The 70,916-nt window shown below is 36.8% G+C and overlaps 7 protein-coding genes, 2 long non-coding RNA genes and 2 pseudogenes across 20 annotated transcripts; 4 read left to right on the top strand and 7 right to left on the bottom strand.

The window, feature by feature from the left end:
• The first annotated feature begins 6,134 nt into the window (after positions 1–6,134).
• On the top strand, positions 6,135–7,739 carry LOC137723815 (nudix hydrolase 22, chloroplastic). Its single transcript, XM_068463004.2, has 4 exons — positions 6,135–6,617; positions 6,857–6,999; positions 7,109–7,228; positions 7,328–7,739. Exons 1-4 carry the CDS (start codon positions 6,320–6,322, stop codon positions 7,571–7,573), a joined length of 807 nt encoding a protein of 268 aa, XP_068319105.1. The 5' UTR covers positions 6,135–6,319; the 3' UTR covers positions 7,574–7,739.
• A 6,583-nt stretch (positions 7,740–14,322) lies between these two features.
• On the top strand, positions 14,323–17,672 carry AMT2 (ammonium transporter 2). Its single transcript, XM_068461759.2, has 3 exons — positions 14,323–15,247; positions 15,641–16,030; positions 16,988–17,672. The coding sequence occupies exons 1-3, from the start codon at positions 14,603–14,605 to the stop codon at positions 17,423–17,425; spliced, it is 1,473 nt and encodes a 490-aa protein (XP_068317860.1). The 5' UTR covers positions 14,323–14,602; the 3' UTR covers positions 17,426–17,672.
• A 394-nt stretch (positions 17,673–18,066) lies between these two features.
• LOC137722697 (BAG family molecular chaperone regulator 4) lies at positions 18,067–21,174 on the bottom strand. Its single transcript, XM_068461760.2, has 4 exons — positions 20,674–21,174; positions 19,721–20,055; positions 19,491–19,637; positions 18,067–18,485 (listed from the first exon to the last, which is right to left on the bottom strand). Exons 1-4 carry the CDS (start codon positions 20,912–20,914, stop codon positions 18,282–18,284), a joined length of 927 nt encoding a protein of 308 aa, XP_068317861.1. The 5' UTR covers positions 20,915–21,174; the 3' UTR covers positions 18,067–18,281.
• A 1,579-nt stretch (positions 21,175–22,753) lies between these two features.
• On the bottom strand, positions 22,754–23,869 carry LOC137722099 (F-box protein At3g07870-like). Its single transcript, XM_068461081.1, has one exon. It carries the CDS (start codon positions 23,867–23,869, stop codon positions 22,754–22,756), a length of 1,116 nt encoding a protein of 371 aa, XP_068317182.1.
• A 4,102-nt stretch (positions 23,870–27,971) lies between these two features.
• LOC137721812 (PEBP (phosphatidylethanolamine-binding protein) family protein) lies at positions 27,972–29,035 on the bottom strand. Its single transcript, XM_068460821.2, has 2 exons — positions 28,506–29,035; positions 27,972–28,186 (listed from the first exon to the last, which is right to left on the bottom strand). The coding sequence occupies exons 1-2, from the start codon at positions 28,932–28,934 to the stop codon at positions 28,112–28,114; spliced, it is 504 nt and encodes a 167-aa protein (XP_068316922.1). The 5' UTR covers positions 28,935–29,035; the 3' UTR covers positions 27,972–28,111.
• Positions 29,036–39,228: 10,193 nt separating this feature from the next.
• On the top strand, positions 39,229–40,405 carry LOC148697591 (uncharacterized; annotated as a pseudogene).
• A 2,575-nt stretch (positions 40,406–42,980) lies between these two features.
• On the bottom strand, positions 42,981–47,013 carry LOC137722844 (receptor-like protein 7). Its single transcript, XM_068461946.2, has one exon. It carries the CDS (start codon positions 46,524–46,526, stop codon positions 43,125–43,127), a length of 3,402 nt encoding a protein of 1,133 aa, XP_068318047.1. The 5' UTR covers positions 46,527–47,013; the 3' UTR covers positions 42,981–43,124.
• Positions 47,014–49,460: 2,447 nt separating this feature from the next.
• LOC137723111 (uncharacterized) lies at positions 49,461–54,740 on the top strand. 12 transcript variants are annotated; one of them, XR_015961767.1, is made up of 11 exons: positions 49,461–50,102; positions 50,242–50,428; positions 50,504–50,622; positions 50,733–50,883; positions 50,970–51,066; positions 51,458–51,551; positions 51,643–51,921; positions 52,381–52,511; positions 52,647–52,758; positions 53,896–54,586; positions 54,678–54,740. It is a non-coding gene; the product is annotated as an uncharacterized LOC137723111 (long non-coding RNA). The 12 variants fall into 12 exon arrangements; XR_015961773.1 differs by having other exon boundaries at positions 49,520–50,102; positions 52,658–52,740; positions 53,896–54,740; XR_015961774.1 differs by lacking the exons at positions 53,896–54,586; positions 54,678–54,740 and having other exon boundaries at positions 49,657–50,102; positions 51,643–51,733; positions 51,818–51,921; positions 52,658–52,903.
• Positions 54,741–55,475: 735 nt separating this feature from the next.
• On the bottom strand, positions 55,476–59,090 carry LOC137723634 (receptor-like protein 7). The gene has a single exon (XM_068462830.2). The coding sequence runs from the start codon at positions 58,912–58,914 to the stop codon at positions 55,711–55,713; it is 3,204 nt and encodes a 1,067-aa protein (XP_068318931.1). The 5' UTR covers positions 58,915–59,090; the 3' UTR covers positions 55,476–55,710.
• Positions 59,091–64,094: 5,004 nt separating this feature from the next.
• Positions 64,095–64,764, bottom strand: LOC148697590 (uncharacterized). Its single transcript, XR_015961775.1, has 2 exons — positions 64,423–64,764; positions 64,095–64,327 (listed from the first exon to the last, which is right to left on the bottom strand). It is a non-coding gene; the product is annotated as an uncharacterized LOC148697590 (long non-coding RNA).
• A 2,050-nt stretch (positions 64,765–66,814) lies between these two features.
• LOC137723633 (uncharacterized) lies at positions 66,815–70,429 on the bottom strand (annotated as a pseudogene).
• Between the last annotated feature and the right edge of the window lie 487 nt (positions 70,430–70,916).

Genomic DNA, 70,916 nt, shown 5'->3' with positions numbered 1-70,916 from the left:
GTATCTATGAATATATGAAAAGTGCATTTTTTATTTTCCAAAACTATACTTTTGCAGTGACAGGTCTACCCGCAAAAATGTACTATACGCTCTATTATTTGAATTCATAACGCGTAGTTATCAATTGAATGGTAAGATTACTTTGGTCAAAGAACATTTTTTCTTCCAAAAAGAAATAATAATATTACCAAATACGCTACACATTTCCTAATATAGTGTTTTTTCCACGACCGAAAAAATTATGTCGGATTTTGGCTGACGATTACTGTTAAACCAACCGTGCTTTGGGCTTTTGCTAATTAAATAATAAAACAACACTAATTGTCCAGTCCATTACTTATCTTAATACTTTAGGCCCAAGTGTAAATCATGTTAAATGGAAATTGACTTGTTAATAAACATCTTAAATTCATGTTTTTATCAGTATGTATCAAGATAGACGTAAGAAACATATTACGAAACAATGTTAAGTTAAAAATAAAGGTTTAAGGTCAAATATCAAAATTCTTTAATAATCTCACAATCTTTTGGAATACTACTTCAGAGCTTTACATATTCTTCTCAATAAAGTTTATAGAACAAGATACAAGGCCATTTGAATTAGTAAAACTTAATTCCTTGAGGATAAGGGAACTTAGATCTTAAAAAATATAACCTAAAACAAAATCTCTAAGTAAATAGAATTTCATTATTTTTTTTTTCAACACCCCCTACAACTCATGTTGTAGAGAATAAAACTATAAATTAAACCAAAAAATTCAACACCCCCTTCAATCTGGTTCATGAATATCAAATGACCCAGCTTGACATGCTTCATTGGTCGACATTATATTAGTATCAAGAAGTGTGGATTGCCGTAATAAGTTACCAGATGGTCCTTTTTCTTTTAAAAAAAAAAAACGAAAAAAAATACCATTGATCGACATCTATATCAATTCAAGCAGTTAAGACGATCAACATCAAGCAGTCATGATGATCAATATCTAGCAAGCTGTGGTCGATCTAGGCCCAAACCATTATTTGTTTATGCAATATTAGAGAAATGATTCAAACTTAAAACTCCGCATGCAGAATAAATATTTTTAACCAATTAAGTTGCAAGTTTGTTGCAACCAATAATATTTGGACCAACAGAAATATTAATCAATAACTAACTTAAACTTAAATAGCAGTATATTGGTAAAAATATATAGTGGCAACACTTAAGGATAAGAATATAATTTTACAATCAAATCAAGATGGGCATAAAAGTGTTGGAATATATTAATATTTTAGGTATTATATCATTTGGGTTTTCTTATAAGTTTAGTTTGGACCTAACCTGTTAGTATTAGAGTTACGTTTGTTTGTTATAAATATAAGGGTAAATCTCCGTTTACTACCGTCAAGTTTCGTAATTTTCAACATTTAGTACATAAAGGTTTTTTGGTCCCAAAATCATATCTAAAGTGTTAATTTTGGAACAATCTCATACATCTGTTAGTCTGGCTGTTAAGTCTCCCGTTAATTTATAACGTGGTGCTCATGTGAACAATAACTGAACGTGACGTATTAAAAAAATAAATAAATAAACATTAAAAACTTACAAAATTACAAAAAAAAAAAAAAAAAAAATAGTCTTCTTCCTCAAACCCCTGACACCCCTCCCTTCGTTGGCGCCGATCCACACTCGAATTCTCACCCGATTGCTCATCAGAGTAAAATCCCATAACCAAATTCTTAGCAAAGCTTCCAACCACAACTGAAACGAACCCAGTTACAGCCGTAGAGAAAACCTTCTCGAAAACCCTATCCGAAAAGCTCGAATTCTCCAAACCCTTCCCCGTTTCACTCTCATTCTTCACCTCCAATTTACACCCTCGAATCATCCCAACTGTCATACCCTCTGTAATCCTACTCAGTGACACAGAGAACTCCTCCGGCCTGGCAATTTTTGAAATTTGCTTTAAACTTTGGGGCATTTCGTCCGAATCAGAACGCAGAAATTCCTTCAAATCCCCAGAGACAACACCAATCGTCTCGGCCGAATCAGAGACCATTTTGACCATAGAAATTAGAGCTCCTACGAGCTTCAGGAACCTCTTCCTCTTCCTGGCCACGTGGCGGCTGTGCTCGCGCCGACGAAGGCGGATTGGACGCCCTGGAGTCGCAGAGAGAGGGAGAAGGTGAAGAGGAGTGGATCGGGTGGAGGGGATGGAGAAGACGAAGGGGGTGGAGGGGATGGAGGGAAGGGATGGAGAAGGGGGGGTCGGGGGTTTGAGGAAGAAGAATTTTCTTATTTTTTTCTTCTGTTTTTTGTAATTTTTTAATGTTTAATGTTTAATTTTTTTTTATTTTTAATATCCGTGGATCACGTGGCGTTCAATTATTGCACGTTTTGACGAAGCTCCGACCCGAGAACCACTTGGATCGAGTTTGAATCCACTTGAACACCTGCAAATCAGATCTGATAAATCCGCCGTTGCTGTTCCGCACCACCAACTACCACTATCGGAATCTGCTTCCAGGTTCTGAGGAATCGTCTGCGCCGCTTCACTTGACAACCTGCACCGTACCAGCTGCTGAAATGGCACCGCGACCCGCTTACCAGTGTTGCTTTTGCTGTGTTGATTATTATTTTTTTTTTTTTTTGTGAGGAAGAAAGGAAAAAGGAAAGAGAGAACAAAAGAAAAAGGAAAAAACAAGGAAGAAAAAAAAAAGAAAAAAAAGAGAAAAAGGAAATAAAAAGTTGGGAGGCTTTTTGGCCCACACGGGCAAAGAGAAAATATGGGGCTGTTTGCCGCCATTTTTGGTTTGATGTCTTTGAGATCCACAAGAGTTGTTGGTCTGTTTGGAATTGTTTTGTAATCGTCATTTGAATGCTTAGATCTGTGATCACTCGAGTAATAGTACTTTATTTTTATTCGTTCGTAGCTACAATTGAGATATGGAAATTTCGTTTGTTTAGATATGAGTTCTTTTCATACTCTCAACACTAGCCAGTTTGAATCAGAATCAGTTTGCCAGCCATAATCAGTTTGCCAGCAAGAACTAGTTTGCCAGTCAAGTCAAGTCAAATCAAGTCAAGTTCAGTCAAGCTTGTTTGCAAACCCATGTTGTATACTGACATGAGTTTGATTGGAATATATTAGTATTTTAGGTATTATATTGTTTGGGTTTTCTTATAAGTTTAGTTTGGGCCTAGACTGTTAATATTTAGGTTAGGTTTGTTCGCTATAAATATAATGTTTCGTAGCTCTGTGGAATAAGTTAGTCACGATGTAACCTCTTGAGATTTTGTAACCGTTTCGACATTTTTGTTTGTTTAATAATTTTCTTATTATTTTGTAGTCTTGTTTGTTCGTAATTTGATATTCAACTAACCGAACCAATAACTTGCTAAAATTTCATCTTTAAATTATTCTGAACTTGTTCCCTGCCATATCAGAAGATGGAAACAAACATTTCTGCCACACCCATTGCTATGGCAAGCTATAAGCATCTATCAAATTGGATCCATGATCGGCATGATGTTAACGACCAGGAAAAGTACCCCTTGTGTAGAGGAAGAGTAAGAGAGCAATGACCAAGGTGGCAAATAGCAGGATCAGAACCAGCATCATAATCTCCCCGTGGAGACCAAACCTTGAGTCACCGATGGAGGGGAGAGGTTCATCGTTTTCAGAATTGTTGGGAGCCAATGAAGGTGATAATAATGGAGCACTTGCCATGCTGAATAAAACTTAAGGGGTAAATTAATTTCCTTTGGCTCTAGGAATTTAAGAGACTGGTTCATGTTGCGTTTCATTTGTTCATTGATTAGTTGGTCCAGTACTTGGTGGTTGAGGTAATATTACCATGTCTGGATGTGAAAAATGAGGAATCGAGCTGACGAATCTGCCGACAGAAAGAGAATGCATGAAATGTACTATACTACCATCAGATTGCCGTGCAGATAAGCAGGTTTTGACACAATGTTTGGCTACAATCTAATCACACATCAAGCTCGCAACTATATGCCAATAAGTACGTCTACTGTCTATACTATGTCATGTCCCCTCTAAACCAGCCTAATGTACGTTAATGGACTTAACATCACTTAGGGGTGGTTTGTAAATACTTTCGTAGGAAGCATCTCTAATTAACCACATTGAAAAGAAAATCAAAGAACGATGAGAATTGAGAAAGATGAACGAGAGAGAGAGAACTGAAGAGGAAAATAAAGAAGATGAATGTGCTTTTTCGCTATTGATTGAATGATTGTTCGTTACAACACATAGCTTATAAGCTACTTATACAAACAAACTACTTATACACATATAACTGTACTAATTCAATGCACAAGATGATGTCACATGTCACTAAATCAAACACATCGCATAGTGACACATCATTTAATACTTCCACTCGACCATATGCTTGGATATCAAGTATATATGGTTGGAACAAAAAAATGAAACCCAAACTCTACAAAAATTGCCCCAATTCATCAATGAATAGTAGTAAGGGCTTATTGCAGCTGCAAGGCATACCATTGTTGGAACCCAGATGACTCAACTAAGGAGGTATATGATGCATTTTAATCCACATTTGTTTGCTTTCTGTTACAACCCTTATTAATACTCTTCTACTAGCCTTCTGAAGTATACAGCTTAAGAGTATGAGACGGTGAAGCCCTTTTGGAACTTCGTCTGTAATTTGTGCCTTTGTATAGATGCAAGTCTGAAGTCAAACCCTGGTGACAGACGGCAATCCAACAATCTATCAACTCTTATATCAAGATCATTATTCCCCCTGCTTCGAACAAATTGTTTCCATATCAGCAATCCAAGCAACAATTGTTTTTTTTTTTTGGAACAACCTGAATTCCTTCTCCATTTACAGCTCCTACGCCTAGTCCTAGCACATGGTACCATGTTGCAAAAAATAAAAAATATAAAAAATCTGGAGATGAGACAGATACCACCAAGAGGACCAATCTGTCAGTAACTCTATCGTGGGAAGATCCGCAGCATCCAAATGAAATACCAAAACAGCTCAATACAGCAGTTGTAACATACCCTCATGCCAGTAATAGATTTTTCTAATTTCAGAGAGAAAAAGAGAGAAGGCACTCATGTTCTAACTATTTATAATAGGCTAAAGTTCATATGGCATTCATTATTGATATATGCTTAATAAATAAAAATATATTCTTCATAAGGTTCAAAACAAAAATAGGCTATTGACATATGGCTAATAAAGTTTTAATTGACACTATGATCTACTGGTATTCCTCTTCACTTGTAAGTAAGGGATCTTAGGTTTGATTCTCGCCAAAAGCAAAAATAAACCACATTATTGTCAGTCCATTGTGAGGCTAAATCCATTCCCCCTCCCTTAGATTAGATAATATCATTTGTTCAAAAAAAAAAAAGAAAGAAAAAAGAGTTTTAATTGGTTTTTAGCTAAGTAACCTCAAAATAAATATATACACTATGATATGTTAACGGGCTCAGTCCAGAAGAGAACCTATGACGGATATAGCCCGATTGAATACTATCTCTGCTGATGTGTCCAACTTCTCTGTTGATGCACTCATTAACTAAAATATTACTGGGAAAGAGAAAAAAATAAAAATAAAAAGCCCAAAAACCAGCCCAGACCCATAAGAACGAGTTCGAGAACATCAGCAAAGTGGCTACCCAGATTGAACTGAGATTCAGTAAGCAGAAGTGGCAGCAATGTTTCTTCGTATGTCTGTACGTGTATGAAGATTGATTGTCTGCAATGTAATACCAATTTACACTTAGACTAACTTCATTGAGGTTAATCAAATATCGATTAAATATTGACTAAGTACCGAGTATTGTTGATCGGTAATAGATTTCATGTAACTTTTAATATTAACTGATGTAACAGATAACACAACAGTTTTTTTATTAGTTAATAAATGAGGTTCACAATGGCCCCGAACCAAAAAATTCTTATCCCTTGAGGTACATTTATATTCCAACATCACTGTTATTCCAAAGACATGATCTTGATGGAATATCAATCGAATTTGGAATGAGTTCTGCAAATTATGGCCGGTACACGTTGTGGAATCCATGTAGCAAATTGCAAGCGTACGTGGTCCTCTCGTACTTTCACCATATTCGCAAGTCAATTTGTTGGCTTAAAATTTCATTTTGGTGATGGGTGTTCAGATGCTCTCCCAAATTCCGTTCCCTATGCTCCTATAGATATTTGTAGCTTCTTTGATAATGGAGGCATGCAAAAATTCAAGGAATGATTTACTTTAAAGCTGTTTTGCCTATATATTGAAAAGAGCATGCATATAGTTGGCCAAAAATTATAAATGGCTAGCATAGAGGGTTGGGGAAGAAGCCAAACTCTACATAGCCTTGCCAAGCAGCTTGAGTTCTACAAACCTCCCTCCGCACCGGATAAATCCGAGGATTATAATGAAAGCGATACATGCTTAAACTCCGGTATAAGCTTCAACTCTTTAGCAGCCACAAATGAAAAGTGTTCTTGTGTCAAGTTGAGATTGAGAGAGAGAAGAGCGGCTGTACTGGTATGCATCTTTGAGGGTCCTGAGGGTGAGCTAAGAGTTATTCTTACTCGGAGATCCATGAATTTGGCATCACACCCAGGTATAATATGCTAAATTTGTTGTGAGGGAAGTGATTTAAGCACGCTTGTCGCATGCCCCTATCTGTTTCTAGCCTTTTGATTCTCCAAGGATAAATAAACAGGAGGTATGCAAAGGGAAAAAAAAAAAGAAAAAAGAAAGTGTAAAGATCATTTCTTATTTGTTAATAGTCTTAAATTAATGTTATAGACTTGGCCACGGACACTAGGGTTTTCTAAATCTGTTCTAGAGATTACACAGGAGATGTAGCATTGCCGGGAGGAAAAATGGAGCAGGAAGATGCAGATGAATCTGCAACAGCACAAAGGGAAGCCATGGAAGAGATTGGACTGAATCCAAGTCTAGTTCAAGTTGTTGCAAAGCTAGAGTGCTTTATGTCCCAGGTACCACATACATAAATAAACTCTCTCTTTTTTTCTTTTGATATACCGGTACTATATGAATCGTGCTTTTGAATGTTTTTTTTTTTTTTTTTTTTTTTGCCTTGTGCAGCATTTGGTCTCCGTTGTCCCGGTGATAGGGCTAGTAGCTAGAATTGAAGATTTCAAGCCTGTACTCAGCGCCGACGAAGTTGACGCCATTTTTGATGTTCCATTGGAGATGTTTCTCAAGGTATATTGCCCTGCACAGGTCACAGGCAGAGCATGCATGTCAATTTACATTATTTTGTCAAAAACTTAATTAACAGTGATTTATTTTTGTGTAATGTAGAATGATAATCACAGATTTGAGGAGAGAGAATGGATGGGTTGGAAGTATATTCTCCATCTTTTCGATTTTGAATCAGAGCAGGGGCCGTTTCTAATTTGGGGACTAACTGCAAGCATTTTAATTCGAGCAGCCGCTGTTATCTACCAGCAGCCTCCATTCTTCCAAGGACACAGCCTCCCTGACTTCCAAGAATTGCAAAGAGCCTTGCATAGTGTGCATAATGTTAAACATGAGAATGATATATAATACTACATATGTTGGAGAAAATAAAACCATAAAATTCAAAGCCCTAATTGATACATCATATTCCGTGATGTCATTCAACGATCATAATGGTTTGGCTTTTAGATTCTCTTTCAACAATTATCTATGCTAAAAGTAATCAACAATCAACAAGCACTTAGATGTTTAATTATCGGCATTTCTATTTCAGCTTTATCGAACAAACAACGTTTTGACACATTTGAGATGACCAAACAATTTTAGATTTAGGTTTTTCTAACAGAGATAATCCTAAAGACCTAAAATATAGACAACTTTAATCGTTAGATTGCATTATGTGACAGCCTTAAAGCAGAATTCTCATAAGACTTATAGTCCTGAGACCATAAATGTATAATAGGTTAAGGGTAAGTGAATAGTCATAATTTGACAGAAGCTTCTCCAAAATATAAAACTGAAGGACAAGGTTTGCATAAAGTTCGTTGAAATTCAATTATGTATGGCTCATAAATATGAATGAATGCATTCCGTTTGGTCATGTTGTGGCAAATTCAAACACCTTCTGGTCATAAGCTACTACTTCTTCGAAAATCCGACAAAAATGATTTATTCTTTCAAACTATCGCCAGCATTCCGTGTCTATATAAGCAGACTTACATGAAATGTGTTCCCTTTGTACATGCGCCGTACCATGCCTTGTCAGCTCTATAGAAACTTCGCCATAGTTTCATGGTGGAAAAGTCGGTGCTCAAATAACCAATTTTTTATATTATTCTCCAACTTTCAAACACCATCCAGCATCTCACTATTTTTAAAATTAATATCGTCCCTCAAAATTAATCACTCATGCAATTTAACATGTGTGAAGGTTTTATAAAAAAAAAAATTTGATACAATTGCCAGTGAAAACGTTTATGGTGCGTTTGTTGCATTGGACTGTCTCGGACTGGACTAGCTGCAGGGACTAAGTTGGATTGGATTGGCTTAGACTAAGCAGGATAAAAATAGTGAAGTGTTTGATGCAGTGGTGGACTAAATCTCGGACTAAAATATTTTAGTCCCAATATTTTATTTTTTCCATTTTGCAATGGAACTAGACTTTGTAATTTGCTAGTATCCTAGAAAACTTTGCTGTATTACCCTTGCCTTCTCCCTTTCTGCAAAAAACATCACCCACAGCCTCTGCACATACCAAACTGATTCAAATTTCACCTCCAGTTTTTCTGAAGTAATTTGTAGTTTGTAAAACCCATGCCATTTCCGATGGGATCCAACTGATTAATATCGATTCCGAGAATTTGATTGAGCCAAGCCGGGTCGACTTGGCGCAACCCAACTTCAAATCGTGGCTCAGGAGGCTCTTTGACCGGCAGTTCCCGAGCGTGCTTAGAATATCTTTTGCGCAGGAGAAGCCGACTGCTACTGAGTCGCCGCTGCAGCAGCAGAACTACAGTACCAGCAGGATGGAGCAACTGTCGCCGTTGCGGTCGAGTTCAAGCCGAGCTCGGATCTTGGCGGAGCAGAAAGAGAAGAGAGCGAGGAGAGAGGAGGAGGGGAAGGGGGAATTGGCGAGGGGGAATGATGGTGGCTCTCGACGTTTGTGAAGACATAGGAGCAGAGGAAGATGCAAGGGAGTTAGTCCCCGCTAATCCCTTCGTTCTCGATGGGTCTGTTAGCGAGGGAGTTAATCTCCACGAGTCCCTTCTAATCTCATTAAACTTAGTCCCGGACTGTTAACAAGCACAGGACTAGACCACTACTGTTAGAAGTTGGTATAGAATCCGAGAAGGGTTCCTAACTGGTGTGGGAGTTCTAATTGTAATAGGTATGGGAAACTTGGACGCAAGTTTCAGATAGGTTTAGGATTAGGTTTTGATTTAGTATAAAAGGGTCCTTAACGTTAGGGTATAGTAAGTGTGGATATAGTGTGTGAGAGACTTATGTGACAAGAAAACTATTTGTATGTGTGAGTTTTCTTGTATTCCTTTATTCAATCAATAAAGTGTGCTTCCGTTGTTCATGTTTTCTGTTATTGGTTTGGTTTGATCGAAGGGTAAGTTTCAACAAGTGGTATCAAGAGCCATAGGTTGCGTGGTCAAATCAAAACGATGACAAAAACTGAAAGTGGAGATGATAGGGGTACTAAGGTAACCAAGACTTCGGTGCAAAGTGCTAGGTTTGAGATCGAGAAATTCATTGGGACAAATAACTTCGCTATGTGGCAGTGCGAAGTAAAGGATGTACTGATTCAACAAGGTTTACGGGTGGTGCTTGAAGACATGCCTATAACAATGAGGAAGGAGGAATGGCAGCGGCTGAATGCACATGCATGTTCCACGATTAGACTATGTCTTGGAAAAGCACAAAAATATGGTGTAATGAATATCTCATCAGCTAGAGAGCTATGGGATACGTTGGAATCGAAGTACTTGAAGAAGAGTGCAGAAAACAGACTTTATCTTAAGAGTAAATTGTATCGTTTTCAGTACAAGGAAGGAACTAAGATGATTGACCATCTTGAAGAATTTAACAAGATGATTGCTGAACTTCTGAACCTAGAAGAGACGATCAAAGATGAAGATAAAGCGTTGATTCTGATGAATTCCCTACCTGAATCTTACAAGTCGTTTGTTACGACATGGATTTATGGTAGAGAAACTCTTAAGTTTGATGAAATCTCAAGCGCAGTGATGAATCATGAAGTCCGCAATTTAGACAGACAAGAGAGAAACAATTCTGAAGCACTAATGGTAAGAGGAAGATCAAAGGAAAGAAAACCAGCAACTAAGAAGAGAGGCAAGTCTCGTTCGAGAGGTGCCTCAAGCAACAGAAAGTTTCTCGATAAAGATGAGTGCGCCTTCTGTCATGAGAAAGGGCACTGGAAAAAGGATTGTCCCAAAATCAAAGCCAAGAACAAAGAGAAGAAATATGAAGACTCAGAGGCAAACATTGTCGAGGCTGACAATGAAGATTTCGTCTGTGCCCTAACTGCATCAGACGGAATAAATTATATGAATCACTGGGTGCTTGATACTGGATGCACGCATCATATGACCTCTCAACGTCATTGGTTTTCTTCGTTCAAAACCCTCACTGGAATGGTATATATGGGGGATGATAATCCATGTGCAACGAAAGGAATTGGTAGTGTTAAAATCAGACACCATGATGGTGTAGTCCGAGAGCTACAAGGGGTGAGATATGTCCCAAATCTTAAGAAGAATTTAATCTCGCTTGGAACTCTTGAAGATCAAGGTTGTAAATTCTACTCAGAAAAACAAACATTGAAGGTTGCAAGAGGAGCATTAGTGATAATGAAAGCGCCAAGAAGGGGTTTGCTTTATTTGTTAGAAGGCACCACTATTGAATCTCCAATGGCTATGGTAGCAGCAAGTGATCAATCAGATACATCTTGTCTATGGCATATGAGGCTAGGGCACGTGGGAAACAAGGCTTTGCAAGGATTGATTAAACAAGGGGTCCTAGAGGGAGCCAAAAGTGGGAAGATCGATTTTTGTGAACATTGCATCCTTGGCAAACAAACCAAAGTAAGTTTTGGCACGGCAATACATCAAACGGAGGGAATCCTGGATTATGTACACTCAGATGTCTGGGGGCCTGCGAAGAATGAATCCCTAGGAGGAAAGAGATGGTTCGTATCCTTCATTGATGATTATTCACGAAGAGCATGGATTTGTATGATGAAGCACAAACATGAGGTGCTGGATATTTTCTTAGAATGGAAAAACACAGTCGAAAGGAAGACTGAGAAAAAATTGAAAGTCTTAAGAAGTGATAATGGGGGAGAGTATACGTCTGATCCCTTCTTTAAGACCTGCAAAAAGGAAGGTATAACACGACATTTCAGTGTTAGAGAAACTCCTCAGCAGAACGGAATTGCAGAACGGTTGAATCGAACACTGTTAGAAAAGGTCAGATGTATCCTGTCACAAGCAAAACTGCATAAACGTTTTTGGGCAGAAGCATTGAGTTATGCATGTCACATTCTAAATCGTCTTCCTTCTTCAGCCTTAAACGGAAAGACTCTAATGGAAGTATGGTCAGGACAAATTGCTCAAGATTATGACAGACTAAGGGTATTCGGGTGTGATGCGTATTACCATGTGAAAGAAAATAAATTAGACCCGAGAGCAAGAAAGGCTATTTTTCTAGGGTTTAACAGTGGCGTCAAGGGATTCAGATTGTGGAGTACAGAACTCAAGAAGGTTGTAATAAGCAGAAATGTGACGTTTAATGAAACCCATATGCAACTAAGAGAAGATCGAAAGATTGTGCAAGAGGTGGAGCTAGCAAAAGAACAAACTGAACATTCAAGAGATGAAGACAAACACGACAATGAGGGTCAAATCAGTGTCGATCAAGAAGAAAAGCAAGAAGAGGACAATATGATTAATGATGTACCAGATCAAGAAGATTGTATCGCCAAGAGAAAAGGAAAAAGAGAGGTTGGGCTTCCTGCTAAATTCAAAGATTGCGTCTCCTGTATAGCCTACGCATTGATTAGACATCCCTACAGATTTCACAGAAGCATCAAGGAGTAAAGAAGCTAAAAATTGGCATGAAGCTATGGATGATGAGATGTTGTCACTAAAGAAGAACAAAACTTGGGATCTGGTGGAGCTACCTAAGGGAAGAAAGGCCATTGGATGCAAATGGGTGTATGCAAAGAAAGATGGAATAAATAATGCAAGTTCAGTAAGGTTTAAAGCCATATTAGTAGCAAAAGGCTACGCTCAGAAAGAGGGAATAGATTACAATGAAATCTTCTCTCCCGTGGTGAAACATTCATCCATTCGAATCCTCCTAGCACTGGTGGCACAGTTCGATCTCGAATTAGTACAATTGGACGTAAAAACTACATTTCTGCATGAAATTTGTCTGAAGAAATTTACATATGTCAACCAGAAGGATACGAAGAGAAAGGAAAGGAGAATCTAGTATGCAAGCTCAACAAATCTCTATATGGTTTGAAGCAATCACCAAGGCAATGGTACTTGAGGTTCGACAAGGTTATGAAGGATTTTGGCTACACTAGAAGCCAATACGATCACTGTGTATATCACAAGAAAACAAGGGAAGGTACATATGTATATTTACTGATTTATGTAGATGATATGCTCATTGCCTCTAGTGATCAAACAGAAATCTCAAAACTCAAAACTCAGATGCAAAATGAGTTTGAGATGAAAGACCTTGGCGAAGCAAAGAAAATTTTGGGGATGGAAATCACACGGGATAGAAAGAAAGGGCTGGTGTGTTTATCACAGAAACAGTATGTGGAAAGATTGCTACACAAGTTTGGCATCCGTGATGAAACCAAACCTGTAAGTACACCTCTGGCCTCTCACTTCAAGATGAGCACACAGTTATGCCCTAAGTCTGATGAAGAAAGGACTAAGATGAAGGACATTCCTTATTCTAGTTTGGTTTGAGGGTTGATGTATGCCATGGTATGTACTCGACCTGATATTGCTCATGCAGTTGGATTAGTAAGTAGATTTATGCATAATCCTGGAAAAATGCATTGGGAAGCTGCTCGATGGATACTGCGATATTTGCATGGAACAAGGAGCACGGGAATTTGTTTTGAGCGGAATGATAAAGGAATCGAGAAGTTCTCGATTGGATATGTAGATTCTGATTTTGCTAGTGACTTAGACAAAAGAAGATCTACCACAGGATATGTGTTTACCATAGCGAATGGTCCTATATGTTGGAGATCAATTCTACAACCAACTGTTGCTTTATCAACTACAGAAGCTGAATATATGGCAATGGCAGAAGCAATTAAGGAGGCTATTTGGACACTGGGATTAATAGCAGATTTGGGAGTTAAACAGCGCAAGATAGATGTGCATTGTGATAGTCAAAGTGCTATTTACTTGGCGAAGTATCAAGTGCATCATGCAAGAACCAAACATATAGATGTAAGATATCATTTTGTTCGGGAGATTATAGCTGAAGGCGAGATTCTTGTAAAGAAAATTGCTTCAGCTGATAATCCTGCAGATATGTTAACAAAGGTGGTTGGTGCATCAAAATTCAGTCATTGTCTGGGTTTGGTGCATGTAAGACAGGTTTGATACTTGAAAATGGTGGAGCGATGGAAGCAGAAGAAGTCTCGAGGCGGAGTTCTTACCAAGGTGGAGTTTGTTAGAAGTTGGTATAGAATCCGAGAAGGGTTCCTAACTGGTGTGGGAGTTCTAATTGTAATAGGTATGGGAAACTTGGATGCAAGTTTCAGATAGGTTTAGGATTCCAACTCAGTCTAGGATTAGGTTTTGATTTAGTATAAAAGGGTCCTTAACGTTAGGGTATAGTAAGTGTGGATATAGTGTGTGAGAGACTTATGTGACAAGAAAACTATTTGTATGTGTGAGTTTTCTTGTATTCCTTTATTCAATCAATAAAGTGTGCTTCCATTGTTCATGTTTTCTGTTATTGGTTTGGTTTGATCGAAGGGTAAGTTTCAACACACTACATAGTTCAGTCCAAGCTAGCGAAAGCTAGTGAGCTCAAACAAACACACCCTTAGTACTCTAATAAAAATGTAAAATACCATGAAGTGTGTAATTTGCATTTTTGGTCGAAAAAACTCTCCCATATTGGGGAGATATATAATATAGATATTGACCAAAAAAGTACATAAGAACTTAAGTGTACATTTTTTTTTTAAACTTTTTTTTTGTAAGTCCTAACAATAAAAGAGAGAAAATTAATTAAAGAAAATCTTAAATTTACTCTCTCGCATTAGAGTGAAACTCTAGTCAACCTCTCTTGCGAGTATAAAATATGGGTTCCAAGTCTCACTAAAATCAATTACACGAGTCAAAGTCCAACCCCATTAATTCCCATTAGAAGTGAATTTCACACGAAGCTATCTATGAATTGATCAGAACACAAAAGCTTAAAGTCCATGCCTTTTCTTTCTCTTTACATCTAATTTACCAACCAAACCAGCTCCACAACAAGGATTACAGATTAATACTAACTAGCCAAGAAGGCAAAGCTCTTAGTCCCCGAAATTTGGCCATGGCCGGCATAACTAATGCTTATAGTGTAGAAACCCCGGCGGTTCCGTCGTGGCTAAACAAAGGAGACAACGCATGGCAACTCACAGCCGCCACTTTTGTTGGGTTACAAAGCATGCCGGGCCTAGTGATCCTCTACGCCAGCATAGTCAAGAAGAAATGGGCAGTAAACTCAGCCTTCATGGCCCTCTACGCCTTCGCCGCCGTGCTCATCTGTTGGGTCCTCGTAGGCTACCGTATGGCCTTCGGGGACCAGCTCCTCCCGTTTTGGGCTAAAGGAGCACCCTCTCTAGGCCAAAAGTTCCTCATTAGCCAAGCCAAAGTGCCCAAAAGCACTCACTTTCGTGACGATGGATCGATTGAGACCCAAACGGTTGAGCCATTTTACCCCATGGCATCACTCGTCTACTTTCAGTTCACTTTTGCAGCTATTACTCTTATTTTGTTAGCAGGGTCTGTTCTTGGCCGCATGAACATCAAGGCTTGGATGGCTTTTGTCCCTCTTTGGCTTCTATTTTCATACACTGTTGGAGCCTTTAGTCTTTGGGGTGGTGGCTTCCTCTATCATTGGGGTGTAATTGACTACTCCGGTGGTTATGTCATCCATCTCTCCTCGGGCATCGCAGGTTTCACCGCCGCTTATTGGGTAGGTACTTATGATTAAACGCGTTTTAGAAAATATCATGCACATAAACGAAACATCAGTAGAGAATCCTTAAACCCATTTTCACAAATTGAAACCCTTTCTAGATCAAATTTGACCTATTTGAAAATGTTTCTCTAAAAAGCACCTCATAAGCGCTTTATTGAAAATTTTCACTAAAATTTCTAGTGCTTATTTCTTCAAAAACGCTTAAAAGCGTTGGCTTAATTTTCAGGTGCTTTATAACACATAAACACTTCTATTTTGTTTTTCTGTTACTTTTGATTATCGGTTTTAGCCATTCTATAAGAACTTCCAAACATCTTTAATTTTAGAATTTGAACTAAGTTCAAAAAATTTAGATGTAATTATACTACGTTTACCTATGTGTTCTAGGTTGGTCCAAGGTTGAAGAGTGACAGGGAGAGGTTTCCACCAAACAACGTGTTGCTAATGCTTTGTGGTGCTGGGATGCTGTGGATGGGCTGGTCAGGTTTCAACGGCGGGGCCCCTTATGCTGCAAACGTTGTTGCTCCAATAGCAGTGTTGAACACAAACATCTGTGCAGCCACCAGCCTTCTTGTATGGACGTCTCTCGACGTTGTGTTCTTCGGCAAGCCGTCGGTGATCGGAGCTGTTCAGGGCATGATGACGGGGCTCGTATGCATCACACCTGGGGCGGGGTTGGTGCAGTCTTGGGCGGCTATTCTGATGGGAATGCTTTCTGGTAGCATTCCATGGGTCTCCATGATGGTCCTACACAAAAAGTCTACCCTATTGCAAAAGGTAAGAGTTTCTGCTTTCCACACTCATTGTTTTTTGGCACATGATACGCATTGTGTGTTTTCCTTTCAATGTCGGCTAAATATTTGTTTTTCATGTCCATATTATGCAAAATCATGTTGTTTAAAACTAAACATTCTGATGTATTCATGTCCATTGAATTTTGTTTGATTTATCAATTTAATAATAATAAATTAAAAAGACAATAAAATTGTGCATGATGAGAAAAAATATGTGATAAAATTACTTTTATTTCAGAAAATTTTAACTCAAGTGACATTTGATATAATCGAGTTAGTGTGAAAATAAAGAATCTTAATTAGGTTTAAGTCTCCATCAAACATTTTAATTTGTTTTATTCTTTAATTCATAAAATATTCATCAAGCTGACTTTTTCTGTGAAAAACGGAGCCAATGCCCAGAACATTACGAGATGGCACGAGGCCAAGAAATACCTAAAACATCATCGTTCAAAAGAAACCTAATATAATCAGAGGGCCACGATAGATAATATTAATCTATCCCCCCGGCTCTTTTTGCCCTAAGCTTTGTAGTATTCAAAATTTTCAACCTTATTGTCCCACCAAAGTCATAACATCCATCATTTTCCACTATACTAGTATATTATAATCGTTCCCTTATCCTTCAAATTTGTACGTTCATCGAGTGCAGATTGACCAAATGAAATAGCCACCTTTCAGACGATTTGGTTTTCTAGAAGATTTCCATTAGTCCTCTGTCCTCTTCCCTTAATGCTTGACCAATCATCAATGAACAAAATATCATAAATAAAACAAAAGAAGAACGTATTTAAGTTAGGTTAGTTGGTTAGGATAGCGTATTCGCTCTTTATACCGAATTTCAAACTGTTTTTGTAAATTAGAATAACGTAGAACATTGCCTTATTGTCACATAAAAAAAATAAAAATCTTACTGTGTTTAATTTGTGATGATTTACAGGTGGATGACACCCTAGGGGTATTTCATACACATGCAGTGGCAGGGCTTTTAGGAGGACTGCTGACTGGGCTTCTGGCAGAGCCAGCACTTTGCAGGCTTATGCTGCCAGTTGGCAACAGCAGAGGTGCATTCTACGGTGGCAGTGGAGGGATGCAATTTCTGAAACAATTGGTTGCTGCCATGTTTGTGATTGCTTGGAACATAGTCTCCACCACTATCATACTTCTGGCAATTAGGGTTTTCATACCTCTGAGAATGCCGGAGGAGCAGCTTATCATTGGAGATGACGCCGTTCACGGAGAAGAGGCTTACGCTCTTTGGGGTGACGGAGAAAAATATGACCCAACAAGACATGGTTGGAATACATCGGTGTATGGTGAAGAAATGGCATCGTCGCCGTATATCAATGGTGCAAGAGGTGTGACCATTAACTTGTAAACACCTACAGCACTATGTCGGATGCATGTATCGTATGATCACATAATTAATATGTACGTATTTGTTACCTGTAAGTAGAAGTTTTGAACAATTTTCCACTAAATTGTTTGAAATTTGAACGTGATTGTGTGATGGGATGATTTCGTCCGAGTTTTGAGACTGTAACACATGTGACAGACGAACACGGTCAAAAACATTAAGTTAAAATAGTGTTTGTATGACAAAATCTCTCCTAATATTCCATTTATGATAGCTTAGTCCAAATTTGACCACTGTGGAGACATTATTTTCAGACAAACAATATATAATTCTTTCAACAGATTCAGTGCACGACTCTGTATCCATAATTGGCGGAAACCTTGCATCAATAATTTAAGGTCATCAAAGCAAGCATAAACGACTGATCATGGCAGATTTTCTATGGCCTCAACAGTAATACCCTGCAATCAAGAACTCGACGCGTGTCGTTAACCCATTTGTCCACCCAATCCTATATCTCCGGTCAAGAGTGCACTCTGTGTTCAATTTCTGAAGCAGATAACTCTTTTAATACAAGCAACACTGGGAGGGGGAATCGTACTCAATACCTCGAGCGGAGGAGATAAATGCTCTGTAAAAGGAATATAAGAAGACGAACAACATAACACGCAAAACGAATCAATTATAAATCCAAAATATACCAATTCCGTTTGATCTGAGCAGATGGTAGTTTCCTTTACAGTGCTTGAAGGCTGTTATATAAACCCTTGAACTGTGAAAGTGGGTACCAGTACCCAAAAATAGCTACTTTGCATGCTAAAGTATCTAATGTTCCACTATGAATCCTGAAACCCAGAAAAGCAGAGAGAACTTTTGGCTAATCGAAGTGTTCCCATTCCTGATTTGGTTCTGCTGACGATGGCTCTGGCGTTGACGTTGGGGGATCTAGGCATCCAACTCCGGAGTCAAAGGTCTCCCACTTGGTTGTTACTGTGGTAGCATTGCTACTGTTGTTAACTGGATTGCTGTTCCTCGCCTTTAGAGCATCCAATGCATCCACAAAGTTCTGGACACGTCGCACCTGTACAAGAAAGTTAAACCAGCCATAATAGATCTCTAATTGTCTATGCAACTTCAAAATTTTGAAACAAATTATAAACTAGCCATTACATACTGACATTCCAATGTGCTTATTGCAACAAATAAAGTTTAAGCAGAGAAGCGAGAAAAACCTATAAACCCTTGGGATTACAGTCCTATAGGCTTTTTGGAGAGAAGAGGAGAGAGAAAGAGGGAGGGGGAGAGGGGAGGAATATTATAACCATTGGGATTTCAAAGAGAGATAACCGATCTCGTAATGCTGATCCATTAAAAATCTAATAGCTCCAAGTGCAGAAAGTAATGGAATTCCATTCGCAAATACCAACATCAACACATATCATGCTACTCTAGAAAATAATGACCTCAAGTGTAAGACACATGATACATAGCAACCAACGAAAGCCAACAATGCTGCTTATATTGTGCAATCCTTTAGTTGTTTCAAGCAATACAATGAAATGATCTATGTGGTGGAAGCCCTCAAGTGGAGTCTACTATATGTGAAAATACTGAAGTTGGGCCCAAAGGACCAGTATAAACTGACTACTAAGGGCAATTGTGTGTCCTATTACATATGTAACGGGAATGACTATAGCATATAGGCATGCATCCAACCTTTCCTCACAAACTATTTACAAGAAACCTGGTGGGGCTCTATAAATTAACACCGAGGTAGAATCCTAAATAGAATCCTGATAATGAATCTTTTGATTGTCCTTTCCCATCACTTCACATTGCTCCAATCACCCTGACCATTGGCAGGGCTACCATCTCACCACCAGAATACGTCAATTTTGACACAATGCATGCCACAATAAAGAAATTCTCACCTCCCTATATCTATAAACTATAACAACCCTCAACGCCGATGATCACAACAACTTCATCGTGTGATCAGCACAACACAGTACATCATTTCCACAAGAACAAACAAAATGCATGGCAATTCCATCATAAGAAACCAACAATCATGAAAAATACGAACCTCTGCCCTGCGTTGCATTTTTTCTTCTCCTTCAGCTTGAATGCTGTCCAATTTCAGCAACTGCCTCATGAGCAACTCTGTTGACACAACAAATTCTTTATCGGAAACCTTGGTCCCACCAGCCACAGCCACTTCCAAGACAGCAACCTTTTAAAATCAAACAAAACATTGTGAGCCCCAAACCAATTTAACATTTTGGTAACCAAATACAACCAGGACATGGAACTCACCCTCTCTGCGAGCTTATCAACCTCGGCTACGACTTCAGCAATTGCATGAGAAGCTTTTGACATCACATTGCTTTTGCCTCCAACCTGTCCACCATTGTTTGGCATCTCTTTGCTGTTTACTCCAACTTCTCCAGCATTGATTGGCATCTCATTGCTTTGATTTACCTCCTCAACCTTACTCTCCTTCCGGGCCTCCAGAAGCAGCACCTTCGAGTTATTCTTCACACCAGCAATGTCCAGATGCTCCTCATCTGCCTTCTCCACCCCCCTGAAAAAGAGCCTCTGCTCCTCTGGCTCCAAATCAGTCTTCTGTGCAAGATGTTTCTTCATATCACCTGACATCATCCAAAATAAAATCAAGTACTAACCCCTAACAACTCTCTTCCATTATTAAAAACACTAATTTGGAGAAATACGGGATTTTCACTAAGAAGCCCTTGATAAGGATACAATTAGATAAAACACTTAAAAACCCAAAACTTTGGAAACAATTCCCGGTCCTTGTAATTTGCGGACACCAAAGAAATTTCACAACTAGGAATCACTTAAGGCTATCAAAAGTAAGGGAGAATTTTTTTTCCCCAAATTAAGAACTTGACGTATTTTCATACAAGACTCATAGTTGTCGGAATGTTGTTCCTAATTTACCGAATACCACTCGACCCAACTATTATTCCACTTCCCCCATGGATTATATGTTGCTTGGTGAGGATTATGCTTCTTCTTTTCTTCTATAGTTCGATTCTCGAAGTGTTCATCCCTAATATTAGTAGTTGTCAAGGGTGCTACACTAATTAACTAAAACCCATCAATTCCAATCTAGCTAATCATGATTTACTCTCGAAATTAGCAACCACTACTTCAATTAACCATTGAAAACAGCAATCAAATCATATCAGTGACAGTGAATATGATTAAAATGGAAGATAACATCAGGAGTGAAAGAATAATACCGAAAGTGGAGTGAGCAGGGAGGAAGAGCTCGAAGTGGGGCCCGTTGCCCGGGCCGAGAACTACGTCGATCTTCATCATGGGCCCCCGAAATGAGGCGGAAGCACCGCCACCAGCAGCCGCCGAGGCGTCATCCTCGTCTTCCCGCCTCTGGACCAGCATGCCACCTGGGCGCATCTCCCAATCGATCTCCTCGTCCTGATCGGGTACCAACACTTTCGGATTCGGATTCTTTTTCACCATCGTAAAAAATGAGGCGGGAATCGAGTGGTGGTGGTCGTGAGGATGTTGACTAGTTAGCGACAGAGTGAGGGTTTGAGGGGGAGAGAGAGATGATCGGAGGGTTTCAACGGAACGCGTTTCGTAGAAGGGTGTGGTCGGTTCACTCCATCATTCCGAGTCCGACGTCAAAAGGTTTTTGAGCGGTGCATTTTTCATCACATATTTTGGGGGTGGATTTCGAATAACCAATAAATGTGGAAAATATACTTCTGGGAGTGAGTAATAACTAACGAGGGAGTGAATGTAATAAAATTGTAAAGAGTCCATCGTCTCGTACATCAAATGTTATAGTACAAATAATTTACTATTAAAAAAAAATTAACCACATGTGCTAATCTGCAAATTCTTTTACTATCGTTCTTTTTGTTAGTAGCATTGTTTAGTAATGCTTTAAGAAAAAGCAATTTGTCGTTTGGTAGACAACCAATAATGTTATTAATTTTTTAAAATCACTTTTGATGTTAAATATAGTGTTTGGGTGTCACAAAGAAGAGATCGGGACTAAAAAAAAATTTTAAAACTAACTTTTTATGTTTTCAGGACTTAGGCATGGTTTTTTAGTTATTTTTAAGTCTAATTTCTAAAAACCGTCTATCAAAGAAGAATTCAAGATTTGTGACTCAAAAACAATTTTCAAATTGAAAAACTTGTACTCAAACAGAGTATCAAGCATACCCTAAGCAATTTATGATTAATTTGACAAAACATTATGTATTTAACTGCTCCGGTTGTTGGAAAGAAGCGTATTGACTAGTTAATTTATGCTTGATTTATCCGTTTCTAGGGTTAAAATCTTCTTTACATTGTGTAGCCACGAAGAAAAACAAACTAACCATCTTATTATGAATTTGCCAAGTGTGACCTTGAAAGGTCAGCAACGTTATGTGAATTGTCAAATGATTCATAATTAAAGACAAAATGGTTATTAAACGAGTTTCAAGCGTGATTTTGAAATAATAAAATAAAATGTTACATATATGAAACAAGGTGTAGTCATACATTTGTAACAATTTTTCACACGTCTGTGTAAGTACTAAATTTGGGGCATCATAAAGAAGAGGATAAGGTGTTTTATTTGGGGCTCAGTAAAATTTTGTTGGGAATTTCAATCCGGACAAGGAAAAAGAGCATTCCATACCACAACTATATAGATTAACTTCCCTCCGGATAAGATTTGAAATGATATTTGGAGGCTCCTCAAACTCCAAAATTTTGTGACGTAGATAAACCAAAACGCACCATCCTATGACGCGTCACAAAGTAAAAAATGATTACAAGCGTGAATCTTTAAAGAACTAAAATCTGGAATCCACCAGTTGTTTGAGAGAAATCCCAAAGACTCTTTTTTTTATTATTATTAAAGATTGAATTGATGATTACAATTATAACATCCACGACTTAAATATACAAGTCATTTACAACTCCCTTCGACAACTCTAAAGCTTAGGGAATCAAACGAAAATAAATGACATTAATCGGACGGAAGCGAAAGGTCCGATCTTTATTACATAAATTAAAACTGTGTTTTGGAGGCTGAAACGGTCTTGGATGGCTAAAAGGTATTATAGGTCCAAATTGAAGCTTAGACGCCAAACCTGCAAATTCCTGATGCATCCTTTTGTCTTCCAACGGTCCATTTTTCTTCAATTCATTCCGCCATTTGTTCTACATCAGCCTATGTTCCATTGAATTCGCTGGTCTATAATTTTGCTTGTTGAGATCAAAGTTTCATACCAAAACTAAAAGAAATAAGAAACAATTAACAAACACAGAAATAGGCAAGACAGATTTCTGAAACTTTCACATGTTTGCACCACCTCCAGGTAAAGCCAAAGTCTCTGGATAAGTAACTGCTTCAACGTCGTTTTCGTCGTCAGCCTCGATAATAATTCTGTATGTTTTTTGCCTGGGATTATAGATCACCAAGATCCTTCCCTCATGATCCAGCAAAACTTCACCACTCTCGAAGATGCATACAGGCATTACAGTAAGATCACAAAAGTCAACAAAAATCTGTCTAGCTAATCTCGTTGATGAAATTTTCGCGACTCTTTTCCAAGATTCCTTGACTCCATATTCCTTCATAATCCATATCGAAAAAGTTTTATCCTGGAGCGCTGAAGTATACACAAAGAGACAACCTTGGCTGGTCCCGATTCCGACGAAGATATCTCTATCGTCACGTTGGGGCAATGACAGTGTGCTCTTAAAATTTTCTTCTGCTAAATCAAAAGAGACGATCTTAGAAATTCTTCTCTGAAGCTGTATCCAGTGAAGAGCTCCATTTAAGAAGCAGCCCCGGTGATCATTCTTCTCAAGATAATACGGGTCTCGACAAGTCCTCCATGAATTCGTTTTGACTGTAAAGACATATATCATGGATCGGAAAGGCTCTTCAGTTGAAGTTGTACTGTCACGACTGCCCAATATTAACTTGTAATCTTCAGCGGAGGAATCGTACCCTAATCCGTAAAATATCTTATTACGGTCAACATAAGGAGGTTCCGGTAACACATTGGTATCTCCGGTGGAAGGGTTCCATAAGATAATGTTGTAAGGGTATTCGCCAAAGTCAATTTCTAGACATACCAAACCGTTACACGAACCCAAAATATCAATAACCATATCTGGTTTAATTACTGACGGATAATTGAGCACTCTGGTTGAAACGACATCATCATTATAGTCTATGGAAAGGAGATTGAGATGGTCATCTGACATTTTTGCAACGAAGAGCTTGATGTTGTTGTTGCTGGTGCTTGTGACCACTGTGTTTCTCTGGTGTTGCGCAACGAACTGAGGATTGGAGATTACATGAAGCCATGGCTTGCACACACACCGAAATCGCATTAAAGATTTAACCGGCAGCCTCGAGAGTATGTCGAGTTTGATTTCATCAGGGAGACTGGGCGCCATTGAATGGGAAATTTTGCGAGACGTCACAAGGGTACTGAACAAGAATACCAAAAGATTAATATAGACACACACATACACACAATACTCTTTGCTCAACATTAAACTGAACATATCGCACACAATGCTCTTCACTCAACATTAAACTGAACATATCTAGCTAGGATTTTATACAGTGGGAAACTGAACCACGAGTAGTTATATTCATGAATCGGCACTCACTTCAACAGATACCAAAATGATTATTTATGGCTCATTTAAGATTCACTTATATAGAAAACGCTTATGCTTGTAAGAGTTTTTGCTAGAAGTTTTTTTATTAAAAATTTGATCTAACTAGAATTACTCTTATTAGAAACTATTTGAAATTTTTTACAAAAATCTAAGTGCTTCTCAAGTTCTTTTTGACACCTTATAAAATTAAATGATTATTTCAACCAAAGATCGATTATGCAATTGAACTAGCTATTCAAAATAAGATAATATTACTAGCTTCATTATTTCTAGAGATTAAACACAAGCAGCGTCTTTCAGCCATAAAAGTTGTAAGATCCTGAATTCCTCTCCCCTTAATATTTTAATAATTCAATGTAGATTATCCTAAATACCAAAAAAAAAAAAAAAAAAAAAAATTCAGTGTGCCCAGAACACGAAGTTGTACATCACATTTTATTATAAGCGGAGGGAAATTCTATTCTTCAAGTGACCCTCAACTTATTTAATGTCATATGGTATACCATCCCGTATCTCGGACACATTAAAAAATTTGTCATCAAATACAAAAAACACACACAACAATATATACGCAATAAATAAATAATAAGAGGAATATGTGAGATACGCGAATTTGCACTAGAACTGCCAAACTCATCTTAGGATGTGTGAAAAAGAACGAAAGAATCACATGAAAACAAAACATGGAAATAATTCTAGAGATAAATGAGCTAAAGGGTTTAATTACCTCAACTTATCGCTTTATATGGCGATTGATATTCAAGCAGGTCTGGAAACAAATGAGTTATAGCTAAGGAAGCCGTTAAGCAGACCCAAAAGTTGAATCCATTATCCACTCCCACTATGTTTTTGAGTAGTCTCCAAGATTTCCAGCAACTGGATGCAAACCAACAATACTTGACCCAAACTAAGATAAAGGCTCACTCATGACTGTTTTTTCCTCTTTCATTTGTAATAAAATGATAAGAAGGAAGTCAAAAATTAGCGGAAGAGGTAGGAAAAGAAGCTAGTGAAATGTATAAGGTGTCAATAGCACTTCCAGGAGTATGCTTAATTGCTTTGCATATATATATAGATTTAATGGATATGTGATTTGAAATGAAATGAGAAAGAAATGAAATAAGTTACGCAATTTAATTGTAGGTTAAAGATATCTTACCTATTACGGAAATAAGTAAGAAATGAAATAACTTACGCAATTTAACTGTAACGGTAGGAAGAAGTGTGATACACCCTAAAAACAATTACTCGAAAAAAGGACGTTGAAGACCCAAAAGCAACAAATGCCTTTTACCAGAACAGATATATTTTCAAACTAATAGCTTCAAGATAAATGGTCACTTAGTATTACGGTCTAGTAGTATTCCTCTTCACTTGTACGTGAGAGATCTTAGGTTTGATTCTCATCAGGTAGCTTGTTTACTACTTGGTGATTCCAGGTTTTGTAACTCTTTAGAAACCTCGGTCAAACAGAAGTGAAGATTATCGTGTTCGATTAGCTGGAAGTGTAGCTTTCTTATCTTACCCAGGAAGTTACTTTTCGCAATGCAAGTAATGTTTATCAATTATTTAAGTTACCAGCACATAAAACGTGTAAAATAGCGTAAGTAGATTATTGTTCTTTAAACTATACAACGTGAATCGATCGGCTAAACCATTTTCGATCTTTTTTAAGTAGTCTAGAGCATAGACGGCTCCGATCGTCTAATAAAAATACATGCTCGAAAAAATAAAATAGAAGGTAGAAGCATAAGATCCGAAGAAGAAACTTGTTAACTTCTCTTGTTTCACAATACAAATCATACAAAGAAAACAAAAACTATTTGGAGTCGTTATTTATTTAACTAGCCGAAAAGTCTAAGGGCACTTACCTAATTGTGCAAGGAACTTGTACTAAAGTTTCAGAGAGACTCGACAAAAAAAGTTTCTGAGAGATGGGCCGCTATAAATTATTAAAAATATTGATATTGTCTTTACTTAATCGCACATGTAATTAATAAATGTGAGAATTCTATGTAAAAGACTTTGGTGCAATTAAAAGTGATATCGTTTCATATAAATTGTGATTTATTTTATAAAATAGCCAATATAGTTTTTTTTCTTTTGTTTAACATGCCCCCGAAAAAAGGGACTTTGGAGTGGGCCAGACGTAGAGTTGTCTTGGTTATGTTTATAAGTGAAAAAAGTAATTCAGATCTAAATCTAAAATCCACTTTACTTGAAGTTTCAGAGAGATGGGCGTGACCACACTAATGACATCAAGATTGTCTTTACTTAATCACCCCTGCATTAATGTAAGGGTTTTTTTTATTCAAAAAGCTTCGATACAATTAGGAGTGAGACTGTTCAAATTGTGATTTATTTTATAAGATGACAAATTTGAGACTTAGATCATCTTCATTAAAAGCATTCATCCCTCCCGCACCGAATTCCAAACTGAGTCCCCAACCACCCCCAAATGTTAAAAAAAAGGTAGTTATTGGATTCAAAGTCACTAACCATGGTATTACTTTTATTTAGGCTTTGATGGTCATAATTGACAGAGCGAAAGTATCTGATTAAGGATTCACGAACTATTTCGTTTTAGTAAAACTCGGATAATCCAGAGAATTAATAAAAAAAATACTCTTATTTAATGATTAATACAATAAAAATTGAATCAATACAACTCAATCATAGCAAGTGGCCTACTGGTAAGGACGCGGATTACAGCTTCCTAATAAACAAAAATATGGAAGGTTCCGAGTTCGTTGCTTCGAGCTAATGAGTCTACTTCACTGTGGTCACGAATAGGATGAAATTTCCCATAACATCTTTGGGCCCAGAAAGAATAAATAACCGTAACTTGCCTCCAGTTGTCCATTTAAAAATAAATAAATAAATCAACACAACTCCATTAGTCAAATAGTCATAGGAAAATCCCAATTGCAAAAGAAAGTAAAAAGAACAGTACAAAATTACTCAAAACACTCAACAAACTTTTAGAAAGATGTTCTAAACCCCTAAAACCTCCAAAAACATCTTATGTCACTAAAAAGCCGTGTGTTGGACCCGTGTTGCCACTTGCCAGTGCCTTTCCCACCCGAAAAAAGGATCACGGGCCAAAACAAATACCTAAAAGCCAAAATACACTATTCCCGTCGCTGTTCTAAACCCCTGAACGATGTTTAAACACCCAAAACGTCTTATGTCACAAAAAAAAATAAATAAATAAATAAAATTAAAAAAATAAAAAAATAAAAAAAAGCCGTGTGTTGGACTCATCTTGCCAAACCCTTTCCAAACCAAAACAAGTATCATGGGGCCAAAAACGAATGCCGAAAATCCAAAATACACTATTCACAAAATCCCAAAAACACTAATCACTTCACTTCTTTCAGTCCCTCTTCAATACTACACGAACGCATTCTCCAATTCCAATTACTAATGTTATCATCATTAAACGGAGCAACTCCAATGGTCATTATTTAACTGAATCAAGTTGAAGGTTATATGACAAATTTTTTAACAAAAATCGAGTGCAAGAGTTAACCGCAAATATGCCAAAAAGGGTTTGAAGGAAATTAGGTGAAGCAAATCACTTACGTTATAAAACATTTGCTTAACAATATTATCATGGGCCTTGGGATTAATATTTGAGGCCTAGGGCCGCGCCTACCTTAGCTCACAATGTATCAAAACCAAACAAAAGGTGATGCACAATAAAATCCACCAAATCATATGAAAGGATAATTTGTTCCATGATTTTTTTTCTTTTTCTTTTTTCAATCATAAGCATCTCTAATTTTGGAGTCCAACCAACAGTTTCCCTGCAGACCTCTAACTTCATGTAATATATATTTGCTCCGAAAACTCCCAACTCTTTTGAAAAAAAAAAAAAAACTAATTTTACATTATTGTCTTGCTCAGAACTTGAGAAACTAAAGATAACATCACACGTTAAGTGAAAAAAAGTGCATGATAAAAAAGTCAAAGTACAACATCCAAACAACTAATATATAGTAATTAGCATCAGAAAATGGCGATCAACACTGCTTCTCCCAGAACATGCCCTTCAATTGCCTCCAACACCTTCTCCTTCGTCACCTGCAACTCACCCAAATTTTAACATTTAATAAAATAAAATAAACTGTTTCTAAAAGGTTTAATATTCTCTTACTAATATTTACTTAAATCCGAGTCCCGCATTAGTGAAGATTTACGAGATCAATCAGACTCACAATTTAACAATATATAAGAATTGATTTAACTATTTATGGTGACACATAGTCGATTTACGTGATCAATCGGATTCATAATTTAACAATATATAAGAACTGACTTAACTATTTATGTTGTCAAATAGTCCAACAAGAGAACAGATTCTATTTGAATGTTAAAAGACAACATAGACTTACAAACATACCTTGTGACCTAGGTGCAGATCATCGTCCAAAGCATAAAGCTTGAACTCGATCCTATGACCATGATTAGGCAGCATGGGCCCACGCCACCCAGGCACCTTCCAATCATTGTTACCTTCCTTGATCTCGCCATAATCACCACCCACCTCCTCTTCTTTACCGGAAAAACCCTCCGGCAGTTTTTTCAGAGTCGGTGGAATGTTCACCACGACCCAATGCGTCCAAGGCACGAGCGGACCCTTTGGGTCGGGTGCGTCAATGTCCTGTACAACTAGGGCTAGGCTCTTGGTCCCTTGTGGCAAGTTGTACCATTCTAAAGGTGGAGATATGTTCTTTTTTGTTCCTTGACCTTCTCCTGTGTATTTTCTGGGTAACCTTCCTTCATGGTCTATTTCGGGTGATGTCAATCTGAATTCGTCGCCGGAAGCCATAGCTCTTTTGGTTTGTACATATGCACTTTGGTGATTTATATGGCTATTTTTAGGTACGAGCTTTATAAAGCTTTGTTTTTGGGTGCACAAATATTAGACACGTTTGTGTGAAGAAGTTTCGTGTTGGCGATAGAAGGTGCGAGGTGTATCGTGATGTGACACGTACGATGACATGTGGAGCCTGCTCGAGTCTTCCGTTTCAAAGAGGCCCATTAGTCGTGAAGAATATGTCAAATTTAAGTTTTGCCGTAACATAGAAAGTGATTCCATCTTTTAGTCGGATTTATTCTCAGCAAGTTTCTTAAATAGGCAAAATAGATTGAGTAAAACATAAAGTATGTGTAGTCGTTAACTAACATGCTAATAACCTATTCTAATACCATAAAATTTTTGAAGCTCCACTATAACACACATCAATGCCTAAAGAAAGATTGTTTCAGTCTTACGTGATCAATCTCCAAGATATATCGCGAAGCAATTTCGGAGGAGCTACCGATTGCTGCCTTCATTGTTCAAAATTGCATAGTTGGAGTTGTCAGCAACGATGCTTATTTTATACAAAAATCATATGCACTGGGAGCTAGTGGTTTATCGCCTTATCAAAATATAACAACCGCGTTCTAAATGATAGCATATGCAAATGTCTTATGTGACGAGTAGTGGAAAATGATGAAAAGCACGACTATTAATACCGTACAAAAATTTCCATCATCTTACAATACTCATCGCACAATTCAGTTGGCATTTCATTTAGAGCCCAAATGTCTTTTGATAGAGTGATAACGGCATAACTTCTAACGCATCTGGTTTTTGTACAAAATATTACGTAGGCGCACTCGATAGCGCCCCCAAAATCTCTCATCGGTATATCATGGAGCTTGATCACCTAGACCTAAGTAATATTTCATTAGGGTTGACGTGCATCATGTTGATCTGTCCATAAATAATTTTTCAGTGGTTTGACAGTATGATCTTCTTCAACAAAATTATCATACAATTGATTCACCATAATCGTTGTTTCCATGTCTTTACCTTTTGAGCTTTCATCACTGTAAAATAGTTGTTAGGATTCCTAAAGAACTGAAATGAAGGTAACAAAAAAAAATTCAATGAAAATGTAGATATGGATTAGAACATTGTATTTTTTATATATCTCAATTGGTACATGCATGAATTGTAAGAAGTAATTAGCAATCAACAGGTTACTAGCATCACAGGTATAACAAATAGAATTACAATAAATATATCAAATAATTAAAAAGAAAAACAAACTTATCTGCCGAAGAGGAGGAAGAATAAGCCATGACTGCTAGAGTTTTGAAGGAAGTCTTTTGCACTCAACAGCCGATAGTCCTTGTTATAGAATAGGGTTTTTAACATTGATAAGGATGATATGAGTGCAGGGACTACCTATTATAGTGATGAGTCTCCTTATGATCCGGCCTATTACTAAGTAGTAGGGATTGGCCAAATCATGGGATAACATTAGAGTTTAAATGATATCGATATCTTGTCTAACCACATAAGTCCCTTTGGTTAGTTGCACAATAAGGACTTCAAATCCTAATTAAAACGAGATTCCGTAATTTCCTCAACACCAATTAACTCATTAGCGAAGTTAATGGATTGAAAAGAAATCAATAAATATATTCATTGACACTCACATGCTTACATGAATGTGACTTGAATTCAATTAAGTTCTATTCAATAGGATATTATCGTTTTTATGCGTGATGCTATGTAAATCACATATTTATATTACATTGGTGGTATCTCTAGCATTTTTTTATTTTATTTCTCAGAGTGGTTCACTTTAATTTAATAGTCTGGGCTGTTTTAATTGAATTCATAATATCTTGCCCTCTCTGTTAAATACGAATTTTTTTTAGTCAAACCATCTGACTACGTAGATTGTTCGATCAACCTCACAGAGCAATGAGATTATATATGTTTTAGTTTCGTCAAAGTCCGCGCTGATCTTGCAATAGAGTTACCTAGATTCGACGGATGAGATCCTAGATCTTGGGCCATTCATGAAAATTGGGCTAGTCTGATCCAAGAATATATTTAACCATGCAAATTGCTCCCAAAGTTTCTGATTTTGTGATTAGATTAGACGAAAGAAAAAGAGAGACCAAATAGGAGTAGGGAGTACGTTATATAGCTTCAAACTTCAAAAGAAGAAAAAAAGAATGATTAGGAGGTATGTAATTTGCAATTATTGGTTATGGGACCGTGGGAATGCCCGGAATGGGGAGACTGTGTAACTGTGTACTGACCGATAAAAGCTTTTTTAGAGTGGTCTATTATGACAACGGTGCGATAATATTTATGTAGTGTTTTATGTATTCATTTTTCATTTGGTTCAATAAAAAAATTTAATATATCCCTTGTAATATAGGAAATTTTAACGAAAATCTGTCGGTACTGTTCACTGTAACGAAAAATTATATTTTTACACTAAAAAGTCAATCCTGGTACTATCCACTTTACCCTTTATTTTATTTTTATCGTTAAAACTCAAAACTTTCAAACATTTTTCCTTAGTTTTTCTTTGTTTTTTAGGTGCAAGAAAAATTAAATAACATGTATATTATTTTTTGAAATAATAAAAATAGATATTTAAAATATCATTGAACAAAATAAAAAAATAAGCACTCAGTAATGAGTATTCAAGTATTATCCGTAATAATATACGCCTAAACGCAGCGTAACATCCAATCCTGCTGATGTTGCTGGTAGGGTGTTTGACAATTTTGTGCATCTACTCAAAAGAAAAACAGTTCCATCAGGCAGGCACGTGTTGCCTTAAGACAAGGTGAAAGCATTCCAAGTTGCATGTGTGTATGTATGTGTTGATGAAGTGATAGGGCATGGTAGCAGATCAGTGCTAAGGACAGCCCCTTTTCTGATACGTCTCCATTGATCTGCGTTGTAAGGCCGATTCGTATAAAACAATATTTAGTTCATCATTTTTTTGTTTGGTCCAATACATAGTACGAACACTATAATCTTGTTCATGCAGGCGCAGCTCGTATATGTTTTACAGGAATATATTGCTTTTTGCAGTTCTGAAACTGAATTTTCAAAGACTTATTTTTCAAACTTTACACATAAAACGATATCATCTGAAAATCACAATAAAGCAGCCGTTTATAAGTCGTTATTTTTTCATGTTTATGTACTTTTTCTTGTTGAAATCTTTGATTAGATGATTTACTTTAATTTTGATTGTGCTAAAGATTCAAAACAAAACTTAAAGAAAAAGTAAATAACTCATGCAAATTTTGTTCAAGATACTTTTATATTTCTAGAATGTAATATATGGAATTTTCGAGTACGTGTCAATATAATTCTTTTTTTTTATTTTTAACTCTATTGATTTGGGAACACGAGAAAATTAACCGACCATCGCTTTAGTATCTTTGTCTATTTCTTCTATTTATCTTTCAAACGGATTTGGTCTTTTTCAACAATTAAGAGAACATTTCTACATATATATGTTTGTTGTGATGGCTGGTATTCAAATCTCTAAATTTCAACCAAAGTTGATATTATCATGTTTACGTACTCTTTTTCTTTTACATACACACTGAGGAAAGGAAACGGAGTTAAGCCGCATAATGCACCGCAACATATAATATTTATTATTAAATATGAGAACATATTACGTGTATGTGTTAAGTCCAACTATAATCATCATTTTATGGCTTTTTAACAGTGCAGGGAAGTTGGGGACTCAGACTTTACATTCTTCCAACGTTTTCAGCTAAATTCTGTGTGATAATGTCCACTCAAAAACCAATATTTGATTAAGTAATTTAAAATGATGTGTATTTTATATAGTCTGGAGTTCCGTGATCCTTGTACTTGCGTGTGCTCCTCCTTAATTCTACTTTTATCGTATCGGTCCCAAAAACTGTACAAGCAGTAAGAACAAGTCAACTTCCATTAAATGCAGAAAGAGATGTGGAAGGTGGAGAAGGTTTGAGACTTTGAAGGATGAGTGTAAAACCATGAAAAAAGAAAAGCAAATGAAACAGCTAGGGCAACACAGAAGACCTTTCGTAACGTTTCTGTTACTCAAAAACTGCAGCAACAGTAAAAATAACCTGTGCACTGTGGAACATCGCCGGATTTTTTTTTTGGAATCCTGAGAATCTCGTAATCGTGACTGTTTATCGTATATCGTACGGTTAAAAATCATTTTAAATTTAAAATTTAAAATTAAATATAAATAGTACATAACAAAAAATAACCGCATGATATACAATAAACGGTCACGATTACAGAATATCTGAGATTTCCAAAAAAAAAAAAATATCCGGCCAGAATCTGCACTGTATTCACCTTATAAAGCTAAAAACCATGCCAGCCGCTCGTAACAGTAACTTACTTTCCCTCAACAGTAAATCATCACTACGTATGATGTCGATGTTTCCATTTCCAATCTTCGTGGGCCCAATACTCAAACATCAAGTGGCTAATCCGTAGGTTACCAACTCCCTCCATCCCAGTACGTGTGGACAGTGGAATAATATATAAGTTCTTGGTTTTTTTTTAATTAATGCATTATTTTACAGAAATACATGTCATTGTGCTAAAAATCTATATTACATTAAATATATGAAATACGTTGGGGTTTTAACATGTAAAATGTACCTTACAGAATTCAAAAGATGAATTTGGGTCACTTTATGCCAGACTGACTTTAGGATCACTAACGTTATATATAGGAATTGGCCGTATGCATGTGCACTTCGATCCACCTGCATGGACGAATGGAGCATAGGTCCAGGGACACATGCCACTCTCACCCTTTTCATTTGGGAATTTTATTTTAATCTTGTTAAATTATTTACAAAATTCCAATTAATTCTTAAGTGCCTCTAAACCCATCTACTTTCTCACTTGTGACAAATTAAATTGGGCATTTGAAACAATTAGTTGAACAAATTACCCTGATTTATCAAGAAAATGGAGATTGAACTTTGTAAGATATGCCCACTTAATTAATTTCTAACTCCGTTTTTGTCCACGTAAATTAACTATATACAGACATTAAACTTATTATATTTTTTGGCTAAACATACTTAACTTATACATACTATTGAAGATATATATGATGGCGTTGAAATAATTGAATAGAAAAACAAAAACGAATTTATGTCAAAATAATATGTGGCCAAGACCATCGATCACCTCATACATCTGCTGAAGTTTGTGACTGATGTGCGGTTTGACGAAAACCGATGTTGCAGGTAATTTTCTTTTGAACGAGTAAGAATAATTAGGGTTCTACACACTCCTATTGTCAAATAAACTGGAGCCTCATGTGTCCTGCTAGGGAGCCCAAGCCCCACCTGGTTCCTTAATTTCCTTTGCTTTGCTTTTGTTATTTTGTCTTGAGGGAAAAGTAACAATCCATCATTTGCACTGCTGAAGCAAAAAATTTGAATCTAACAAGTGAAACGAAACTTGTAATGAATGAATCAATGTGTTTTTCAACGCCCAATGGAATGGAGGACACTGATGAAAATACTGTTGTGATCTAGGGCAAAATATTTTCCATACATTTGCACTAGTTAGGGCTAAAGAATTAGCATTCATCCTTTTATATATATATGGGAGATGCTAGCACGGCTCGCTCAATGAGCGAGTCTAAATAAACTCTCCACCCACGTGTATTCCACTTGCTAAATGTCTTTCATGAGAAAATTTAAAAGTACTATTATGATATGAGATCTAAGGATAAAGAGAAATCAGCATACAACATAATATATTTGCCTAATTTCTATCTTTTGGATTCAAAAGAATTTCTCACCTATAGTATTATACATATATTATACAACATAAACAAAATGACATAGAAGTTGACAGTTGAATTATTACTTAAATGTTGATTAACATACTTATTTTTTAGGGAGCTTTAAGGAAAAGGGTTTGGGCCAATAAATATTTAACCAAAAACCATCACAAAATATTATTTAACCAAAATGGCTCAAAGTTTAATAAAAAATCATCCAAAACTATTGTCAACGGGTCAAACTTACAAGTCCAACCCACTACAAATTTACACTTCTGTAAATATCCCTAAATGATTCGATATTGTCCTGACTCTTCACCAACCTCAACCTAGCACGAAACCGTATAATAACTCCATGTATTCCTATCAAATCGAATTCCTCCATTTCAAAAACAACCAAATCAAAGTTGAAAAATGAAGCATTCGTCGGAACAAGCTGCTGAAACAAGTTCAAAGAAGTTTAATGGTAGAAACTAGCGAAAAAGTGTCTGGAAAAAAAAAAAAAAAAAAAAACCAAAACATAAAACTGTTTCTAGAGAATCCAAAACATAACACTGTTTTTTTAAAAAAAAAAAAAAAAAAAAAAAAAAATCAGATACAGTGTTTGTTTTGTCTATGCACAAACAAACACTGGATCTGGAAAGAAAAGAACCAAAATCCAAAAACAGTGACTTAAATTCCAAAAACAGTGACTTAGATTCCAAAAACAGTCTATATTTTAACCTTTGACTGTTTCTTTTCTTTCATGTATCAGTTGATTATATTTAATAAATAAGGTGCTTATTTTGCTTTGAATCCAAATACAGTGAATTTCACTATTTCTTTTCTAGCTTACATTTCTTTTCTAGCTTACATTTAAGAAACAGTGTGTCTATTTTATTTGGATATAGAAATAGTGACTTAGATTCCAGAAAAAAATAACTTAGATTCCAGAAATAGTGTTACTTAAAATTCAGAAGTAGTTTATTTTACAGTCCAAAAACAGTGACCCATCGTTATTATTGAATAGTATGCAGATCTCAAATTTATTTTCAAGAGAAACAAACGATGAACTCCATTGACGAAGAAAAATTGAAAAGCAGTACCTTGAATACACTATGAATAATAACGACGATCACATTTCAACGAAATAATACAAAATATAAATTAAATAGCATGAGGATATATATTTTTGTTTCAAATAAAAAGAAGAAGGTCTGCAAAACAACGATGAACTCTATTAACGACAAAAATCTGGAGATCAACCTTAAAAAGTTAAGGGTAAAATCGATAAATCATAATTTATTATAGTTAGGCTATTTTTAGTTGGATTACTTTAATATGGGTCTTGTACTAATTATTAAACAAAACTTATAATACGATTTTTTATATTAAAACTAAAATTTTTCAAAATTTTTTTATTATTTTATATTAATTTTTTATTCGTAACACGATATTTAATTTATAAATTTAATTTTCCTAATAAGATTACTCTCGGGTTAATTATTCAAGGCCAGTATTTAGCTTGGATCGGAGCAGTACGTTGTAGAAGCAAGTTTTGCTAAAATAAATCTCTTCAAAAGAAGAGCTCATGATTAGACATCGAATCCTTTTCTTTTTATTCCTAAAGAGGTGTAATTGAGGGGGTATTTGCATCCTCTCTTCTGAGCTGACGGAGAGGATCCTCCTGATCTATCATTGTGAACCGTTAAATTTTTATTCAACGGTTACAAACAAGCAGTTCCTTTAAAATTATAATAATTATAACCGTTAGATAAAACTGTAACGATCCATGATGATGGATCAGGAGGATCCTCTTCATTAGCTCAGGAAGGATCCAAATTCATTGAGGGGACATGAATGGTAAGTCTCTTTCAGAAAACAGTGTATATCCTAAGGATAAAAACTATAAAAAGCATAAGCGTACAATTTAAAAGCCCGGCAAGGATTTGGTACTCGGATTTAGACACACCTGCAACTACGTTACATCCACTTAGATTTCCCAAAAAAGGACCCCCACCCCCACCCACTTCTCTCTTTAGTCTTTCCCTTAATTCCTGACCAGACACGAAAAGCCAATTTGACTCCAACGGTCCAACCCTAACAACAATACACCCTCTCTCCTTCTCTCTTGCCGACTGATTTAGAGGCACTATTCCTTTATTTTAGGAGGAAGGCACTCTCAATTGGAGAAAAATAATTTGCCTTATATAATCGGTTATAAGTTAAAAATAGATACAAGAAAATATATAAAATGAAATTGAAGAGAGCTAAAGTTTCATCATAATTGTTGATAATATAAGGAATAGTTAAATCTCATAAGCTCATGTAAGATCTATCATCTCATCAATGTGAGATTTATTATCAACACATTTTCTCACGTTTAACGAATTTTTAAGTCTAACCCATATTCAATACAAATGGGATGACGTGGAACATGTGTGGTCGTTGAGTTTTACAAGTGGGACAACCTGCTCTTATACTAAGATGAAAGCCAAGATTACATCATAAAACTAATTAACAATATGAAGAGTAGCCCAACTTTTTGCAAGCACATACAAAATCCCTTCACTCATTAACGTAAAATTCATTCTCAACAGAAATAGCTCAAATTAATTCATTGAATTCGGCCACACTTCTTGCTTTTGTGGATGAAAAAAAATATATGTTACCATCAACAAAATCTTGTGTCACATCCTCGCCCGAGTGGGACCACTTCCCCAGCCCGACTCCACCGTAACACGATATTGTCCGTTTTGGGCCCCCAACACTCCCATGATGGGTGACCCACTGGGAAGTTCTCGTGTAAGCGTGACGGCTAGCATGCCTTGATTTTAGGTCGGAGTGTGTCATCTTGGGTTCGAAATAATAAATTATTTGTACCAACTGTGTTTTATGCCATCTTAATTAATCATGTACAACAACAATTCTATAAAGTTATAAAGTTAAAATAAAACCAAGTCTATAATTTTAAGGGGGTTATTACTTAATAGAGGTGTAGTGAAAAAATATTATTTATTAACTTATTCATCTTTATTAAATATTGTATTTGTTAAACAAGATTCCCGAGGATGACAGTATGGAAATACCAAAAGTTTTATGCCAAGAAGTTGTAAACATGCTTGAGAAGTTAGAAATATTTTGGCTTCAACAAGAAGGTATCATGTTGACGAAGTATTATGTAGGCAAACTCAAAGACGTGACATCGACTTTAAACACTAAAGCATTGTCCTAAACAACTTTAGAAATATATATATATATATTTTTTTTGTTTGAAATAAGTACGATATTCATTAAAACAAATCAGAATTCGTACAAACTAAAAATAGTGTGCTAAATGGGTTTCGATAAAAATCTTGCCGGGACTTTCAACCCAGTCGAAGGAAAAGATTGTTCCGCACAACAAAAGAACTATCATCAAATTAACAATAGAAAACAAGATTACATTCCTTCCTCAAATAAGAGATCTTGAATCAAATCCGGAGGCTCCTCAAACCACAGCACCTCCTGAAAACAATTGAGTCCCATCCGAGCAAGGCTATGCGCGACTGAGTTGGCTTCCCTCTGAACATGTCCACACTCCACAAAAGGCAGGTCCATAAGAAGACTTCTCAAATCGTTAATAACAGGCCCCCAAACGGAAACATCTTCTCCTCGCCCTGCCATGGCAGCCAACGCCAGAGATGAATCTCCTTCCAGTTTAATCTTAACATCAGGCGGGTAGATTCTCGTGAGCAGCCCTCAATGCCTGACGAGCTGCAAAAAGCTCCGTGTACAAAGCCGACGCCGCCCCATCAACAGGACCAGCCGCCGACCCCAAAAACTTTAGAAAATATTTTAGTTCATCTTAAATATTTATTTGTGATATTATATATTTTTGTACTCATTGATTATTATTATTACGTGAATATGTGTTTTCTTAATATTTGACAAAGAAAATTTATGCATAACTAGTCTCAAGTTGCGATCTATGATTTTAAAGAGGTTATTCTTTTATAGAATATTACTTTTGAGAGGTTTTACTATATCATACATTTACTATCTTAACCAATCATGTATTATACCATCTTTATTACCTCAACTTGATCATGAATTATACTACACGAAAGACAGTAAAATGACTTGATAGATCTTATGGGAGCCTATAATGACCACCAAGTGTTTGATAAAATATTCGCTCGAAAGATGTTGGCAGGGCTCAGCATGTCATGCTCAACAAGCGTCGACAGATGAGGACATAATCACCAAAAGCTTCATAAAATTATTTCCCTTCCAATTTTTCTAAAGTTATTCAAATTTTCAAGTTCAAATTAAAATTTTATTTTCAACTTCAGAAATATCATTCCAACTTGCACCCCTTATCGCCACTGTTCACCACATCAACCGAACAATAATTTGAATGAAAGCAACGTTACCACAAAGTCAGTTAAGACATATCGTACAAGCATATAATATTTACCAAATGACAAAGGAAAAGAGAAGCAAAAAGCAGAGGAAACCTTGGCTAGGCTAAAGAACTCCTGGGCCTCCTGGTTAGGCTATATAGGACACTAGGGTAGACACCCGAATCCTGCGCCAAAGATTGGCTGACTTACATGACGACATCTTTCTCCACCTCTCCTTCTCCTTCTCCTTCATTCAAAACCATCAAATTAATAAAGAAATCCAGAGTCTATCTTTCCCTGTCTATAAATATGTACCCAAAAGCACTTATCCCTACCAAGTTCTAGCTAGCAACAAAAGCCCAGTTTTACTGTGCTTGCCTAGCTAAATGGACTACCTCACTGCCACTGACTCTAACTCAAATAATTTCGCCAGCTCTTCTTCTTCCGTGACAAAAAACAATCGTGGTGGTGGGAAGAACAAAAGTAATGGAGTGAGGCTGTCCACTGACCCACAGAGCGTTGCGGCTAGGGAGAGGAGGCACAGGATCAGCGACCGCTTCAAGATCTTGCAGAGCTTGGTTCCTGGCGGGACAAAGCTGGACACGGTGTCCATGCTGGAGGAGGCCATCCACTATGTGAAGTTCCTCAAGACTCAGATATGGCTTCACCAGACCATGATGAACTTTGCGGACGATTACCATGATCCCTTGTCGTCATTATCACCACCGTCCATGTTGATGGATATTCCAGCTCATGATCATGATCTTCATCCAATTGGGTTTCTTGATCATGATCTTTGTCCAACTGGGTGCTTTGATCATCTTTCTCACCAGCTTCATCAGCATACTCATGATGTGTACGCTCGCAGCGATTTCGTTAGTGCTGCTGCTTCAGTGCAACCACCGTCACCACCAGCAGTTAATATTCCAATAATGCCCGAGTACAATTGCTTCCAAAGGTCAAGGAACAATTGGCAATATTGAAGCCTATATGAAATATTATAGCTAGCTTTAGTAAAGAGGGGACGGGCGAGAGGGTTCTCCGCGCAATGGTTCTTTTCTCAAGGAAACGGTTTGGTGTCCATTGAGGAAGAGCTAATTTCGCTTAATCTTAATTTATTTTCATCAGAAAATAGCTAGCTTAAGTCTCTGTCTCTCTCTCTTAGGTTATGAATTAGTATGTTGGGGAGTTAGATGTGATTATATGGTAGTAGTGGTGTGTTTCAATAGCAAAAATGTTTCTTTTAACTAATGTTACTTTGTGTTGCTCTAAAAATGGAAAGGAATGTTCTCTGTGTTTGATTGGTTTCTGTCTTGACTAGATCAAGTGCAAATATGGTGTGCTGATGAACATAGGAATGATCCTAAAAGTGTGGATTAGCTAAAATATCCAGTGGGTTTTAGGCTGAATTAGTAGATCATGTTGCTAAGTAAGCTTCTGGGTCGGTACTCGTTAGTTTCCTCCGGCATTAAGGGGGTTCTCTTGTATCAAAATGCTGTTGCAAACTTGCAACCATTTCATATCCCCACCCACTATTTACAAGTTTTTAGTTTTATTTTTTATATTGCTAAGAAGTGTTTTTCTTACTAAAAGATCAATTTACGAGCATTGGTTTTTCATATCCCCACCCACTATTTACGAGCATTGGGGTTGGCATTAAAGGTAAAGTGAATAGTATCGAGATTGACATTTTAGTGTAAAAATATGATTTTTCGTTAAAATGAACTGTGCCGAAATCTTTTCGTTAAAGTTCTTTAAAATTAAACCTTACATTTATAAGGAAGCAAATGTAATGGAAAGTTGTTTTAACTGTTTTTGAATTCGTTGTACTTATTATGCTAAAGAGAGAAAAAGGAATATACAAAGAGTAAATTAGTCAAAATTATTAATCAAACAAAAATCAATCACTGATATGGTTTGTTTGGAACGTTCTCGGAAGAGTAAAAAGTGTGTTAACAAAAAAAAAAAAAATTATGATTACGTTTATACAACCTAAAAGCGTTTTATAAAGAAGCATATGCAATTCTTTGTGAAACACTTGAATTTTTAATTAATATTTGAGTTAATTAGGGTTGACCTTGCCCAACCATATATTTTTTACTAAACGTTGAATCCTTAATTTTCTAGTTAAAATTAACGAACTAGATCGTTATTAACGAGTATCGTTTACTTTTCCTTCAAATCCATGAATTAAAATTGTAGTCAAATAATAAAAGTGATACAAAGTTCCCCAAAACTACCATGAATAAAATGAAATGCTTTGGCAGTGTGTAAAATCAATTTAGGCACTCGAGCTACTAAAAAATAAAATTTAGCAAAACCTTTTATGAGCATAAATACTTCTTATATAAGTAGTACTAAACGAAGAGTTTGTGTGGGAATTGGTAGCAATGAAGAGTGTGTGTGGTTTGAGGAACCCCCTGATTTGCTTAGCAATATTTTGTTCAAAGATGTTTTATTATTTGCGTATGTATTATTATTTGAGGATAGGTTATCTTGTTATGCGGGACATTTTTTTCCCTTCGACCGGGTTGAAATCCCCTGACAAGGTTTTATCGAGGTCTATTTTGCATGCTATCCTCAATTTGTACATTTTTTTATTTACTTAATGAATAGCGTACTTTCCTTTAAAAAAAAAAAAAAAACGTAGTACTAAATGAGTCATCGAGAAATCTAATTAATTAAATGCACCAAGCACGTTGGAAAACTGGTTACAGTACCTTTTTTAATTTGTTGTTTTAATGTTTTCTCTTTTTAATTCTAGTTTGTCATACAATCATTTTTAGAATCTCTCGTACCAAAAGGATTACCAAACTTAAAGCATCTCTAACCATGTTATTTGATTTTATAGGAAAGTTTTAGCTAAAATTATAAAAAGTTATTTTAAGAGCTCTCCAACATGTTGTACTCCAACGGTCCAATCACATTCTGTATCTTAGAGAATCATAATGATTACAAGTCAATAATTAGCCAATAAAAATTATGTATTTATTTAAAATATTATTAAAACAACTAGCGCTAATTATGGGAAGCAAGATTGGAGTTGATTTTTTGAAATCCTCCATTAATTCTAGTTAAGAGCTCATTTAGGGAATCCATTAGAGATCTCTTACCATTCACTTTCTAATGCCAATAAAAAATTATGTTCATTTCCTCTAATGTTTTCGGGTGCATAAGTTTAATTTGTAGCTTCAATCATCTAAAAAGTAAATAGACAACATGTTCGATTCCTAATATCAAAAATATTTTTGACCTAAGCGAAGTTTTTCTATTTTGCGTTCCGATGTCAAAACAAAAGTAGCATATATATCTCATGTAATTTGCTTTTATGTGATTCTATGAATGAGTCAATTATAGTAAAAATAAACGAAAAAAGCGATTGCAAGTGGTCCTTTATCATAGTGATAGAAATGAGTTGAGTTGTTGTATGACGGCGTGGATTCGAATCCGTAGGTGGCTAATCAAAAGAAATCTATTGTTTGTCAGGAAAAAAAAAAAAAAAAAAAATTGTAAAAACGCAATCGATTCCTAAACCCTAAACCATTGGGCCTATAGTAAGCCCAGATACGTCCACATATGGCCCATACAAGTTGTTATTTTTTTACGTCCAACAACGACCCCTTCCGTAAGAGCCACTGGCGGGAACCATAGCAAATCTAACAAGTTCAACACCTTGCCATGCTGCTGCCCTCCACATTTTGCAAAGAAGGGAGAGAGCGCATCAATGGCGCACTTCTGTTCAGGTACTTACCCTAAAAATTTCAACTTGTAAACCCTTATGCGGTGTACATGTTTGATGGCTCACCACATGTTTGATGAAAGTCCTCACTGAACATCTGCATCATTCTGAGGGGCATTATATCTATAGCATGAAGATTACAACATTATATATATACGCATACTTCGTCTCCGTTGTTGTGACCGCCAATTCGCGGTTTATAATTATATAAAGTATAACACCAACAAAAGTAAAAGTTAAGAAAAAGGAAAGAAGAAAGTTGAAAACAAAACAATTTGTGTTTATGGAGAAAATGAGTGCGAAGAGGAAGAAGAAGACGTAATAGGTGGAGAGAAATGGCATGTACAGTTTGGGTCATGGATGGCCCTCTTCCTACTCATATCAAGTTTTGAACAAAACACACAATATGGACCCCGAAACACTCTGTCTTCTGAAACAATCTCGTCTCTGCTATAGTCTTCAATGATATATGTGCTCTCTTCTTCCAAGTCTTCGTCGTCCTCATCATCCCATTCAGCACGAGTTTTATAAGAATATCCCATCATTGGAAGAATCGCCAGAAGAATTTTGTCAATGCTGTCCTCTAACCAGTTTCTTCCTTCTTCCCACACGATTAAGAGGATAACAACAACTCCTGCTCCCACTCCATAACCCACTCCAGTATATATGGACTGCCAATCAACTTTTGACACTTCGTTTCGACCCGTTGGTGATGCATCTGGTGACATGTTGGTATCACTGCATTTTTTAGGCAAAGGTGCCCCACACAATCCTGTATTGCCAATGAAAGAATCTGGTGAAAAAGATTGAATCTGAGTGCCAGTTGGAATTCTCCCCTCCAGTTGATTGTTTGAGAGATTCAGGAAAGAAAGGAAATTAAGTTTGACAAGCCCTTGTGGAATTGTTCCACTCAGTTTGTTGTCTGAAAGGTCCAAGGACTCAAGCTGTTGTAGGTTACCCAGTGATGATGGGATTGAACCTGTGAAAGCATTACCGGACAAGTTTAGGCCATAGAGTGATTTGAGGTCTCCCACTTCCTCAGGTATTGATCCATTGAAATTGTTGCAGGAGATGTCAATCGAGGTGAAGACTGTTAAGATCTTTACCAATTCCATCTCTAGACCTTTGGTGGTAACTGTTATAGTATCCTGATAATATACCTGACTGAACTGCATAACTTGAAATTGGAGGTGATTAATCTTCACCATGGCATCATCTTCGTCAGCCATCATTGCTGACCAGGTCATCAAACATCTTCCATGTATTGCACCACTAAAATTGTTGCGAGCTATGTCAACAATTTGAAGATTTGGCCAGTTACCACTGGTCGTGTTACATCCAATTTGTCCATGAAAATGGTTGGATCGCAAAACAAGGACACGCAAGGAGGATATATTCTTCAACAATCGAGGAAAGATACCCATTATCTGATTGTTTCCCATGTTTAGAACCTCTAACATTGTGCAGTTGGCAAGAGATTTTGGAAATAGACCTGCTATCTGATTTCCACTGAGGTCGAGAGTTTTTAAACTACAATGCTGTGGAAATCCATTAGGGACAGAGCCACCAAGTCTGTTTCTCCTCAGATTAAGTACTGCCAGTGTCCTGCTTATCTCAGTCAAGCATTGGGGAATCGGTCCACCTAGAGAATTATTGGACATATCAAGAACCTGAAGATATGGCGCCTTGCAGATTGATTCTGGAATGCTGCCTTGGAACTTATTGCTTGAGAGAGAGAAGAATATTGTGTAATTAAGGAAAACCCCAATGTCTGCCGGTATGCTAGAGCTGAAGTTGTTCCTCGAATAATCCAGATAAGAGGCAGATGGTGGAAAAAATGGGATTTGTCCCTGAAGCTGGTTGGAATGAAGATCAAGCACAAACAAATTAGAAGTGAGATTGAGGAAAGGACCTTGTAGAGTTACCAGAGAGTTGCAAGAAAGATTTAGCTGGAAAAGATTACTGAGCCTCCAAATCCAGTTGGGTATCTCACCATGAATCTGGTTTTGTGATAGGTCCAAAGTGGCTAATTTTGATTGATTTCTCAAGAAACCAGGGATTCGTCTCAAATTGCCAGAAACTAACTTCAATGTGGTAATATTTGGAAACAAGGAATGAGATGAATTGGTGTCATTGTAATTAATAGACAAGCTATTGAATGAAAGATCAAGACTCGAAAGATTTCTTAGCTGCTGAATATCATTCAGAAGAAAAGAGCCAGTGAAGTTGTTCGAAGAAAGTGAAAGTATTTTGAGCTGACGGAATTTCAAGATAGACTTCGGAATTGGCCCTTCCAACTTGTTGCTACTCAAATCAAGTGTGTCCAGTACAGCTATAGCACCAAATTCAGGCAACTTACCAGAAAATTCATTGTCAGAAAGCTGTAGCTTCTGCAGCATGGGAAGAGAAAACACAGATGGTGGAATAGTCCCATTAAGTAGATTGTGTCGCAAGTCGAGATTCACCAGACTAGTCAGCTTTTCCCAGCGTGAGGAATTAATCTGACCCGTTAGCTGATTGTAAGAAAGATCTAGTAGGGTCAGATTCTTGGCCATACTGAAAGATGGAACTGAACCATTGAACTTGTTCGCCGACAAGTCCAAATAAACCAACTGTGTAAGGTCTTCCATTGATCTCGGGATTGACCCAGTGAAATTACAAGTTCCAATATCTATTTTGGACAGCAATTTGAGGTTCCCAATAGAGTTCGGAAGCATCTGGCCTGAGAAATTTGCCCCATGGAGAACCAGCGATCGAAGAGAGCCATTCTTTGGAAATTCTGGTAAGGAACCCTTAAGCTGTGGATTATCGGATAAGTCAATAGTCTGCAGTGTCGGCACCTTGAAGATATTCTTTGGGAATGCACCATATAATCCAGAATTCATGATTCGTAAGGAAGTCAAATTGTGGAATTTCGAGAAGAACTCTGGAACTTGAGTAGACAAATTGTTGCTGTCAATACGAATAACTGAGAGTGACTTAAGCTTCAGTAATGAATTATGAATAGGGCCTGAAAGGTTACAAGTGGACAAGCTCAATACCCTCAAGTTTGGCAATGAAGATGATATCGCTTGGCACCACTCAGTCCCCTGTGCTGATATATTCACACCATCAAGATAAAGTTCAACAAGCTCAGAAAAGTTCCCAAGCAGCACATCCAATTTCAGTTTCTCAAGATTCAACGAAGGAGTTCCGGGGAAATAAAAGGTAGACAAATCAAGAGTTACCAACCTCGTCAGGTGTGAAATCTCAATCGGAACCTGCCCCGCAAAGCCAGCATTCGACAAGTTCAGATTACTCAAACCGGTTAGCTGCTTGAACTCGGATGGAATCTGAGTATAGTTGAAGAAGTTGTAAGCCAAATTCAGGTACTCGATTGACTTGAGACCGAAAAGAGAACTCGAATTATCAAGTCCACCAGTAATTTCCTCGCTGCTCAAGTCCAGACTCGAAACACAACCCTTTTTGCAGGACACTCCTTCCCAAGAGCAGTGATCCGAGCCTTTGTTCCACTTGACAAGTTTCTTAGATGTTGCAGTGTCAAATGTGAGGTTGTTCTTCAATTGTAGCAGCAAAGATTGCTGATCGCCGGGACATTGGCCGTAGACGAGAAATACGTTGATGCTGATGGAAAAGTAGTAAAAGGGTATTAAGAAAAGCCATGAAAACAGAGGAATTTTCATTGAAATCTCTGAGACAAGGAAGCAGAGCAGGCTAGAACTTTCTCAATGGATACATGAAGGCAAAGATCCATGAAAGACCCTTTTGGGCCGTGGATTCGGGTCCTTGACCGGACGAAAATCCAGCGGAGTTAGCACGGAAGGACGAAGAATTCAGATGAAGAAAAAACAGAGAGAATTTTTGGGATGGGGATTTGAAAGAAGAGTCCCTGAAACGCGTGTGCCCATTTGTATAATGTTTGACTCGTTCGTTCTTCCTCTGGGCGGCCTTAGATAACTTGCGGCAAGTTGCAAACTTGGAATATTCAGAGCTCCCAAATGGTGTTCGTCTCTTCGCAGATTGGTTGTTGACTTTCTTGTTTTATATATTGGAAAAATAACCTTTCCCCTTCTTGATCCAAATTTTTTAGTGGCATGCACAATGCGTTTGAAGATTTTGGATACTTTTAATTCTTTTTATTGGAAAAATAAGAAGTTTATGGAGATATTATTACAATGGTGGGGCTCTGGGTATGACGTTTTATGTCCGCGTTTGGAGAAGCTCACTTGTAGTCATGCTGGTGAAGATTGGGAAAACTAAAATTTTAATTTGCAAAATAAATGATGTGTCAATAATAGGAAATAAGCAAGTTGATTAACATGTAAGTAATAATCAAATCATTAGCCATCACATCATTTAGTTTAAGATGAATCACTTGGTCACTTAGTACTACGGTCTAGTGGTATTCATCTTCACTTGTAAGTAAGAGATCTTAGGTTCGATTCTCGATAAATACAAATTTGAATCACATTATTATTAGCCTATTGTAAGGCTAAACTCATCACCTTCCTCTCGTGTAGATAATATCGTTTGTTCAAAAAAAAAAAAACAGATGAATCACCTTAATTGCCACAAATTTTGATACGTAAAACTAAAAGGATTGTTTTATTGATGCATAAAAAAATTCTTAATGACAACGAACCAACACATACGCAACAAATGACATAATAATCAGGCATGTCATTAACAAACACACACGCAACAAATTACATAACAATAAGGTATCGAACTCATCACAAGTTAGTCGAACCCTCATGAAATCAAGTGAAGACTACTACTATTGATTTTTTAATTTGCATTTTAAAGTTTAAATAACTCTGGGAAACATAATCATAGAATCTCATGTATTACCCATTAACAAATGTTAACAATAATATAGCATTGTAGAATAATTAGAAAAATAATTAGATGAATCAGTCTTCAACTCCGGCTAACTGTGGCTGTCTCTCAAATATTAATCAATTCTTGTAATCGTGGTTGTTGCAAAACCAGACCGTCATCATCGCTAAATAATTAGATTTTTTAAGTTTTTTTTTAATAAAAAAATGGACTAACTGGTAGCTTGGTCTAACATTCCATCATTTTGAAGACATGAAAGACTCACAGAAGAATTTCAGCTTCTTTCTAACCACCATCATGTGATTTATCAGTGTCAAAAATCGAATACAGATTATGTGAAATGCGAAACTGAAATTCGATCCCGTCTATTAAGCCATCCCGTGGTGGTTATTAGATTTTTACAGTTAAGTGGGATTCGTTTGCATGTTTCAACAACAGTACTTTAGGGCTAAACTAATAAAATGTAATATGCTACTCTGAATCGTATTGCTGAAAAGTATGTACATACGTTATTTTATACAAAATATCTTCATTATTTTGGTTTTCAAATTGATGCTTTGCGCGTTAATCGATGAACATGAATTTGGAATGCATCATTTTCTTGGCCAGAAGTGTTGATTTCGGCACCTGACGCATTAAATGCTATAAAGTGTAAAGTCATTGACAAGTTGGCCATCTTGAAATGGATGTCAACTCTTGAGAGAGATGGATACATTATTTATTTGTTCTTGTAATTATGGATGATTTTGAAGCTGATTTCAGTGTCGTTGTTGGTAAAGAGAGAAAGTCATGCAATTTTGTCTGTAAACCATTCAGAGTATGAATATTACATTTAGTCGTATAGTTGGTGCTTTCAAAACCTCAGGAATAGGAAAATTGTTGAGGGTATAAATCTCATACCGAAGAAATGACGGACCTTGTATGTATGCTTATAAGTAATTCAGTTACTACTTATATCGTCAAATAATTTTATGATGGAACCTCAACTTTCTTAAAAAACTACATGTTGATTGAGAAAAAAAAAAAAACCAAACTATATATATTGATTGAGAAAAGAAAAAAAAAAAAACCGTCTCAAGGAATTGCACAAAATACTTGGCTCCTTATGTGGAAGGACCTATTTCTTCTTGAAGACTAATCACAGTTTGATATGTACATACAATGCTTTAAATATTTTTTACCTTGTTTTGGTCATATGAATTAGGATTCGTTTGAGAAATAAAAGCACTTAGAGTGCTTTTTGTAAGAAGCACATAACTATGTGATACTTTGATTTGCATATAAAGGAAGAATGAGGGCTCAGAGACTGTTTTTGTAAGAAGTAGGTTGAAGGTTTTTTTTTATCAGAACTCCAAGTGCTTCCTCAAAAAGTCTTCTAAAGTGTTTTAAGAAGAAACATTTGGCAAGTTCTTCTTCAAAAAGTGCTTTTATAGCTCATAAACACTTATAAGGACTGGTAAATACTTTTTACCTTTTTTTACCAAATACAATCAGATGCAATCCCAAACATGTCCGAACTCGTATTTGCACCAAAACACACGTCCAAAAATCAAGGAATAAGGTTAATGATTGGAGTTTCATACCAGTTTAGCAAGTGAAAAGGAATAAAAGGAGTCGTTTGATACATGTGGTCCCCCATTCTTTGGGGTCTTTGTAGCTGGGTTAAATATTCTGCCTAAAACGGTCAAAAAGGGTCCCATGCGATGTGGTGTGTCCTACCCCAACTGCCCCGGTTTCCCTTCGACTTGGACACCCTGAGTCTTCCTGCCCGTTAGGCAAGGGTAGATATGTTGTCACTACCGAGTAACAACGGACTTGAAATTTCAATTTATCAGTTAGCTCACTCATCCACAAAGTCCACTCTAAACTGTACAATTTTCTTCAATTTTGATCCGGTTAGTTACGAGGGGTAATCGCCTTTACAGCTTTGATTTTAGGTTTTAAGTATTAGATTGTGACCGATGAAGCGATTAACCAATCCGATGACGAGAAAGTATGTTTTAAATTATGATCTTTCGTCTTAAAACAATCAGCCATGTAAATAAATGAGATTAAAATTGAAATAAATTCAGTAGAAATTGAAGCTTTACATTCATTCAAACTTCACAAAAATGAAAACTTATGGAATGACGCAAATATTTTGGTTTGAACAAACTCACTTCACAAACATTAAGATAACATGACAATATTCGACAAATAGAGCAAGTCAGCTACAAGCTAATGTATTCTGAAACTTTATCGAACTCGGCTTCTGTCGCTCTGAAGCTCGGCTTCACTCTGAATCCTTGCGTTCTTTTTCTCACAAGCTACCAACGAACCGGTAGAAGTTTCTTGGTGAAGAACCAATCAACAGTAGAATTTTCTTCTGGTTTTGAGGTTGATTCGAAGAAAATTCTACCCAGAAAAGCTCCCGTTTCCTGGTTTTCTGTTGTTATCAGAACAATGTCGATATAATCTGGGGGTTTTATTTTGTTTGAATTTCTTTCTTGTGATTTTGGATTTACAAATGGATTTTGTGTTCAACTTTCCTTTTTGTGATTTTGGGGATTTTGTTTGTAGAGCGTCCATCATCGTTGAAGATGCCTCTTCTCGAGTCTTGTGCTTCATTCCGTTTCTCTAATCCAAAAAATTGATCGCTGCTTCTCAGACTCTCTCTCTCTGTCTCGCACCGCCACTACCAGGCGCCGCAGCCGCTCAAAGGCTGGGTCTCCAAAGGTGGCGTTTTGTAAAACCCTCCCTACGCAAGGCAAGTAATTTCATGCCCAATTTGGAATTTAAATCTATTTACATTTTTAAATTGATTTTGGGTTACTGAAATCAGCTATGGAAAATCTGCCATTGTCTGAGAAAACTCAAGATTCCAGTATTCAAGTTTTGGGTTCTCTTCAGACTTCACAATTGTGAACTGGGCAGCCAGTGCAACTGGTTACAGAGCTTCCTGTGAGTTAAAGTTTTAAAATTTTGTTTAAATTTTTTTAGAGTTTTTATCATTTTCGTTATCTCTGCTGATGTTTTGGATTTTTTTATTATGATTTTTGTGCGATGATTAGGGTTGAAGAATTTGATGATTAGGGTTGTAAGCAATCTAATTTGAATGTTGATAGCATTCGTTTTATTTTAGAACTCAAAGCCATCAACAACTTATTGGCCCTTGCGGTTGGATTAAAGCAAAACAAAAGTGTGAACATGATTGTAAAGAAGGTACAATTGTTTCTTATCCCGTTGTTTAGTTTCTTCTATCTTTGAATTCATTGGATTTAATTTCTCATTGTTATTCAATTTTCTAGGTCTTATCAAGTGCTTCTCAACCAGTTCACTGTTCACCCAAACGACTGCCACCACCAGTTCACCCGAATCTGATGAATCGCGCCGCACCACCAATAGGTAAGCAATTTATCCTACTCTAAATTTCAAATATTTCTTTTTAGGTCTGTACATGTGTGCATATGACAATTCATCTAAATGTTATACCTAATCCTTTGCATTTAGGAACATAAAACGGAAATTAGGTGAGGGTTTTCTTTTTCAAATGGGTTGATACTTTTGGCCTGAAAGTATGAAATGCCTTCTAGCGAATCTTGAACACGGTTTGGGCAAGTGATAGTTGTCTAACACTTGGAAGGCAGCTCTCTAAAATTTAAATTATATTTCAGAGTTTTCTTTTCTTCTAATTACATAAAATTGATATTGTCATATAGCTATTTGTTTGTGCTTTGTTCTGATATATCGATTTCTTTTTTCTCAAATTTTTTGCTTCGTTTTATATAATGCACAGAAAGAAGGGGGAACGCCTGAACTGGAGAAAGGTACAGTTAGGCTGTTCAAGATCTTTATGACGTTGTCCATGACATCCTTTCTATGGACCTGAGGTCAGTTAAACATGTGTTATATGCGTATGGGTAGAGTTTCCATTGCTTGATTCTCCTCTACTTATATCACTTTATTGGCTGCCAATTTTAGGGAAAACTATGAGACATGGAAATTTTTGTCAAATGCAAGGACGGAAGGTCGTCTATTTGCAAAGTTAAAGTGGCCCAAGGACCCTAAGTTGGTATGTTTGAGCAGATTACCTGATCTCCTTAGTTGGGTTTAGATTTAATGCTCAGTATTATGTTGTGCTTCTGCTGCTTTTTAGTTATTGAGGATATGCAGAGAGTGCAAGTGAAAAGATTGTATTCACTGTGTTGACGCATTATTTATAACGAGAGATCCAAAAGGAAGGACAGGTTCAATCTCAAGGTCTGTGAGCCTTCAATTCTCAATTTTATTATTATTAATTTTGTTTGCTCTTTGAAAATTGAATGCATCAGTCTTTTAATTTTATTGGGATTAGTTTACCTGAGATGGGTTTTGGGTAATCATCTGTTATTTTCTGATTTGGTTACATTATGCGAATCATTGCTTCTTTAGAAAGATTAAGGAAGGTGAGCAATTTCAGAAAAAATGCGATTATCATTTTCTAGAGATCATGGCATTGCCCTTCCTGTACTTTTTGGTGGTTGTAAAATTAGGACCTGACATGGAAGTGGGTTTTGACATTATTATTAATTTTTTTTTTTACATCTATAGTGTCATGTTGGCATTATTGCTTACGTATAAAAGTGAGTGTATTTTACATCTATCTAATGCCTTCAATTTTAATCTCCGCATTTTCAGTGTTCACTAATGCCTTTAATTGTCCCCTGTTTTACATCTCAGTGATGACACAAAAGCTCCATAGAAAACGTGTCAGCTTTTGACTCAAATTTTGACGGTGCCCCTATCATCTCTCCGAAAACCAAAGCAACCCCAAACAATTCCGGAATCATTTTCACGTGTCCCAAAATACGGTATATATATCTTCATCTCAAATTTATTCATCTCACAAATGTTCATATCAAGTTCATGGTTTTTCACTGTTCGAAATTCCACACTACTTAATGTTTGATAACACTTTTATTTTCCTCTATTTACTTTTCTATTAGTGATGTTGCAGCAAACGAAATATCAGACACAACTCTTACTCCAAAGGCTCCCGCCAGAAATGATCAGATTCCCCAAGCATTTCTGAAACCATATGTATGGCTGCAAAACAGAGTGTATACCCTTTCATTGTTCTATATTTTTTGAATTATTAACTATCTATTAAACATAATCTTTTTATCCCCTTCGCTTAAAACTCAAATAGTTCACCAGATTTCTTTATCATAGTCAATTGGAAATGATGCGGTACTTTATTCAATTCAGATTCTTCATTTCAGTTGCTTGGTATGCATCTATGAGGATGTTAATTTTTCATCAATGAATACTGATGAATTTTGCTGCATAACCTTCATATGTCGCATGCATTGTTCAACTACTCAATGCTATTCCTTTATGAATGGTTTAACTGATACCTCCTATTTAGTTGATGAAATAATCTACCAAAAAAATAGGGAGTTCAATTCAGAACAAAAAATTCTGTTAACATTTTAGTTCGCTTTCTACAATTTCGACCATCTATATAGATCCTCCAATCTTTCATATCACATGCCTATATTAATCTGATTGATAAATGCACAGTTCCTTTTTTAACTTCCAGTCCATTTGAAATTTTCATTTTGCTGCTTTATTTTAACAGTTGCCATTTTTTCAAATTTGTATCAACACTTTTCAAATTTTAACAGTCCATTAGATTTCCATACTTTCTTTTTCTCTTTTGTTTTAAATTCTATCTCATTTTTCTAAAACCAAAATGCAAAACATAAATTTTTGGGCAGTCTGTCTTTAGGCACTTTACAGTACTGGTTCTGATCGCTTGATTGAAAACGCTGTGTCTATATTTGAACAACTTGGTAGAAAAGGTTACATAGACAAAAAAAGGCACCTCAGCAACCGGATGAATAAGAATGAACAACTCCTGCTGTACCATTTGGCATATCCATAAACATCTATTCATAATCTTTCGACCATCTTTTGTACGTAAATAGGACAATTTCGTAAATCTTTTGTATGTAAATATTATATACATATGCATCTGGCATTCTCTTTTGTATGTAAATAGGATTATCTACCAAATCTTTTGCACGTAAAATAGTATGTCCATACAGATCAAGTATTTTTGTATGTAAATAGTGCTATACACAAAATTCCATACAGTTCAATCCCACAACATCGCGTGGGCATCTCTTACTAGTATCTTACTAAGAACAAGATCAGCTCGTCGATTTGATCAGAAGGCTTCTTATATGCTAGGTATTGGAAATTTGAAACCAGAAAAGCCAGGGCTTTGATCAAGCCAAGCATAATGGCTATTGACCTTTGATCAAGTCAAGCATAATGGATAAATCAATAGTCTGCAGTGTAGGTACCTGGAAGATCTTCTCTTGCAAATCAAGAGTTACCAACCTTGTGAAGTACAAAATCTCAATCGGAACCTTCCCCGTGAAGCCAGCATTCATCAAGTTCAGACTACTCAAACCAGTTAGCTGCCCAAACTCGGATGGAATCTGAGTGTAGTTGAAGTCATTGTAAGCCAAATTTAGGTCATCGATGTACTGCAGATGGAAAAGAGCACTTGATATGTGCACCTAAAATTGACTCGCTGCTTAAGTCAAGATGAGAAACACAACCATCTTTGCAGGAGACACCTTCCCAAGAACAGTAATCTTAGCCATTATTCCACTGCACAATTTTTTTAGTTTGTATAGGGTCAAATTCGAGGCTGTTGTTCAATTGCAACAACAATGATCGTTGATCGCTGGGATGACATTGCCTAGAGACCACAAATGTATGGAAGCTGAGTGAAGCGTAGGAAATGAGCATCAGAAAGCGGAGGAGTTTTCATCGGAAGCTCTTACTGATATGGGACAGAAAACGTAGTACAGAGCTTAGGCTTAGGGTATTAGGAATATCTTCAGCAGTTGTCACAAATGAAAAATCAACGGTACGTAGTCATTTATGCATAGAGTTCCTTTTTCATTTTCGTATTTTTACTTGTTCATTGGCTACTAATTCGCATGCATTAATGTGTATAGTTGGATCGAGACTCTGATATTGTGGACAAATGAGATTGCATTAAGGGATTGACTTGTTTATCATTGTATTCCTCTTTGAGAGGCTAAGGAAAACTTTGGTGATGGTAAGTTAATGGTGGGTTTAACTTTGTGGAGAAGGTTTCTTCGAGACTTGTTGCTTCCTTGACTTGTTGACGTCGAAGAGAGGGTGACATTTTGCCCCTAAAACCGGGCTAAAACTTGCACGTACACCCCTCCTACCTCTCGCATGAGGAGACAGACTTATTCTGATACACGGAGAATACACTAATAGTGCAAGAATTTTGTTTCTTAAATAGTTTAGATAGCATTATGTAAAGCTCTTCAACTCACTTCATAGATGCCAAAGGTTCACAGCTAATCTACAAAGAAGTGGAGATTCAACATGCTGCAAGTCACCGAAAAACGAAGAAATTTCCCCGCTTAGCTAGTGTTGATGCGGTGGTGACCTTACGTTGGTTGTATCAAAGACTACCAAGTTTTCATCCGGAAAAATCAAAGCTAAAACAGAGTAAACGTTCATGATAACAAACAGAAGAAAACCAACAAGAGGAGAAACCACGAAAGAAAGAAAGCTAAGAACCAAAGCCAAACGAGTGAAAACAGAGTCAAATGAAGCGTGATTTAAGTAGAACTATGTTGATTCAATGTCGCTTGTGTTTTATGTGTTTTAATTCTGTTTTTGGTTTGTGTTTTATGTGTCAAATTCCATACTCTGAAAATTTAATCGCTAATATGTCAATCTTATAGCGAACAATGCTGATTCCTATTGAAACACAGTTTGAAAACATTGATAATCCTGGCATTCAAAAACAAGAATGAAATGCGGGCAACTCTAATCCACATTTTACTAAAAAAGTTTGCAACATCAAAATATAAAAAAGTAACAGAACAAGCTCACACTACATCTTGTAATTTATAATTATGTGACAGCAGAAGAAAATATCTTATTTCTTACAGAACACAATCATAACAAGGAGGCTAGCTGCATTGCTCCTCAATCCTCATAATAATTTCAATGTCTCGGCCCTTGAGTTATGTGAACATGTCTTCGGTGAGGACCGATTCTTTCTTCAAGCTGAGGAAATACCTTAAAGAAGATGTTCTCCACAGTTTTGTAATACCATTTCCGCCATCTCTTGCAGAACACGAGTGGCCCGATGACAGCTCCAAAGCCAAGGATACATCCAATCTCAGTACTTATAAGATCAAAATCAATCTCAGGTTGAGCATTAGAATGACCTTTTTCTAGTGGTGGTGGTGGTGGCAATTGTGAGGTGATATCAACTGTCAAAGGAGGCCCCCACAATCCTTTGTTGAATGTGAAAGAAGCTGCTGAAAAAGATTGAATCTGAGTGCCAGTTGGAATCCTCCCCTCTAGTTGATTTATTGAGAGATTCAGGAACGAGAGGAAATTAAGTTTGACAAGCTCTTGTGGAATTTGTCCGCTCAATTTGTTGTTTGAAAGGTCTAAGGACTCGAGTTGTCGTAGATTACCTAGTGATGATGGGATTGTGCCTGTGAAAGCATTACTGGACAAGTTTAGGCCATGGAGGGATTTGAGCTCTCCCACTTCCTCAGGTATTGATCCATTGAATTTGTTGCAGGAGAAGTCAATTGAGGTGAAGACTGTTAAGATCCTTACCAATTCCATCTCTAGACCTTTGGTGGTAACTGTTATAGCATCCTGATAATATAGACTGGAATGCGGAACTTCAACTCGGAGGTAATTAATCTTTGCCATGGCATCATGTTCGTCAGCCATCATTGCTGACCAGGTTATCAAACATGTTCCTGATATTTCACCACTAAAATTGTTGCGAGCTATGTCAACAATTTGAAGCTTTGGCCAGGGGCCACTGGTCGTGCTACATCCAATTTGTCCATAAAAATGGTTGGATCGCAAAACAAGGACACGCAAGGAGGATATATTCTTCAACAAGCGAGGAAAGATATCCTTTATCTGATTGTTTCCCATGTTTAGAACCTCTAACATTGAGCAGTTGGCAAGAGATTTTGGAAATAGACCTGCTATCTGATTTCCACTGAGGTCGAGAGTTTTTAAACTACAATGCTGTGGAAATCTATTAGGGACAGAGCCACCAAGTCTGTTTCTCCTCAGATTAAGTACTGCCAGTGTCCTGCTTATCTCAGTCAAGCATTGGGGAATCGGTCCACCTAGAGAATTATTGGACATATCAAGAACCTGAAGATATGTTGCCTTGCAGATTGATTCTGGAATGCTGCCTTGGAACTTATTGCTTGAAAGAGAGAAGAATATTGTGTAATTAAGGAAAACCCCAATGTCTGCCGGTATGCTAGAGCTGAAGTTGTTCCTCGAATAATCCAGATAAGAGGCAGATGGTGGAAAAAATGGGATTTGTCCCTGAAGCTGGTTGGAATGAAGGTCAAGCACAAACAAATTAGAAGTGAGATTGAGGAAGGGACCTTGTAGAGTTACCAGAGAGTTGCAAGAAAGATTTAGTTGGGAAAGATTACTGAGCCCCCAAATCCAGTTGGGTATCTCACCATGAATCTGGTTTTGTGATAGGTCCAAAGTGGCTAATTTTGATTGATTTGTCAAGAAACCGGGGATTCGTCTCAAATTGCCAGAAACTAACTTCAATGTGGTAATATTTGGAAACAAGGAATGAGAGGAATTGGTGTCATTGTAATTAATAGACAAGCTATTGAATGAAAGATCAAGACTCGAAAGATTTCTTAGCTGCTGAATATCATTCAGAAGAAAAGAGCCAGTGAAGTTGTTCGAAGAAAGTGAAAGTATTTTGAGCTGACGGAATTTCAAGATAGACTTCGGAATTGGCCCTTCCAACTTGTTTCTACTCAAATCAAGTGTGTCCAGTACAGCTATAGCACCAAATTCAGGCAACTTACCAGAAAATTCATTGTCAGAAAGCTGTAGCATCTGCAGCATGGGAAGAGAAAACACAGATGGTGGAATAGTCCCATTAAGTAGATTGTGTCGCAAGTCGAGATTCACCAGACTAGTCAGGTTTTCCCAGCGTGAGGAATTAATCTGACCCGTTAGCTGATTGTAAGAAAGATCTAGTAGGGTCAGATTCTTGGCCATGCTGAAAGATGGAACTGAACCATTGAAATTGTTAGCCGACAAATCCAAATAAACCAACTGTGTAAGGTCTTCCATTGATCTCGGGATTGACCCAGTGAAATTACAAGTTCCAATATCTATTTTGGACAGCAATTTGAGGTTCCCAATAGAGTTCGGAAGCATCTGGCCTGAGAAATTTGCCCCATGGAGAACCAGCGATCGAAGAGAGCCATTCTTTGGAAATTCTGGTAAGGAACCTTGAAGCTGCGGATTACCGGATAAGTCAATAGTCTGCAGTGTCGGCACCTTGAAGATATTCTTTGGGAATGCACCATATAATCCAGAATTCATGATTCGTAAGGAAGTCAAATTGTGGAATTTCGAGAAGAACTCTGGAACTTGAGTAGACAAATAGTTGTTCTCAATACGAATAACTGAGAGTGACTTAAGCTTCAGTAATGAATTATGAATAGGGCCTGAAAGGTTACAAGTGGACATGCTCAACACCCTCAAATTTGGCAATGAAGATGATATCGCTTGGCACCACTCAGTCCCCTGTGCTGATATATTCACACTATCGAGATAAAGTTCAACAAGCTCAGAAAAGTTCCTAAGCAGCACATCTAATCTTGGATTCTCAAGTTTCAACGAAGGAGTTCCGGGGAAATAAAAGGCAGACAAATCAAGAGTTACCAACCTCGTCAGATGCGAAATCTCAATTGGAACCTGCCCCGCAAAGCCAGCATTCGACAAGTTCAGATTACTCAAACCGGTTAGCTGCTTGAACTCGGATGGAATCTGAGTATAGTTGAAGAAATTGTAAGCCAAATTCAGGTACTCAATTGACTTGAGACCAAAAAGAGAACTCGAATTATCAAGTCCACCAGTAATTTTCTCGCTGCTCAAGTCCAGACTCGAAACACAACCCTTTTTGCAGGACACTCCTTCCCAAGAGCAGTGATCCGAGCCTTTGTTCCACTTGACAAGTTTCTTAGATGTTGCAGTGTCAAATGTGAGGTTGTTCTTCAATTGTAGCAGCAAAGATTGCTGATCGCCGGGACATTGGCCGTAGACGAGAAATACGTTGATGCTGATGGAAAAGTAGTAAAAGGGTATTAAAAAAAGCCATGAAAACGGAGGAATTTTCATCGGAAGCTCTGGCTGATATATGACAGAAAATGTAGGAAAGAGCTTAGGCTCAGGGTATTAGGAATATATTCAGCAGTCGTCACGGAGGAAACATCAACGTTCGTACTCATTTGTGCATAGATTTCCTTTTTGTTTTTCGTAATTTTACTTTTTTCATTGGCTACTAATTCGCAGTTAGATTGAGACAGATATTGTGGAAGAATGAGATTGCTACTGTATTAACTTTGTGGGGAAGGTTTCTACGAGACTTGTGGCTTGCTTGACTTGTCGACGTCGAAGTCCTTTCCCAATGTCCTAGTGGGGTTTACAATATGCAACAAGTAGGGTCCTTATTCGATGTCGACATACTTTTGATTAAGGTGCTGAAACAAGTAGGCAAGCGGAGAAGAGAGGGTGACATTTCCGCTCTGCATCCGGGCTAAAACTTACATGTACACCGCTCCTAATTGTCATGTGAAGAGAGAGACTGATTCAAATACACAGGGCGTACAATTTCTAGTGCAAGAATTTTGTTTCTTAAACAGTTTAGATAGCATTATGTAAAGCTCTTCAACTCACTTCATAGATGCCAAAGGCTCACAGCTAATCTAGAGAGAAGTGGAGATTCAACATGCTATTGGTCACCAAAATACGAAGAAATTTCCCCGCTTCGCTCGTATTGATGTGGTGGCGGGCCTTACGTTGTATCAAAGACTACCAAGTCTTCATCCGGAAAAATTAAAGCTGAAACAGAGTGAACGTTTATGATAACAAACAAACAGAAGAATACAAACAAGAGGAGAAACCACGAAAGAAAGAAAGCTAAGAACCAAAGCCAAACAAGAGAAAACAGAGTCGAATGAAGCACGATTTAAGTAAAGCTATATTGATTCAATGTCGCTTGCATCGCCAATTTTGTTTAATTCTGTTTTTCGTTTGTGTTTTATGTGTCAAATTCCGTACTTCGAAAATTTAATCGCAAATATGTCGATCTTGAACAGGAAGAAGTGCAGCAAACTTTTCATTTTTTTTTTTTTTTGGGGAAAAACTTAATGGGTGTGGTGGCTTAATTTTGAGGAACATGGCAAGACCATTATATTTATGAATTATTTGACTTAGAAGTCTCCTCCCATCTATTCTGGAAAAATGAGAAGGAAAAAGGAAGTGGGGCTGCAAAGATTGCTATTTCCAATTCGATCTTTGTTGACTAATGTCACCATTGACTGACATGAGAGCGAACTAGGAAAAATAGGATGATCACAAGAATCTCACACCCCATGTTCATAGGATTGGATAACTCATGAATTTTAGGCACTAAAAGGAAAAAATCATTCGATCTTATTCTCAAAATATCTTGAATATAGCGAGTTATACAATCTAATCTACCAAACGAGCTCATTATACAATCTAATCCATCAAACGAACTCGTTATAAGATTGAGTTTAGCCAAAAGTCGAAAAATTGTGACAACTCAGACGGTTGATTTAGTAGCTTTTTAATATCGTGGAAAAATATCTCCACAAGACTTGGGGGCTGCTTGTTCAATTGATTTTGCAATTATTTCCCAATACGTCTAGTGGGGCAGCATTGTCACTTTCCCAATTTTCAGTTTGTGGTGACTGTTGACTATGGACTAAACTATAAAGATATATATATATATATGTATGTATGTATATGTATGTATGTATATATATGTATGTATGTATTTTTTTTTTTTTAAAATCTCGACAGCTTGAGGGGAATTTTATTAATATCGAAAAAAGAGTACACACATAAGTCTAATCCCTCGAAATACATGAAAAAAGGATAAAAAAACAATACATGAATAGAAAGGGGGACATAAACCTTATCCCTTTAGAAATAAAATCAACAAAGATATAGGAAAAATATAGGGACATGAAACCTAACCTCTCCCCTCCCTCTAAAGCAGAACCTAAAGGTTTAGACCTGCAAAACAGAACAAGCAACATGTTAGATCCCACGTTGCACAGGGGAGTGGATCCTCTATGCCTTATATGTACATACTCACCTCCATTAGCACAAGGTCTTTTGGAAACTCATTGGCTTTGGAGTTCATCGAAACTCCGAAGTTAAGCGAGTTCGCGCGAGAGCAATCCCATGATGGGTGACCCATTGGAAAGTTTTCGTGTGAATTCCCAGAAACAAAACCGTGAGGGCATGGTCGGGGCCCAAAGCGAACAATATCATGCTACGACGGAGTCGAGCCCGGGTCGGGATGTGACAATTTGGTATCAAAGTCAATCCCTGGTCGGAAGTGTGCTGACAAGGGCTTTGAGCCCCTAAGGGGGTGGATTGTTAGATCCCACATCGCCCAGATGAGTAAATCATCTATGCCTTATATGTACTTGCTCACCTCCATATAACACGAGGTCATTTAGGAGCTCACTGGTTTCAAGTTCCATCGGAACTCCGAAGTTAAGCGAGTTCGCACGAGAGCAATCCCAAGAGGTCATTTAGGAGCTCACTGGTTTCAAGTTCCATCGGAACTCCGAAGTTAAGCGAGTTCGCACGAGAGCAATCCCAAGATGGGTGACCCATTGGGAAGTTCTCATATGTGTTCTCAGAAACAAAACCGTGGGGGCGTGGTCGGAACCCAAAACGGACAATATCGTGTTACGGCAGAGTTGAACCCGGGATGTGGTAGAGCCCCGGTCGGGATGTGACACAACATCACAAGGTTAAGGAAAAAATCAAGAAAGTAAGACGAACATGTATGTTGAGATGCACATTAATTTAAGAAGCGGAAGTCAAGAAAACTAATATAAATATAGTTTGAAAACAAGGAAAATCCATATAATTTATATAAAATATATAGTATTGTATAATATATATATATATATATATATATATATATATATATATATATGGATATTCACTTAACCCATTACCTTGATTACAAAAATTGCATTTTGTGGAAAAGTTCAAAAGTTTTGAATCAAAATTAATGAGAATTCAATGGTGCTTATGGGAGAGATCAAAGATCAGCCAACATCATCAATGTATATATTATATTATAATGACGAATTAGTATTCATTATATTATAATACATCAATTGAACGAATATATTTTTTTGAAAAAAAAAACGAATATATTTTTGATTTTGACGTAGATAGATATAACTGTTAACCTATAGGGAATCCGTAACCCGGTAAGTATGATTATGAATAATTTCCGATGGTTAATTTTTGTGATTATAGAGATGGATATAGCATTTCTGTCGGCCAAACCGAACCGTTGCCATCCCTACACGAAATCTATTGCTATTTGGATGAGTTGTGATGATTTCATTTAACTAGTCACTCCGTTAGAACAAAGCATTAGCTTTTCTATAAAAAAAAATATAAAAAAAGGAAGCAGTGGAATAATTATCTAGTGAGTCCATACAATACTTGGGTGCTGACTATTCAGTACCCAAAATACTGACCCAATGACATGGCCCAGTAATATTAAAACACCTGTCATTTTAAAACTCTTCGCGAATACTTGTTATCTTGTTAACCAAACACCCAACTTTAACCTCAACCACATCCAAACACCCATCTTCTTCCTTGCTTCTGTCCCAGACCAGGCACCCCAACGGCTTTCCGTCAATCTCATCCCCACACCTCCTCCCTCAGCCTCTCCTCCGTCCATCGCAACCGCATCTCCTTTCCCGTCGATCCCACTCCCACCCCCTCCTTCGTCGTCCCCACCGTAATCCCTTCTTCTACTCTCCTCCGGACCTCTGTTAACCCATTCCCAAACCACAAACATGGAGAAAAGAAGACCCATCCCCACGGATCTGGATTATACGTTATTGATTGTGAATGAAAAATCTATCAGTAGTAGTAAAGAGATCTAAGGCCATTGGGGTTGGTAAGAGGAGGATGGTACGTAAGGGTAACAAAGAGGAAGGTTCGAAACTTGCCTCTGGGAGGGAGGCCATTAAAGTGGTCTGTAAAAATGGGTCTGTGCTTCTCTATGGTAGAAGTCAGAGAGATGATAGTTGTTTGGTTGCAAGAATAGTAGGCATTTTACAAACACGTACGTGTATGCTTGTTAGTGGGCCACGTCAGAGTCAGTACACTTGTGGTACTGAATAATCAATGCCCAAGTATTGTACTTTTAGTCCTTAGACTCTATTTAATGCCGGTATATTTATTTAATGTTTTTTTTTTTAATGTTATGGTGTTCATAATAAAAATTTTAAAATTATATTATAAAATTTAATTCTCATTATAGTAAGTATCTTATATAAGAAAATATTTTTATAGAGATTTTTCCATACACTTATATTTTTATATATTGTCTTATGTGCCACTAATTCATTGTAATATATTTAGGTACGAACATTTCAATACATTAGTTTAATATAATATATTTAGATACCGACATTTCAGTTCACTAGTTTAGTGTAACATATTTAAGTATAGACATTTCGGTACACTAATTTAGTATCATATATTTAAATACGGAATTTTCGGTACACTTATGTTTTTGCATATTTTTTTATGTGTCACTAATTCACTACAATGTATTTAGGTACGGAATTTTAGGACACTAATTTAATAAAACATATTATGATACAGATGTTTATGTACACTAATTAGAAGAAGTAAAATAAAATTAATGAATTAAAATTTGTATAATAATAAATTTAAAATTTAATTTAATGACATTAAATAAGATATCTATTAAATTTTAAAACAAAAATATAATATGAATTGAATTAAGTACATATTAAAGAATGAAAATCAATATCCAATCTAACACTAGGTTTTTATTTAATTTTAATATTCTTCAAGAATTAAAATTCAAAAACTCTTATTTTTATTTTCGTTCATTTTATTTCCTTGCTTTGATTATTTATCACAAAATTAATTAAAAACAAAAATCAGAAAATTGAAAAAAAAAAAAATGCAACTTTTAATTCTTGTTATTTTTCTTTACTTATCTAATTGGACTTTTGTTTTTTTTTTTTTTTTTTTTTAGTGATTGTAGGTTGCATTCAGATTTGATTCGGCCCTGACATCCACAATGAGTGCGCACATTCAACTGAATCATGCCTTCAGCAGCATTCATTCTATTACATACAATTTTGGGGGCGGACATTCAAAGGAAGGCCATCTGTCAACTCCAGAGCTCAGATCCAGGTTTATGCACAGTTTTGCGCTCACACATACATCAGGGGGTCCATGCAAGCAAACAAGACAGATCCATGAGCATTGATGAAAATTCACAGATCTATAGGTTCATGCATGACAAATTCATTCAGAGTTTACAGATTCAGACTTTTCAGAAAACAAAATCACGACTGAGCATGCACTGCGTACAAATCTATCCCTTTGGCTCACTGATCTGGAGACTTTAAGCGGTTTCGTTTGTCTTCCTTGGAGGCGCAGATCGGCGTTGGGGTTTTAGATCCATGTTCACCTAGCAAAGAAAGACCACCTGCATGTGTTAGCATTTTATTTTTCTTTCCGAAATCAAGAAATGGAGACAGCAAAGAAAAAGTTTGGGGGTTTTACCTCGGGATATTTGTGTGGTTTTGGTTCTGAGATGCAAGAACGGATGAGAGGTTAGAGAGAAGAGAAGAGGTGAGGCAGCTATGGAGGAGCAGCTGGGGTTTCGACCCCTCATGATGGTGTTTTCTTTTTACGTCTTCAGCATTTTCATCTCTTTTTGGTTCTGGGCTTGCTTCCGAGATTGGATTTCAACAAACAAATCGGCTGCTCAGGCTTGTAGTTGACTTGGATCTCTCCTAGCCCAATAGTTCACATCAATCTATCAAGCACGAGGTTATCCTTCGAATCCATCTAGGTGTGTCCAATTCCCTCTCATTTCTTTTATTTTCTGTTTTGTTTATTATATATATATATATATATATATATATATATTTTTTTTTTTTTTTTTCCATTTTCGTAAAATAGGGTCTTTGTTTGTTTTTCTTTTTGCTCTTTTAAGTTTATTATTACTTTTATTTTATCTTCCACACCTTGAGGACAATGTGTGATTTAGGTTTTAATTTTTGCGTCAGTTTAAAAAATTTCATTCGTTGTAGTGATTTAGGTTTTAATTTTTGTGTCAGTTTAAAAAATTTCATTCGTTGTAGTATAGTGGTAAATATTCTCACCTGTCATGCGGGTGACTCGGGTTTGATCCCCGGCAACGACATCAATTTCTTGATGAGATTTTTACCACCTGCAAAGTAGAAATAAAAACACTTTAAATACTTGCAAGAGTATAATGTTATTGTAGTATACCCAACTCTAGCAAAGCCGTTCTCCACAGAAATTGATTAAATAATTTATGTCAAATCAAATCTTAATTAATTACTTAAAGCAATGTTTTGAGAAAAAGTTGATTTTGTGATTCAAAATAATAAAAACGAATTTAATAGAAAGAATTAAATAAATTGACAAAATAAAATAAACTAAAAGAAAATGATTTTTGAAAGTTAAATTGTAAAAGTACCAGAGTTCTGCCGTTACCTTAACAATCCTACGTAGTTCTTCCAATTACTTATGACTTACATATGCATATTTGAAGGTTAGGTTTCCTAATATATGCCTACTTGGACCCCCAAGATAGAGCGTATATTTAATATGTAATCCGTTTGTGGTATTCAGATTAAATTTAAACATGCATAACTCATTAAGTTTTGTGGAACCTTTTGAAAAATCATACAACTCTTAAGACGTGATATTCATCTTACGTAAACTTGCACATATTAACCACAAGATTGACTTCTGACCAAAATTGCATCAAATTACTTTTCTTAAATCCTAATGGTAGATAAGCATTAAGACAGACAATATAAACCGGTGATTAATAATTCAAACTTGCATACATAATATCATAAGTAAATTGAAAAGAAACAACATATTCTTGCCAAGGCTCGTGACCTTACTCTAGCAAAAGAGAATTAGTTACTAACAATCATAAAAAAATATTATTAAAAATAAGGATAGAAAACACCTTGAAATACAAATCGTCAAAGCCTAGCAAAATTCTCTGAAATATTATGCATTCTTATCCTCCCTATGTCTCTAAACCCTAACGGCTAAAAAGCCTTATTTATACTACTAGAAAATAAAACCCTACCTAGAAAAGGTCTTAGAATAATACTAGGAAACCAAACAAATTAAAATAAATTAGGAAACATAATCCTAAATTGACTAGTAAAGTTCGCCCAAAATCTGCACAGTCTCAAAACAGCCACGTTTTTGGACCTTCAGGCCTCCAAAACAGGCTCAAAACGACTAGAAATAAAGCTTGAGATGTTCCGAACATAATTGCAGAAGGCCTCGAATCCAAAAGACATCATCTTGGACACCAAAAAGTCCTAATAAACCCAAAACGTCACTTTGACAGCACTGTGCGCTGCTGCTTTATTTCATCGCCATAAATAACTATCAGGTGGAAAAATGTGAAACTTTGACATGAACTAGTTGAGAGACACATGAACGTCCTCCAATTGGAATCACTCTGAAATTCATCTGTTTGACCACGTTTCACTCCAAAGGAAATCGAATGTCCTACATTGAAAATATAAATCGAAGTATCAAAATTCTCATAAAATAACTAATAAATTAATATTAAGATTAGGATAAAATATATAATATAATATTGACTTATTAGTATCCAATCTAAAAGGAATTTATTTCGGTGCATAACTTTTTATGTAAAGCTATATTGATTCAATGTCGCTTGCATCGCCAATTTTATTTTATTCTGTTTTTGGGTTGTGTTTTATGTGTCGAATTCCATACTCCGAAAATTTAATGGCAAATATATCGATCTTATAGCAATGCTGATTTCTGTACTGAAATGAAAAGAAGACTGAAATACATTTTGAAAACATTGATAATCCTGGCATTCAAAAAGATTAAAGACTTGCAACAAGAATATATAAAAAAGTAACAGAACAAGCTCACACTACATATCGTAATTTATAATTATGTGACAGCAGAAGCAAATATCTTATTTCTTACAGAATACAATCATAACAAGGAGGCCAGCTGCATTGCTCCTCGTAACAATTTCAACGTCTTGGGCTTTGAGTTATGTGAACATGTCTTTGGTGAGGACTGATTCTTTCTTCAAGTTGAGGGAATATCTTAACAAGGATTTTATACATAGCTTTGTAATACCATTTACTCCATCTCTTATAGAACACAAGTGACCCGAATGCAATTCCAAAGCCAAATACAAATCCAATTTTGACACTGATAAAACCCCAATGAATCTCATATCCAGAATTTTGCTGACTTCCTTTTAATGCTAGTGGTGGTGGTGATCCTGCTTTGCTATCCACTATCAAAGGAGGCCCCCATAATCCTTTGTTTCCAGTGAAGGAGGCTTTGGGAAATGTCGTAAACTAAGTACTTGTTGGGATCCTGCCGACCAGTTGATTATTTGAGAGATTCAAGAACGAAAGGAAGTTAAGCCTTGCAAACTCTGGTGGAATTTGCCCGCTTAGCTTGTTCCTTGACAGGTCTAAGGACTCTAGCTTTTGCAAGTTACCCAAGGATGATGGGATTTCACCAGTGAAAGCATTACTTGACAAGTTGAGGACATACAAGGATTTGAGGTCTCCCAATTCCTTAGGTATTGATTCGTTGAATTTGTTACCGGAGAAGTCAATCAAGGTGAAGACGGTTAGAATCTTTTGCAGATCCATCTCCAAACCTTTCCCAATAACTGTTATTGCAGCATAATAATCAAATTCAACCACAGCTCTCCCTGGATCATTTGGAAATTCTAGAGCCCTAGCCTTTGATCGGGAATCATCTTTGTTAGCCATCATTGCATGTCATGTTGTCAAAGATATGGCCGGTATTCCACCACTGAAATTGTTGTAAGCTAGGTCTATGATTTGATGCTTTGGCCAGGTGCCATTGGTCTCTGAACAACCAATCCCTCCATATAAATTATTGGATCGCAAAAGTAGAATGCGCAAGGTGGAGATGTTTTTCAAAAAGCATGGAAAAGTATCTGTTATCTGATTGATTCCAAGGTTTAGAATCTCTAGTTCTGTGCAGTTGGCTAGAGATTTTGGAACTTGAACTTCTATCTGATTTTCACCAAGGTCTAGAATCCTGAAACGACAGTATTCAAGAACTCCACCAGGAATTGCTCTGGTAAGGTTGTTTCTCCTTAAACTAAGTACTCGACTGCTCATTGCAGTCAAACATTGAGGAATCATGCCACTCATAGAGTTATTGGACATATCAAGAAACTCCAAACTTGCATTGCATATGGAAACTGGAATGATCCCATGCAAGTTATTGCTTGAAAGAGACAAGAACCTAGTCATGCTAAGGAAATTACCAATGTCAGTTGGTATGCTTGAGCTGAAATGATTTTTTGAGTACTCCAGATAACCGGCATAGGGTAGGAAAACTGGGATTTGTCCCTGAAGTTGATTTGAGTGAAGATCAAGCTCAGACACGCTGGAAGAATTAGTTAATGGCGATTCTAGAGTCATGAAGGAGTTGCAAGAAAGATTGACACTATAAAGTGAAATGAGCCCCCCAATTAGGAATCGTGCCTTGAATCTGGTTTTGTGAAAGGTCCAAAACAGTTAAGCCGGTGTGATTTCTAAAGAAATCTGGGAATGATCTCAACTTGTTAGAAGCCGAGTTCAAATTCACAATTTGAGGAAATGAGGAATATGAGGAAGTTGTACCATTGTATTAAACCAACAAGCTATTGCTCGAAAGATTAATGACCGAAAGATTACTCAACTGTTGAGGACTGTTAAAAAGAAAGCCGCTGAAATTGTTTGAAGAAAGATCAAGGGTTTCAAGCCCTCGAAAATTATATATAGACAAGGGTACTAGTCCTTCCAAATTATTGAAACTTAGATCGAGGGTAACTAAGTAGGAGGAAACATCTGAAAATTCATGGAGTTGACCGGAGAATTGATTGTGGGAAAGCAGTACTTCCTCCAAAAAGGGTGGAGAAATGATCGAAGATGGAATACTCCCACTGAGTAAATTCGAGTCCAACACAATATTTAGCAGATTAGCAAGGTTTTTCCAGTGAATAGAATCAATAGGACCACTGAACCCATTTGATGACATATACAAATGAACCAATTGTGTGAGTTTCTGAATCGACTTTGGGATTGATCCAGAGAAACTACAACCCGAAATATCTATCATCGACAACATTTTGAGATTGCCAATAGATTCTGGCAATATCCCTGAAATCTTTGTCTTGCTTAGAACCAAGGACTGAAGAGAATTATTCCTAGGAAATTCTGGAAAGGAACCATGAAGTTGTGGATTATCGGAAAGGTCAATAGTTTGTAGAGTAGGTACCTGGAAGAGCTCTTCAGGAAATGTTCCGCGCATCAAACATGAACGGAGACTCAAGGATGTCAAATTTGAGAAGTTCGCAAAGACTCCTGGAAGTGGCACAGGAAGGTCATTGTCGTCCAATCGAATCACCGATAATGATTGAAGTTTAGCGAGGTACTGATCAATAGGGCCTGAAAGATTGCAAGCTGACAAGCTCAACACCCTCAGGTTTGGAAGTGAAGATGATAAGGCTTGGCACCATTCAGTGTCCCATGCTGATACAGTTACACCATTAAGATATAACTCTCTTAAGTTCCGTGAGGCTCTGAACCAACGTGCTTAAATCTGGGTTATAGAGTTTTAAATGAGTGTATCCAAAATGATAATTTCCGGAAAGATCAAGAGTAACCAACCTTGACAAGCGTGTAATCACAAATGGAACTTGCCCCGAATAACAAGTGCCGGATAAATTTAGGTACCTCAAATTCGTGAGCTTTCCTATTGCAGGTGGAATTGGAAAGCTTTTGCCTACTTGGCAATTGTAGGACAAATTTAGGCTTTGAAGATATTGAAGGTCGAAGAGACTGCTTGAATTGTCAATCCCGCCTTCGAGAAATTCACGGCAAACGTGAAGACCAATGACATGACCGTCAGTGCTGCAAGTAACGGCGTCCCAAGCACAGCAGTTCGTACTTGAATTCCATGACAGAAGCTTGGGGGGAGCATAAACTTCTGGTGGCGGGCTTATCTTCTTTAAGCAGAGCAATGCCGATAGGTCATCTGCATCACACCGGCCGTGAACTAACTTGATAATTATCAAGAACAGGAAGAAGTGCAGCAGACTTTTCATTTTTTTTTTTTTTTAAACTTTAATGGGTGTGGAGGCTTAATTTTGAGGAACATAGCCAGACCATTATATTTATGAATTATTTGACTTAGAAGTCTCCTCCCATCTATTCTGGAAAAATGAGAAGGAAGGAAAAAGGAAGTGGGGCTGCAAAGCTTGCTATTTCCATTTAGATCTTTGTTGACTAATGTCACCATTGACTGACATGAGAGCCAACTAGGAAAAATAGGATGATCACAAGAATCTCACGCCCCACGCTCACGGGATTGGATAACTCATGAATTTCGAGGCATGTTGAAGATTTAGGCACCAAACGGAAAAAATCATTCGCCCTTGCCCTCAACATATCTTTGAATGTAGCGAGTTATACAATCTATTGATCCACCAACATATCTTGAATGTAGCGAGTTGTACAATCTAATCCACCAAATGAGCTTGTTATACAATTCAATCCACCAAATGAGCTTGTTATACAATTCAATCCACCAAATGAGATCAAGTTAAACCAAAAGTTAAGAAAGTGTATCAGTTCAGACAGTTAATTTAGTGGCTTTTTAATATCGTGGAAAAATACCTCCACAAGACTTGTGGGTTGCTTGTTCAATTAATTTTGCAATTATTTCCCAATCTGTCTTGTGGGGCAGCATTGTTGCTTTCCCAATCTCAGTTTGTGGTGACTGTTGACTATGGACTAAATCATAAAGATTTTTTGTTTTATTTTTAATTTTAAGAAAACCTTGACAGTAGAAGGGGAATTTTATTGATATAAAAAAAGAGTGCACACATAAACCTAACCCCTTATAATACATGAAAAAAGGATAAAACAAATACATGAAAAGAAAGGGGGACATAAAACTTACTCTTTTAG

This window comes from Pyrus communis, chromosome 4, assembly GCF_041283825.1.
Source record: "Pyrus communis isolate YQ-2024b chromosome 4, ASM4128382v1, whole genome shotgun sequence".
NCBI classification, from domain to species: domain Eukaryota; kingdom Viridiplantae; phylum Streptophyta; class Magnoliopsida; order Rosales; family Rosaceae; genus Pyrus; species Pyrus communis.
This window is presented reverse-complemented; position numbering and strand designations above follow the sequence as displayed.

Excerpts from the sequence above, each read along its gene's own strand:
- LOC137723634 (XM_068462830.2), bottom strand. The coding sequence starts at position 58,914 with ATGAAAATTCCTCCGTTTTCATGGCTTTTTTTAATACCCTTTTACTAC.
- LOC137722844 (XM_068461946.2), bottom strand. The coding sequence starts at position 46,526 with ATGAAAATTCCTCTGTTTTCATGGCTTTTCTTAATACCCTTTTACTAC.
- AMT2 (XM_068461759.2), top strand. The coding sequence starts at position 14,603 with ATGGCCGGCATAACTAATGCTTATAGTGTAGAAACCCCGGCGGTTCCG. Across the intron at positions 15,248-15,640 it reads GTTTCACCGCCGCTTATTGG|GTTGGTCCAAGGTTGAAGAG; the intron begins GTAGGTACTTAT and ends TATGTGTTCTAG. Across the intron at positions 16,031-16,987 it reads AGTCTACCCTATTGCAAAAG|GTGGATGACACCCTAGGGGT; the intron begins GTAAGAGTTTCT and ends GATGATTTACAG.
- LOC137721812 (XM_068460821.2), bottom strand. The coding sequence starts at position 28,934 with ATGGCTTCCGGCGACGAATTCAGATTGACATCACCCGAAATAGACCAT. Across the intron at positions 28,187-28,505 it reads ATCTGCACCTAGGTCACAAG|GTGACGAAGGAGAAGGTGTT; the intron begins GTATGTTTGTAA and ends GGTGAGTTGCAG.
- LOC137723815 (XM_068463004.2), top strand. The coding sequence starts at position 6,320 with ATGGCTAGCATAGAGGGTTGGGGAAGAAGCCAAACTCTACATAGCCTT. Across the intron at positions 6,618-6,856 it reads GAATTTGGCATCACACCCAG|GAGATGTAGCATTGCCGGGA; the intron begins GTATAATATGCT and ends GAGATTACACAG. Across the intron at positions 7,229-7,327 it reads CATTGGAGATGTTTCTCAAG|AATGATAATCACAGATTTGA; the intron begins GTATATTGCCCT and ends TGTGTAATGTAG.
- LOC137722697 (XM_068461760.2), bottom strand. The coding sequence starts at position 20,914 with ATGGTGAAAAAGAATCCGAATCCGAAAGTGTTGGTACCCGATCAGGAC. Across the intron at positions 19,638-19,720 it reads TTGATAAGCTCGCAGAGAGG|GTTGCTGTCTTGGAAGTGGC; the intron begins GTGAGTTCCATG and ends TGATTTTAAAAG. Across the intron at positions 18,486-19,490 it reads AAATGCAACGCAGGGCAGAG|GTGCGACGTGTCCAGAACTT; the intron begins GTTCGTATTTTT and ends TTTCTTGTACAG.
- LOC137722099 (XM_068461081.1), bottom strand. The coding sequence starts at position 23,869 with ATGGCGCCCAGTCTCCCTGATGAAATCAAACTCGACATACTCTCGAGG.